The 68,721-nt window shown below is 37.6% G+C and overlaps 5 protein-coding genes, 1 long non-coding RNA gene and 1 pseudogene across 14 annotated transcripts in view; 2 read left to right on the top strand and 5 right to left on the bottom strand.

The window, feature by feature from the left end:
* Positions 1-1,706, bottom strand: part of LOC132115204 (small integral membrane protein 24-like) — a 2,266-nt gene extending 560 nt beyond the window's left edge. The window contains exons 1-2 of the mRNA XM_059523598.1: positions 1,552-1,706; positions 1,255-1,390 (exon numbers count right to left, since the gene is read on the bottom strand). Coding sequence (XP_059379581.1) covers positions 1,255-1,390; positions 1,552-1,618 — 203 coding nt within the window. The 5' untranslated portion in view covers positions 1,619-1,706. The remainder of the gene's footprint in view (positions 1-1,254; positions 1,391-1,551) is intronic.
* Positions 1,707-4,992: 3,286 nt separating this feature from the next.
* On the bottom strand, positions 4,993-6,991 carry LOC132115203 (uncharacterized). Its single transcript, XR_009425437.1, has 2 exons — positions 6,747-6,991; positions 4,993-5,523 (listed from the first exon to the last, which is right to left on the bottom strand). It is a non-coding gene; the product is annotated as an uncharacterized LOC132115203 (long non-coding RNA).
* Positions 6,992-24,853: 17,862 nt separating this feature from the next.
* LOC132114677 (fizzy-related protein homolog) lies at positions 24,854-29,609 on the top strand. 2 transcript variants are annotated; one of them, XM_059522933.1, is made up of 15 exons: positions 24,854-25,050; positions 25,241-25,310; positions 25,845-25,961; positions 26,109-26,240; positions 26,361-26,424; positions 26,627-26,757; positions 26,851-26,930; positions 27,008-27,191; positions 27,294-27,359; positions 27,436-27,538; positions 27,968-28,152; positions 28,666-28,899; positions 29,022-29,126; positions 29,224-29,316; positions 29,407-29,609. In XM_059522933.1, exons 3-15 carry the CDS (start codon positions 25,884-25,886, stop codon positions 29,446-29,448), a joined length of 1,497 nt encoding a protein of 498 aa, XP_059378916.1. In that variant the 5' UTR covers positions 24,854-25,050; positions 25,241-25,310; positions 25,845-25,883; the 3' UTR covers positions 29,449-29,609. The 2 variants fall into 2 exon arrangements, with proteins under 2 accessions (XP_059378916.1, XP_059378917.1); XM_059522934.1 differs by lacking the exon at positions 25,241-25,310 and having other exon boundaries at positions 24,855-25,050.
* A 1,404-nt stretch (positions 29,610-31,013) lies between these two features.
* Positions 31,014-34,888, bottom strand: LOC132115022 (HAUS augmin-like complex subunit 5; annotated as a pseudogene).
* A 1,952-nt stretch (positions 34,889-36,840) lies between these two features.
* LOC132114676 (uncharacterized) lies at positions 36,841-52,348 on the top strand. Of its 2 annotated transcripts, XM_059522932.1 has the most exons (14): positions 36,841-36,892; positions 37,016-37,137; positions 37,287-37,378; positions 37,454-37,578; positions 37,714-37,802; positions 37,907-38,022; positions 48,830-48,867; positions 49,514-49,603; positions 49,767-49,844; positions 49,982-50,106; positions 50,343-50,401; positions 50,624-50,761; positions 50,942-50,970; positions 51,214-52,348. In XM_059522932.1, exons 2-14 carry the CDS (start codon positions 37,016-37,018, stop codon positions 51,316-51,318), a joined length of 1,206 nt encoding a protein of 401 aa, XP_059378915.1. In that variant the 5' UTR covers positions 36,841-36,892; the 3' UTR covers positions 51,319-52,348. The 2 variants fall into 2 exon arrangements, with proteins under 2 accessions (XP_059378915.1, XP_059378914.1); XM_059522931.1 differs by having other exon boundaries at positions 50,942-52,348.
* Positions 52,349-53,468: 1,120 nt separating this feature from the next.
* Positions 53,469-56,067, bottom strand: LOC132114675 (torsin-1A-interacting protein 2-like). Its single transcript, XM_059522930.1, has 6 exons — positions 55,863-56,067; positions 55,620-55,775; positions 55,394-55,501; positions 55,086-55,220; positions 54,861-54,920; positions 53,469-54,761 (listed from the first exon to the last, which is right to left on the bottom strand). Exons 1-6 carry the CDS (start codon positions 56,023-56,025, stop codon positions 53,974-53,976), a joined length of 1,410 nt encoding a protein of 469 aa, XP_059378913.1. The 5' UTR covers positions 56,026-56,067; the 3' UTR covers positions 53,469-53,973.
* Positions 56,068-57,272: 1,205 nt separating this feature from the next.
* On the bottom strand, positions 57,273-68,444 carry LOC132114673 (torsin-1A-interacting protein 2-like). Of its 7 annotated transcripts, XM_059522926.1 has the most exons (15): positions 68,320-68,444; positions 68,039-68,088; positions 67,469-67,564; positions 66,784-66,907; positions 66,178-66,308; positions 65,618-65,707; positions 65,405-65,449; positions 64,854-64,901; positions 63,421-63,549; positions 62,861-62,950; positions 62,648-62,692; positions 62,097-62,144; positions 60,667-60,795; positions 58,524-58,647; positions 57,273-58,436 (listed from the first exon to the last, which is right to left on the bottom strand). In XM_059522926.1, exons 4-15 carry the CDS (start codon positions 66,858-66,860, stop codon positions 57,659-57,661), a joined length of 1,734 nt encoding a protein of 577 aa, XP_059378909.1. In that variant the 5' UTR covers positions 66,861-66,907; positions 67,469-67,564; positions 68,039-68,088; positions 68,320-68,444; the 3' UTR covers positions 57,273-57,658. The 7 variants fall into 7 exon arrangements, with proteins under 7 accessions (XP_059378909.1, XP_059378906.1, XP_059378908.1 ...); XM_059522929.1 differs by lacking the exons at positions 57,273-58,436; positions 67,469-67,564; positions 68,039-68,088; positions 68,320-68,444 and adding exons at positions 59,359-59,391; positions 59,895-59,939; positions 60,107-60,196 and having other exon boundaries at positions 58,542-58,647; positions 66,784-67,094; XM_059522923.1 differs by lacking the exons at positions 67,469-67,564; positions 68,039-68,088; positions 68,320-68,444 and having other exon boundaries at positions 66,784-67,096.
* Positions 68,445-68,721: the final 277 nt, after the last annotated feature.

The raw sequence follows: 68,721 nt of genomic DNA, 5'->3' as shown, positions 1-68,721 counted from the left end.
GATAATAGACAGTTTTATAGACAGATGGACAGTTTAATATTAATAAAACTCTATACTAATTGTGACCCTGGACCACAGGGAAGTGGTTGCCTAGTGGTTAGAAAGTTTGACCTGTAACCCTAAGGTTGTGGGTTCAAGTCTTGGGCCGGCAATACCACAACTGAGGTGTCCTTGAGCAATGCACCAAACCCTCAACTGCTCCCCGGGCACCACAGCATAAATGGCTGCCCACTGCTCCGGGTGTGTGTTCACGGTGTGTGTGTGCGTTCACTGCTCTGTGTGTGTGTGCACTTTGGATGGGTTAAATGCAGAGCACGAATTCTAAGTATGGGTCACCACACTTGGCTGTATGTCACGTCACTTTTCACTTTCAAAAACAGTCCTAAGGGTATATTTTTCAAAACTGAGATTTGTACATTATACCGAGATACAAGTATCTGAAAATCTGGAATCAGGGGTGCAACAAATCTAAATATTGAGAAAATCAGAAAATCAAGTTAATGACGTTAATGAAGTTCTTAGAAATGCATATTACTAATCAAAAATTAAGTTTTAACATATATTTACGGTAGGAAATTTACAAAATATCTTCATGGAACATGATCTTTACTTAATGATTTTTGGCATAAAAGAAAAATCGATAATTTTGACCCATACAAGGTATTTTTGGCTGTTGCTACAAATATACCTCTCTCTTATGAGGGGTCTCTTATGCTCACCAAGGCTGCATTTATTTAATCAGAAATTCATTAAAGCAGTAATATTGTAAACATTTTATTGTAATTTTAAATAGATTTACTATTTTCCAGATCATTTGATGAATACAAAAGTTCAAAAGCATTTATTTGAAATAGAAATATTTTGTAAGATTATACATTAATATTATTAGAATCACTAGTGTTATTTTCTTATAATTTTTTTCTGACCCAAACTGACCATCTGAACAGTAGTGTATAAATACAAATATACTGTCAAAGTGTTATGTTAATGTTTAAACGTGATATGTGTGCATTATGTCTTTAGGTGTGTCTTGGCTGATCTTGTATGTCAGGTGTCTGAACGTGGCCTTGACAGTATCTCAAAGTGTTTTCAAGAACCGTAAACTCTGCATCACCATCATGACTAATCAAACGATCTTTAACTAGAAGCATTACTGCTATTTCAAACCTCTAAAATGTGTTTCAAGCATTAAATAAAATAAAATTCATTGTACTGTCAAATGTTGTGTAAAAAAGATTTCAGGTCAGTACTCACTTGTCTTTCTTGAAAAAGAGTCTTTGCGTGATGAGGAGGACGAAGACAATGAAGAGAAAAACAACAACGGCTGTCAGTCCCACCAGCCACGGCTGTAATGTGACTTTAGCTGTATCTGATGATGCCCGTTGACCACCTGAGTAGCATTGTATCACATAAAGTTTACTAAACTTTTATATATTAAATTAAATAATTAAAGGATGTCCAACTTAGTAAACTAGAAAAACTAGTACATTGAATTGTACAAAAATGGGGATGCTGGGGGAGAGAGGAAAGCAAAAATGACAAATCACTCACCAGCTTCAGCCTGACAAATGGAGGCAAAGAGTATTATGAAGGCAAGGATATTCTGTAGATGAAACATGATGAATTTACAGTCTGCACGCACTGCTGCGTTCCTCTCAGTTGTCTGTGAATATGTGAAGGATTCTTGGTGTCCAAAGTACAAAATCCATTAGAGAGATCAGAGATCACAGCGTGTCACTCAGAGAATAAGTGTGCATGATTATTCTTAGACAATCTCCTGCTGAAAATGTCACGTGCTTTTATGCTGTAAAGACAGATTTACTTACCAATCTGGCACAGAGCTGAAGGTCATGCCAGTCTAAACTGCTGTAAGGGCTCATAGACACAAAAATCTCTATTGACTATTGATATTTCACTAAAGAACTATAGTGCAACAGTATATAATTTATATAAAATATATACAACACTTTATTTATTTAAAATTTGAGTTTTGTTGTAACATTTGGACAATGTGTGTTTACATGTATGTATGTTACTGCGTTCATAAATGTTCACAGATTTCATGTCCCTTATGAAACAAAAATATATTGCAGTTTATTGGAAAATATCATGTAATATATTAGGCATATATTCTTATATATGGGATAAAAAAAAATTTCCCAATATATTGCAATATATTGAAAGCGGCAATCATTTGTATATTTTTTCAATATATCATAAAATATATGTATCATCAATATATTATTAAATGTATTCAAATATATAATATATTAGAAAATAAAAAGGGAAAATAATATATTACAATATATCACAATATATTTTAAGAAATATATTGGTAAATATATTTTCCTTTCGTAAGGGGTTGTGTAGATAAACACATTTTTAATCTTATGGGCAAAATAGAGGAAAAATAACGATGACTCAGCTTGCAAAAATTTTGTCCAAACAAATTCTCCCTGGAATTATAATTTCCTGTCCCCTGTGACCACGTGCTGCTGACTAGCAAGTTGTCTTAAATTCATCTTCTATTTGATACATCCCAGCTTCCTGTTTCAAAAGGAAGTATTTCAATACAGGACAGAAAATTGTCAAATAATTTCAACCTGTATGGACATAGCTGACACAAGGGATTCTTGTGTGTTAGTTTTAAAAAGATTTAAGTACATTAGTGTTAGCATTCAGAGGAGAAAAATATTGTATTCATTTCATGCTAGCTGCCGCTAACATATATTTGAATGGAGGATGGAGCATGAGGCTGAATCCTGTACGATGTAACCCAGATGGCTGGCAAGTCTTCAGAAAGTTCTTGTATATCCTCATCTTTCACCATGGCCTCCTGCTCAGGCACTGCCTCTGGAATCCAGACTGCCCTAAACTTATCCCGCCTTTCCCAGAGAATTTCTGGCTCTTCCACAGGCTGCTAGAGAGTTCAGTCTCATGCATGCTAATGTTCTTACTGTACAACAGAGCACTAGTGTCTTCTTTATTGAAAGTAATAATGCTTGATGTTTTGCAGATAGATTTCTTCAAAGGTTTTTGAATTTTTAGATATTGTCAGCTATAATGATCGTGAAAGTCTAAGAAGTTCAAACCAGCCTGAGCTATACAGATTTATGCATGCTTTCATTCAACGCAATTTCCATTACATTCAAGGTAAACATGTTATGATGCATTCCCAAGGATTCGAACCCATGAACTTGGTGTTGCTATTGCCAGATTTGGCAAACTGGTATTCAAGCTGACGAGCCAAAAAATAAACCAGCAAACTATCTTGGGCAAGTTTATGTATTTGGAAAAGCAGTTAAGTGTTTTCCAGTTAAAAGGGATTTTTAAAGGAATACTCCACCCTAAAATGAAAATTACCCCCATGTCGTTCCAAACCCGTAAAAGATCTGTTCGTATTTTGAACACAATTTAAGATATTTTGGATGAAAACCTGGAGGCTTGAGACTGTCCCATAGACTGCCATGTAAAAAACAAGGTCAAGGTCCATAAAATTCAATAATTCCTTTGTCAGCGGTGTCCTCTGTGTCACTCCATATCACCGTGCTGTGTATGCTCTTCTGTGTCATCCACGCCACAAGAATGCGCTGTTGTACGTGTATTTAGCTTTGAAATTTGAAATAAAACAGTGCAGAAAACCTGACAAATTTCCTTCAGAAATCATTCTAATATGGTGATTTGATGCTCAAGAAAGAGTTCTTACTATTATCTGAAAAAAAAAAACATCTGTTGAATAGATAGTTAAAACATTATAGATATCTTTTATAAGTTTATGAATGTCACTTCGGATCACTTTAATGTAACTTTTATTACTATTATTTTGAATTGGTTTTGAATGGTAGTGTATATAGTCTATATATAGAATGTTTGTCTTTATTTATTATTTTAGCTTGGTTAAGATTAGAGATGAACTAGTGATTAGAGGCAGGGTTAGATACATTATATCTGAAAGTCAGTATAAGTTAGCTATGTTTATGGTCAGATAATAAGATAATATGTTATGTACGGCCTGCAAAGTTTTTTTCCTCATTGCTTTCTGTCTTGCCCTCCTTCTCTCTCTATTTCTGATGCTGAATGCTCATTAGACTTCTTACTTTTCGCTGCATATTCACAGAATCACAACAAAGTGTGTCACAGTATGATGGTTTCCCTGAATGACTGTTTCTTCATTAGTGGCTGTGACAGGACTTCCCCTCAGACCTGATGCTTTGACAGCAGAAGACAATCAAGTGAATGTGCTTAGTGGTGAAGGAGAAGCCTTGGGCCCGGGTTTAGCCTTTTTTTATTAGGTGTCTGCTTCTCAATACCTGTTGGCGTATTTTAAAGTGCAACGTAACCAATGACGTCAATGAAAACTCATTTGTAACTTTGTCATGATATTCAGTTCAGATTCAGTCCAGGCCTAAAATTCTAAAACATATAGGCCTGGTTTCACACACAGGGCTTAGCTTAAGCCAGGACTAGACCTTAGTTAAATTAAGATATTTAAGCGACTATTACAAAAATGCCTTAGAAGAAAACATTACAGGTGTGCATCTTGACACAGAACAATGACACTTGTTAAGATATGTCAGAGCAAGATATTTTCAGCTGAGACAGTTCAAACATGCATTTTAGTCTGGGACTAGCTTAAGCCTTGTCTGTGAAACCGGGGGATAGTTTTCTGTGAATTTAAAACCGACTAAATCTTAAATCCCTGAATGCCCTGACTTCATTACAACCATGTAGCAGCAACTTCTTAATGTAACAACTGGACATATCTGCAAGCCCAAACACAAGGCCATGTGGATTACTACAGGATAAAGAAATTCTGTGTTACTTGAATAAGATGTGTGCGTTCATTGACTTTGGAGAACAGAAGTATGTCCTCTATGTTGAGCACACAGCACCCTCTATCTGTGCTGATCATCTTACTGGAGCCAGTGCATGCTAATCATGCTAATCCGGATCAGAAAGTACAAGATAACAATTGCCATGTAAACAACCCAGTGCTCTACATATTAATTTATTATTGAGGGAAAGAGACACATGTAGGAGAGTAAGACAGATAGAATTTCACACAACCTGTGTAACGTTAGCTATTTTGCTAAATATAGTGAAAAAAAAAACATCTGCCTACAGACTTCAGATACATAAGCTATGATTTTTGGTAACTTAGAACAGGTGCAAATGAGCAGCACTGACAAAGAAAGATCTTTTGGGTGTGTGTGTGGGGGGGGGGGGGGGGGGGGTTACTGATTGAATGGGAGATTTGGGGCTTGTGGAGGTGGACTAATGGATGAAAGAGAGAGGGTTGTTCATAAATCTATTCACTGACACCTTTTTAACCTCATGACTTTTTAAATACAGAAGATTTGAATCCTAGAAGAATTTCTATCCGTCCACGTCTGGGTCAAATGGCAGTCTGTTCCTTCTTTGTTCTTATTTTCTCTCCCTCATCCCTACTTCCTTTCCTAAAATGGTCTTTGGTGGTTTTTTCTTCTTTCTCTTCATCACCAGGGTCATGACCAGAGCCTCAACCTGTGTGTAAAAGGAAAAGTAATTTTTTCAAATATAAGTTAATATGACCAGAGTTCTGTGCTAAAGGCCAATGAATGTGCTCTGAAGTAGCCTGATATGATTCTCTTAATCCCAGGTTTAATCCTTCGGCTGACATCTCGCTGACTCTGATATTCAATTGCTGGTAATGGCAGCTGTCTTTCATGAAGGTGAAAGCTTTTAATTAAGGGTTAGCTACAGTGTACTGTAATCCACCTAATCCTGTCTGAGATGCTCCTGTTCACTCTCAAGAGGGAGTGGGGGTGTTTTTAAAGGGGTTTGAATGACATTATACACCAAATATAGGCTACACTGAAACAGAAGATGTATAATGTGCAATAATTATTCCAGTTGGTTTTATTTTCAGTTTATGAGAATGGAGTGATAAAACAACATCTTAGCTAAAGCAAGGTGTGGAGCAAAAAAACTAAATAAATAGATATGCTCAGTTGAAGAGTTTGCTCAGCAAGTCAACTATCTATATAAAGAATTTTACAGACATATAAGAAAGTATAATCATCTTTCTGTCAGTGAAAAGTGTTTAGCCTTAACTGTTGTCAGTTGTGACACAACATCCAACAACTTTACATTCAGAAATTTGGGGCCGGTAGATTTTAATGTCTCTTCTGCTCACCAAGGCTGCATTTATTTGATCAGTAATACAGTAAAAACAGGAATATTGTGAAATATTATTACAATGTATTTACTATTAATATATTTAAAAAATGTATTTTTAACGTAGCCATTAATCCAGTCACATGATCCTTTAGAAATCATTATAAAATGCTGATTTGGTGCTCAAGAAACATTTTGCATTACCGGTGTTCAAAATGGTTTGTTCTGATGAATAATAAAAAAACTGGATTCTTTGAAGAACAGAAGGTTTCGAATGACAGTTATATGAAATAGATAGAAATACATAACTGTCTTTACTGTCACTTTCTATTTTATGTGTCCTTGTTAAATAAAACTCTTACTGACAACAAACGTTTGAATAGTAGTGTATTTTAATGGCACTTATTGAGATTTGTGAAAATGGAAAGAGTTTGTTCTCTTCATTAAGACTTTTGTTTTAAACTAATAAAATAAAATATAAAGACTTAAATAATACAGTAATGAGACGTGGAGCTGAAACTGTTTGCAGGATTCAGTAAATTATCTTGTAAGAGTAATAGTCCAACGACTCTCATAACATTAATACTTACTCAGACGGGAATTTCCTCAGGTGGTTCTCCATCTCTGATCTTCTTGCCAAAAACCTGAGACAGAAGAAAGTTCCAGTAGACAATAGTTAAACTTGTGTTGGCTGTCACTATGCCGATCAATATAGGATGCATGGCTGATTTCAGTCGTGGTGTTGTTCTTTCAGAGGCTGATGCTGCACAAACTCTCTCAGAGTCTAACTGACTGAGTGACTGGCAGAGGAAGAGCTTTTGTGTGGTCGAGTCAGTGATTCAGATAGATCTGATCCTCTATGAGTCAAATCGGATCTATATTATTAATCTCCTGCTCATCTCTAATCCTTTCTCTGTGCCTGTTGCATTACGAAAGTTATAAGAGGCTAGTTGTCAAGACTTTTTATTCCACAAGTCAGGGTAGGTTTATTACTACAGTTTAGACTACCCACAAGCTATTGAACATGACTAGGAAAATACATAGTTCAGTGAATTAACACGTGTTTACCTTTGTGAAAACATTCCCTAATAACAGTCACAATGGAACCTGTGGTTTATTTACAATAATTTTGAAAAAAATATATATTTTTTTTTAATACAGGGATGCATTAAATTGCAATTAAATGTAATTAAAAGTAAATTGTACATCTTAAGCGAAAAACATTTTATTGTTACAAATGTTTTTCTTTTGAACTAGAATCCTGAAAATAACATAATATTGATGAGAATTTGTTTTACTTAAGCACCAAATCAGGGTATAAGAATGATTTCTGAAAGATCCTTAAAGACTGGAGTAATTGCTGCTGAAAATTCAGCTTTTTCATTAAAGGAATAAATTGCATTTTAAATTATTTTTACAACAGAAATATTATTAAAAATTGAATAATACTGTTAATTTTTACTGTACGTTTAATAAATAAATGCAGCCTTGATGAGCATAAGAGACTTATAGGCTTCAACTTTTGAAGTGTAACATGAATAACATGTTTCAAAACTGTTAAGAGGTGATTTAATGTCATAAAAAAAAAACAATGAAACAATAAATAATTTAGGAAACAATAAAAATGGTAACAAAAGTTACCCCCCCCCCCCCCCCACACACACAAACACACCTTTGTAGAAAAAAATACATAAATACATAAAAAAATGTATGTTACCTGAAAGTAAGCCAGATCCTGAAGAGTTGGAGCATGGAATGTTTGCGCATGTGGCAAGATGGCATGATCTCCCTCCACCCCACCGACAAGTTTTTATATTATTAAATAACTGAATAAAAATATAAGGTATGAAAGAAGATCCTACTCTAACCTTCCTACACGTATCTATATGCAGTGTTGGCTAAGCAGGGTTGTCTTTTTTGGCTTCATCGTCCGTCTTCTTGTGAAAGACTTCTGTCAGAAGGAAGATCCAGTATGCAATGGTGATGGAGGTATTTATTGTGACAATACCAATCATGAAGGGGTGTAGCATGTTTGCAAGTTTTTTTTTCCTGACTGCCGTCTACAGAGTTCATGTGATTTGTGTTACTTTTAGCCTTTTTCAGCAGTTTGGTCCAGCCTTTTCTTAATTATATGGTTGTCTCTCCTCCCTCCCAAACTCAAATAAGGCTTAAAAATCCTCTGAGCCTTTGCTGAGCACGGCATTCCAGGTTTGTCACCCTCCAGCCAGACAGTCATCAGTAAATTAGAAGTGCACGTGTACTTTTATCAGCCAAATTTAAGGTTGCCAATTTATTGTATCATACAGATAAAAAATGTATTATAGATACACAAGATTAATCAGTGTGCAATGCTTCTCATTTCTGTTTGTTTACAGCAATCTTTCTTGCTATACTAACTAGGGATGACCACTTAAGGATTACAGCATTTGGGTTTTAATTACATTTGTGCTTCTTTAAAGATGAATCTTACTGAATGAGATATACTGCTGTGTGGATTAGTTAAGCAGAACATACTGTTATAGATCTCAGACAAGCACTACTGCTCTTAGCTCTGCTAATCACCTCTGCTCATGCATGGAGGATTTAACATTAGTCACACAGACTTTACTGAAGATCACAAACATCTAATATTCATGACGCAAAACGTTAGAGCTTACAGGCAGAATGAATCATAAGTATATGGTCACATAAATGCTTTTATGATGTAAACGTCTTGTTGTCAAGAGAGGAATTTTTGCTTTATCTGCAAAACAGTTTTTATTAAATATTCAACCATTCAAACTTTAACTTGAGTTAAATATGAAATAAAACATGTTTTAGGAAATGTGTTTCTCTAAGCGCTTCGGAGTCTGAGCAGTCCGTCTGCATACTGGAACTGCAAGCTGTTCTCATACTCCAGCATGTCCAGTTCTCCACCTCGCAGTTCTCCTTCACCACCCGCTCCTGGTCCTTCCTGTAGCACTCTAGGATCTGTAAGCACGTCTCCTTCCCGATGGAGCCCAGCGCTTCTGCACATTCATTTTCTCCAAAGCTGCCTGGCCTGCAGCTGAGGGATGCTGGCCTTGTGTTGGATCTGACTCAAGACGTAGGCGATCCCATGGCGGAACAAAGCACTGCTGCAGTGAAGACCTAAAAATTATACTTTTATTCAGCAAGGCTTAAAGCCTGACAGTAAATCTGTAAGGTTACAAAAGATTTCCATTTCAAAAAATCCTGACAAAATGTCACCACAAAAATATTAGGCAACACAACTTTTTTTAATATTGATAATGTGTTCCTGTAGCTCAATTGGTTTGGTCAATTGAGCATTGCGATATCAAGCATAAGGTTGGATGTTCTATTCCTGGGAACACATGATAGGTAAAAAATGATAACCTGAAAGCACTGTAAGTCACTTTGGATAAAAGTGTCTGCTAAATGCATCAATTTAATTTAATAACAGGAAATGTTTCTTGAGCACCAAATTAGCATATTACAATGATTTCTTAAGGATAATGTGACACTGAAGACTGGAGTAAGTTCAGGTGTAAATGTAGCTTTGCCATCACAGGAGTAAATTAATTACATTTTAAAATAAATTGAATTTATATTTAAAATATTGGAAAAGACCACAGCTATTTTAAATTGTAATAATATTTCATAATATGACTGCTTTTATTTGATTTTTGAAAATGATCAGTCTATACACAAGCTATGCTGTTCCAGCATTGTCCACTTGAAGTGGCTCAGGTACAGACAAAACCAGGCTGCTTGTTAGAGACTGATCTGGTGTTTTGCTCTGCTGTTGTTGCTCAAAGTAGCTACAGAGCAGGGAACGAACTGCCTCTGCGTTCAGATCATCTATATGAAGACCATAGACACGTCTGTGGGCTGTGGACATTCATTCTTACTGAGTACTTCAACCCACTCCTCTGTAAACTAACTGTTATGTGTTACAAATATTGTGCAAGATACAGTTCTCTTACGAGAGTTCTCTCGTACTGCGTCTTAGCTAAGACGCTACGGGAAAAGTCTCTTTTCACGATACACTGAAGCAAAAAAATTATCCTTAATTTTGAATTATTGTAAAGTACATTTGCAGCAGCACACAGCCATAGGTGAGACCAACATCAGACCAATGAGGGCGCTTTGCGCCCTCCATGCCACTTCCCGCCGAAACGGGTGTGGCCTAGCCCTATAAAGGGAGCTCGAAAAGGCTGACTCACCTGATTTTTCATCTCTTCAGCGAAGCTCACGCATCGTTGATCACAAGAAGAAGCAACGCGTCGTCTGATAAGCATCTCAGCGGGACGAGCCATTCCTGAAGCTGCTGGCCAACGCCGCCTTCCACTGCCGTTCCTGCTGCGCTCTCCGGCGCCCATATCCTTTTCCATTCCTTTTATCCTGTGTGTCGTCGCACTGCGACACACACTCGTAAAAGAGCTGCGTCTTTTTAAAGATGCCTTCTTGCGGCTCGTGCAGAGCCCCACTCAGCGAGGGAGACCGTCAAGTCATCTGTGTCTCCTGCCTGGGTGAAGATCATGCAGCGCTCGCGCTCGCTGACGGCGGATGCCCTCACTGCGAGCTGTTGCCAATGGTGACTCTGAGGACTCGCTTGGCTTTTTTCTCTGAGCCTGCATTCTCTGCTGCGCTGCGGCGCCGTAAAAAGCGCCGCTTCCAGCGGATTCCGGAACCGTCTCCAGCTCAACCGAGCTCGCCGGTTCGCCCTGCTTCACCGGCCTCCCCTGCATCGCTTCCCGATGGTCAGCGCCCGCTGTCTGCCGCATCGTCTTCCGAGGAAGTCGATCTCAGGGCCGCGTCGGGGGAAGAGGACACGTGCTCTCTGCTAGCTTCGGGCAGTGAGGGCTGGGCGAGCTCCGGGGATCTCGCGCCTTCTGCTCAGAAGCCCAGTAGACGAGCTGACATCGAGAAGGAGCTGATGCGAGTGCTCACGCTGGCCGCGGCTCATTCCCGGCTGGATGGTAGTTTCCTTTCGGATGAGCGTACTTCTCCGAACTCAAAGCCCGCTCCGTTTCTTCCTGAGCTTCACGAAGAGGTGGCAAAGGTTTGGAACGCTCCATATTCAGCGCGAACTCGTTCGTCTGTCTCACTAGCATTCTCCACACTGGATGATGCTAAAAACAGGAACTACCAGTCACTTCCGCCGGTGGAACAGGCGATAGCGACGCACCTTTGCCCGCCCTCTGCTGGACGGCGGACGAAAGCGGTGTTGCCATCTAAAGCCTGCCGCATGATGTCATCTCTGCTCGCGCGGATCTTTTCTGCTGCTGGGCAGGCTGCGTCTGCACTACACACCATGGCCACGCTGCAGATATTCCAGGGTGATCTCTTCCGTAAGCTGGACGAGATGGGACCTGATGCTATCTGTCTCGCGGATTTGAGGAGTGCTTCGGATCTCTCTCTCCGCGCTACTAAATCCGCTGCACAGGCCATGGGACGGGTTATGGCTTCCGCTACAGTGGCTGAGAGGCATCTATGGCTGACGCTCTCAGACATGGCAGAGTCTGAACGCACTGCGTTCCTCGACGCCCCGCTGACTCCCACTGGCCTCTTCGGATCTTCTGTCAAAGAGTCCGTTGAGAGATTCGTCGAGGACCAGAAAGCGTCGCAAGCATTCAAGCACTTCCTCCCGAAGCGCTCCGGTTCTGTAGCGAGTCGTGCTAGACCGGCCCCGCAAAGCTCTCAGCCACACCCCCCGCCTCCTGCTGCTTCATCGCAATAGCGTCAGCAACGCAGCTCGAGACCCCGTTCTCGCTCTACCGGCCGTCGCCCCGCGCCGCGGGGACCACAGCAGAGGATTACGGTGAGGCCGGAAGACTCGAAGCCATCCTAGCACTCCTAGGAAAGCACCGGTGTACGAGTCCCGCCGCGGCCGAACTCTCACCCAAGCGCGCCGCTGTTTCAGTTCCAGGGATTGTGACTGTCTCAGCGTCTTTTGCAATGTGCAAGCCTGTACAGTTGCCCGCTTGCCTGCACACAAAAACCGTTATCACGGCTACCCAGATATTTCCCGAAAAAGGTGTAATTTCTGGTGTCCCGGCCATGGCCATTGGTGCTATAAATGTAGTGACGATACCCACTGCTCAGTGCCCATCTCCACATATAAGCACAGCCCTTCACACAGGGCTCGCGCCCATAAAAGCGACTTAGGTCGATCGCGCGCACTACATAGTAAACGTGGCAACTCCTCAGTGCCCACAAACACTATGTCACACACGTCATGTGGTTTCTGTAAAAACGAAACCCGTGCACGTTCGTTCTGTCCAGGCAGACAGCGAGTCAAAAGCAGTAAATGTGCACGCTTACAGCCCACAATTACTCACAGACAGCACGAGTCCCACGGGACCCGCTCAGCCCTCCCTCACTCGGTTAAGCACCGTAGAGGGGTCGAGGACGAGCGATCTGCCCGCTGTGATCAGCGCGCTCCCCGTCTCAAATGTCACAGGCATAACGCCCATGTTACAGCACATCGAAGCGCTGCCGTTGCCCAGCCAACAGAGCGCGCTTCGCATCCAACCCTTAGCCATTCATGCAGACGCATGGTCAGCGCTTCCAGGGGTTTCGGATTGGGTGCTAGACATTATAAAGAGAGGCTACTCGCTACAGTTTTTTCGACGCCCTCCACGCTTTTTAGCGCGCGTCGAAACTACGGTCAAAACAGAAGTAGCACACCTACTTCGAGCCGAAATATCAAAACTGTTGAGCAAAGGGGCTGTGGAGCCTGTATCTCAAGCTCAAAGCGAAGGGGGGCTGTACAGCAGATACTTTCTAGTGCCCAAGAAAGACGGGGGTTTCAGACCCATACTGGATCTAAGACAGCTGAACAAAGCATTGGCGAAACCCAGTTTCAAAATGCTTACAACCAGGAGACTCCTCGCGCATATTCGCAGAGGAGACTGGTTCATGTCGATAGATCTGAAGGACGCGTATTTTCAAATACAGATAGCGTCACGTCACAGGCAATACTTGAGATTCGCCTTCGAGGGCCAGACATACCAGTATACAGTCCTGCCGTTCGGCTTGTCCATGGCTCCTCGTACGTTTACGAAGTGCATGGACGCAGCGCTCGCTCCTCTCAGACTCAGAGGCATGCGAGTGCTGAACTATTTGGACGACTGGCTGATTCTGGCTCAATCACGATCAGAGCTCGTGGAACACAGGGCCATTTTACTCGATCACCTCGAGAAACTTGGTCTCAGTGTCAACTGGACGAAGAGTTCGCTGAACCCCAGTCAGGCGATACTGTTCTTGGGTATAGCTCTGGACTCACGCTCCATGACGGCGCGGCTGTCGCCACAGCGCGCGTTTGGCATTCAGCGCGCAGCGAGCTCTCTCCGCTGCGGCGCGACCTTCTCGCTCAGAGAATTTCAGAAGATGCTAGGTCTCATGGCCTCAGCATCACCAGTTCTTCAGTTGGGCCTGCTCCGCATGCGCCCCTTGCAGTTCTGGCTGAAAGCGCGAGTACCGTGCAGAGCGTGGATATCCGGTCAGTTGCGTCTCAAGGTCAATCAGAGCTGTGTTACAGCCTTGAAACCCTGGACAGCAAACGACTGGTACCAATCAGGTGTAAGCCTGGGGACTTCCTCGAAAGTGAAAATGGCGGGATGGGGAGCGCTGCTCGAGGGCAGACCGTTCTTTGGCCTGTGGTCAGAACGGGGAAAAGCTCCAACATATCAACTGTCTGGAAATGCTGGCATTAGAGAACGCGCTGAACCGCTTTTGTCCTCCAATCAAGGGCCACCACGTCTTAGTCCGTTCGGACAATATGTCTGTGGTGTCCTACATAAATCGCCAGGGCGGTCTCAGGTCCCGAAACCTGTACAGGTTGGCGGAACGCCTCCTGGTTTGGGCTCAGCGCAACTTGCGCTCGCGGAGAGCAGTTCATGTGCCTGGGCTACAGAATCTGGGTCCAGACAGAATGTCCAAAAACAACATTCCCACGGGCGAATGGTCTCTACACCAACAGACAGTCCAGCTGCTGTGGGAGAGATTTGGCAGGGCGGAAGTGGACCTTTTTGCGTCCCACGAAAACGCTCACTGCCCCGCGTTCTTTTCCAAGAACGAAAGCGCACTGTCTCAAAGGTGGCCGCGCTGCCCGCTCTATGCTTTTCCCCCCGTCTCCCTCCTTCCGCAGGTGATAGAACAGGTGAGGGAAACAAGATGCTCAGTACTGCTTGTAGCACCACTTTGGAAGAACCAACCATGGTTTCCAGATTTGATGCAGTTAGCAGGCACTGCCCCGTGGCCAGTGCCGTTGAGGAGGGACCTCCTCTCGCAAGCCAGGGAATCGATTTGGCACCCTCAACCGGTGTTGTGGTCCCTCCATGTGTGGGCGATCAACGGTTACCCGCTGATCTCTCAGTGGGAGTGCTAAATACTATCACTCAGGCTAGAGCTCCGTCGACTCGACGGCTATATGCCTCGAAATGGTCAGTATTCTCCAGCTGGTGCACAGCTCGGGGAAGTTCACCCCTTAGTTGTGAGGTGACGGAGGTTCTCTCCTTCCTACAGGAGCTGTTGGATAAGGGCAGAGCCCCCTCCACGCTCAAAGTTTACGTGGCGGCTATCGCAGCGTTTTCTGAGACAACGCTCGGTCAGTCAATAGGAAGGAACGATTTGGTCATCCGCTTCCTTAGAGGAGCTAGGAGGCTGAATCCTCCCAGACCTCCGTCAGTCCCTGTATGGGACCTCTCGACGGTTTTGGAGGCCATGAAAGGTTCCCCTTTCGAGCCTATCCAAACGATTAGCCTCAAATATCTGTCATTCAAGACAGTGTTCTTGTTGGCTCTCGCTTCAGTGAAGCGTTTGGGTGACCTGCACGCGCTCTCAGTGAGCCCGACGTGCTTGGAGTTTGGGCCTAATGACTCAAGGGTCATACTCAAACCTAGGCACGGTTATGTGCCGAAATCCCTCAACAAGCCGTTTCGGGCTCAGGTTATTTCCCTGTCTGCCCTGTCGGTGTCAGGAGAGGATGGAGACTCGAGTCTTCTTTGCCCCGTTAGGGCTTTAAGAGCTTATGTGTCTCGCTCTGCTGTCTTCAGACAGACTGAGCAGCTGTTTGTCTCGTTCAGTGGACGTTCCAAGGGAATGGCTGTTTCGAGACAGAGCCTATCCAGATGGATAGTTGATGCTATAGCGTTAGCTTACGCTTCCAGGGGCCTTCAGTGCCCACTGGGCGTCAGAGCACACTCCACAAGAGGCGTCGCCTCATCGTGGGCATGGTCTAGTGGGATCTCCTTACAGGATATATGTATGGCGGCAGGATGGGCCTCGCCGTCTACATTTATCAGGTTCTATAACCTGGAGGTTCCCGCCCTGCAAGCAAAGCTGCTGTCGGTATAGTTGAATCAGGGTCCTGATTGGAACTCTGAGATCGCAAGCGCTATGCGCTGCCGACTGTTATATGGGCAGTATTGCGTAAGACCCACATTACCACATTGGTCAGGCCTTGCCTTAATTATGTGATGTCATATTGCCGCGTCTACGGATGCTGCTAGATATGGGACGGAGGGTCCCCCCCCTCCTGTTCTAGGACTCTCTGTGAGTCCCTCTGGTGATTGTGCACTGTAAATCCTGGGCGTCGCTTCCAGGTTTATTGGTGTGTGATCCCTGCACGCACGGCGCTTTACATTGGGTTCCCGTAGCGTCTTAGCTAAGACGCAGTACGAGAGAACTCTCGTAAGAGAACGTACTCGGTTACTAACGTAACCTCGGTTCTCTCTAGAAGAGGGATCGAGTACTGCGTTCTCTGCCGTGCGTACGATTCACTCTGGTTCGCTTCGGCGATGAAATAAATCAGGTGAGTCAGCCTTTTCGAGCTCCCTTTATAGGGCTAGGCCACACCCGTTTGTGGCATGGCATGGAGGGCGCGGCGCTCGATAGGCTTATGCAGTTGCCGCAGAGCAGCCAATGAGCGAGCGAGCCGTCTCGCCTATGGCTGTGTGCTGCTGCAAATGCGCTTTACAATAATTCAAAATTAAGGATAATTTTTTGCTTCAGTGTATCGTGAAAAGAGACTTTTCCCGTAGCGTCTTAGCTAAGACGCAGTACTCGTTCCCTCTTCTAGAGAGAACCGAGGTTACGTTAGTAACCGAGTACGTTATCTTGGATACCAAAACTATGTTGCTGTCATTTCTGTTGTGTAGACACTGCCAGTGTGCTTTGAGGCGCCGGTAGGCATTTTCAATTACTTTAATGCCAAGGTTCAGCTGGACATTGAAGGTTTGTTAGATTTGGTGATAAAGAATAGCATTGCAGTAGCCAGGTCTCAAGCGAATAACCCGCATCCACCAGCAGCAGAAATCCCAACTGTTGACCCATGAGTTCTTTGCGTGGCTGAGAGCAGAAGCCTCTCTGTTCTGCCAAAACCACAACAAACGTCCCAGAAGGAGCCTTATCCATGCACCACACGCTGAAGCACCACAGAGTGCCATCATGGCTAGGGTTGTAACGATATACTGGTATGACGATATACCTTGATCTAAACATGTACGATTATCATACCGTGTACATTTGCTTATCTACGGTATTGGGAGAAAATAACAGACACAGAATCTCACCTGCGCCTAGGCAACACCTTTCCACTTAACTGTACTCTTGCTCCACCCACACGTACAGCGGAGACAACATCAGAGACAGAGGCCGTTATCTCTAAACTCTATCCCATGTCGAAATATGAGTTCAAACTGGCACTAGTATGGGAATACTTTTTATATAGAACAGACGAATGCTTATTTGTCATCGAGGGTAGACACAGTTTACAAAAACTGTGGTCGGAAAGCGGCTGCAAAATGAGGAAATGCATCGAACATGTTTACTTATTCAGAATATCATCCCTCTGTACAGATACAGCCTTGTCCCATTTAAATAAAAAAAAAATTAAAATTAAATTAAATGTATCCATTTAGCAGACGCTTTTATCCAAAGCGACTTACAGTGCATTCAGGCTATCAATTTTTACCTATCATGTGTTCCCAGGGAATCGAACCCCCAACCTTGCACTTGATAGCGCAGTGCTCTACCAATTGAGCTACAGGAACACTTAAACCATTTATTACTTAGGGTTTAAGTAATATTTTTGATGGATTTGATGGATTGATGAATAAATCAAAAACAAAGCTGTAAAGTAATAACAAAAGCACTGCTATATAAAATATAGGCTAATCTGTTTGTGTCGTGTACTACATACTCAAGTATGCGCCGGCGTGGCTTAAAGTGCCATGTTTAACAGTGCTGCTGTCTCACTATCTGAGGACATGAACACAAAACACTGACAGAACAATTAATAATCATTTCATCATTTTATATGAGAAGACCACTGTCAAAAACAAATACATTCTGACACTCTGAATTTTAAAATAAAAAATACTATCAATTTTATCGTCTTTTACTGCTGATATTTGCTTTTTTTAAATGGTATTTACTGGTTGTATTATTACGGTGGACCCTATTTTTTAACATCTTGTTTCTGTAAAAATGGATGTTTTTAAAAATCTTAAAAATCTACAGATTTATACTGTGGATTCCAATGTGCACAACCCCAAAAGATGTAGTTTTACTCAAATAATACCGTAAAATCTAAGGTTTTCAGACATTTTCAACCTTACAATATTTAATTGTAAAATGTATGCATATTTATTTGTTTTCACAGAAAATATTTATAATTTCATCATTTTATTACAGTAAAAAACAAAGTTTTATCCAGTCTCACAATTAACGGTTATTCAATCTATTCTATCTATTCTATCTTAAAATAAAAGTCCGATTTTTAACTGGAAGAAATTGACAGAAATTACGATTGTAGTATAATGTAGCCTACTTCTAAAATAATAATAATAATTTACATAAAAAGATTTTAGGTATATTTTTCCCCCTCATTTTAATTTAGTAAATCTCTGTTGTGCAACATTAGTTAAATTGTTACATTTTTATCCATTTTTATGCAGTATATTTGTAATAAATTATAAAAGTACAGAATCTATATACAGAAACCAGAATTTATTAATTTGTATGTATAATTAATGACAAATCTAAGTTATTAAATTAATACATAATCAGTGATTAAATTTTCTTGTTTTTGATTAATGAAATTTGAATAAACACATGCTTTCAAACATTTGTTCAAAAAAAAAAAAATTGTTTAATACCGTGAAACTGTATAACCGTGATATTTTCTGAGATGATTATCATACCGTGAAAATCTCATACCGTTACATCCCTAATCATGGCATGATTGTGATTTCAGGAACGTCTACAGATGTCTTAGAACTGCGTAGCAAACATATACAGAAATTACTGTTTACCGTTCTCGTGCTCCGGTAAATCAGGAAAAAATGCCTTCGATATCTGATTTGTTTGTGAATTTCAGCTCGCCTGTCTAGTATGTAACGTTAGTTATGAATTTCGTCTTTTCGCCGCCTAATTTTAGATGCAAGTAAATATTTAATCTCCGCAGCATCTCTCGTCTCCCCTTGCATGTTTTCAATAAAAAACGTGGCATTTTATGCAACGTGCAGTAATAAACACTCTACACAGTGGAATGTATTGTTTTTGTGATTTAGGACAGCGGCACAACAAAAACGCTCCAACGATGTGCATAAACTTGGAGCCCCACTTCCGGTCTTCTTCTTCTTCTTCTTCTTCCCTTTTTTTGGCGATTTGCACCAATTTCGCGCATTACCGCCACCTACTGTTCACTCGATCCGGAGACTCTAACCCCTTTCCCCATCTTCTTCTCTCTCCCCTCTTAGTAAATTTATATGCTATAACCAGCGCTGCGTGTTCAGCTCCTCTGGTTTAAAAAAAAAAAAATTATAATAATAATAAAAACAAAATTTCCTTTCCTCAAATCCTATTAATTAAACCGGTGTTCTCTAAATATTTAAACAATGCTTCTCTGTTGTTACTCTGTACTGGGTTTAGTAAGTATCTCAAGATATTACCAATCTCTTTACTCTGAACTTCTTCTATTAACTTTTCTCTCTCTTCTTTATATTTCTCACAATACATAATTACATGCTCTACCGTTTCATCTCCTCCACACCATTCACAACGTCCTGTCGGATGCTTGGATATTAATTGCATCGTTTTATTAAGTCCTGTATGTCCTATTCTTAGTCTGGATATTATGTTTTCCTCTCTTCTACTTCCACCTGAGTACCTACTTTCCCCCACTTTTGGCTGAATTTTATACATATGTCTTCCTTTACGTCCTGTTTCCCACTGATGTTGCCATATTTGATTTATTTGTTTTTTAATTATAGCTTTTATTTCATATCTACTGTATGGTATTTCCATTTCTATTCTTGTGTCCTGCATAGCCTGCTTTGCCAGCTTGTCTGCTGCTTCGTTCCCTTTCACCCCCACATGAGCTGGAACCCACATGAATATGACCTTTACCCTTTTTTGCTGTAACATATATAATTCTTGCAGAATTTCCACTACTAAATCTTGTCTAGTGTCTGACTGCTGTGCTTTAATGCACATAAGAGCGGAACTTGAGTCTGAACATACCACCACCTCCTTTATTCCTGCCTCGCTTATCCCTCTTAATGTCATCATTATTGCAATTAACTCCCCTGAAAACACTGATACCCTATTCGAAATCCTTAATTTTCTTGCTATTTGCATTTTTGGTATGACAAATGCTACCCCTACTTGTTCATTATCTGGATTTTTTGATGCGTCCGTATATACTTGTGTTATATTTCCATACATTAACCTCAGGTATTCCCTAACCTGGATTTCCTCCCATTCACCCTGACCTTCCTTTTTTCTCTGTTCCAGCATCTTTAAATCCACTGCAGGCTGAGGCAAACTCCACAAAGGGACTGCTGACAAAACCACTCTTATAGTAATACTTAACTCTTTTATTTTCAACTCCTTTACCAAATCTCCAACCACCCACCCAAAACTAGTGCACTTCCTTTTTTCATACTCCCAACACTGCTGTAGTACCCTTAAAGTGGGATGTGATTGTTTCTGTCCCATTAGGTTTGCCCAATATACTGCCGTTAACTGTTGTCGTCTTAGCTTGAGAGGCATGTCACTTACTTCTACCTGCAAAGCTGAAACCGCTTAGGACGGATATGCCCCACAACAAATCCTTAAAGCCTTTGCTTGAATTCTCTCTAATTTATCTAGATGAGTTTTTGCTGCTGATCCATATACTATGCTTCCATAGTCCATTACCGATCTGATTAATGTAATGTAAATTGTTTTCAATGCCAGCCTGTCTGCTCCCCATACTTGGCCCGATACACATCTCATTATATTCAACACTCTTTTACACTTATCCTCCATCTCAATGTGCCCTTTTCATGTGAGTCTGCTGTCTAACCAGATTCCAAGAAATCTTATTTTGGATACCCTTTCTAATTTGTGATTATATAACTTTCATTTTATCTCCTCGTCTCTTATTCTCTTATTAGTGAAATAGATTACCTGAGTTTTTTCCACTGAGAATTTAAACCCCCACTTAACAGACCATTCCTCAACTTCTTGTAATGCTTTTTGCATTTTACGCTCAACATACTTCATATTCCTCCCTCTGTACCACAAAGCTCCATCATCTGCAAATAAAGATCTGCATATATTTTCCTCCACTCTCGTAAACACATCATTTATCATGATTATAAAAAGCACTGGACTAATGACACTCCCCTGAGGAGTGCCATTCTCTATCACCCCTTTTGATGATATGCTCTCTCCCACTCTCACCTTAATTGATCTGTCTTCCAGAAATTCTTTAATCTAATTATACATTCTCCCTCCTATCTCCATATTTTCCAATTTCAGAAGCAACCCTTCTCTCCACACCATGTCATACGCCTTTTCGATGTCAAAGAACACTGCTGCCACCATCTCTTTATTAACCAATGCCTTCCTAATATCTGACTCCAAACATATTACTGGATCCATTGTTCCTCGTCCGCCGCTAAATCCGCTCTGATTTCGAGATATCTTATCTCCTTTTTCCAGACAATACTTTAATCTATCTGTAATCATTTTCTCCATTATTTTACATATTTGGGATGTAAGCGCTATTGGTCTATAGTTTGTTGGAATACTATGATCCGTCCCTGGTTTCCTTATAGGAATAACAATTGCCTCTTTCCAGCTTTTAGGTAAAACCCCTTCCATCCATATCCTGTTTAAAAAGTCCAATATTACAACCAATGCCTTTTCACTTAGATGTTTTATCATTCTTGAACTTACTCCATCCTGTCCAGGTGCTGATTCTTTCATTCCTTTTACTGCTCTCTTCAATTCGGTCATTTCAAAAGTAACATCTAACACACTGTCCATAGTTTCCCTTCTTTCTTTTATTGTTGGATTTCTTTTTAACATTTCTTCCCGTACTCTCTTCCTCTTTTCACACAAATTTCTAGATGAATTAACCTTTATAAACTCCTCTTAAAACATTATTGCCTTCTCTTTATCTGTTACTGCTAACTTCTCTCCCATTTTAAGCACTGGTATTTCAATTTCTTTCCTTATTCCTCTCATTTTCTTAATCATATTCCATATCTCTTCTACTGGAGTACTTCTCCCTTATTCATTACAGAATGATCTCCAACAATCTCTTTTTGCCTTCCTTACCACTCTCCGTACCTCTGCCTGAGCCGCTTTGTACTCAATTAAATTTTGAAAATTATGTGTTCTTTGTAGTTTCCTATATTTTTTCCTTTTCTTTCCTATTGCTTCATTGCAATCTTCATTCCACCATGGAACCATTTTCGATTTCCTAATTCCTTTACCCTTTGGTATATATTTCTCTGCTGCCCCCCTTATTATAGCGATTATGCTATTATTCGTTTCCTCGATACTTTTCCTTTCTGTTTTTTTCCATCATACTCAATCCCTCTTCACTTACCCTCATAAAATCTGCCCAATTAGCCTTTTCATATATCCATCTCCCTGACGCGCCCTTCTTGTTCCCTTTTCCATTTCCACTCCCCAGTATTGTGATTAATAATGGATAATGATCGCTACCCACTGTGCATTCTCTCAAAACTTCCCATTCCGTTACTCCTCCTAACACTCCTGACACCAATGTTAAATCTAATGCTGATTCTAATCCTGAATTGATACTTACCCTAGTTCCACCTCCATCGTTGAGACATACTAATTCCCTTTCGTCTATTAATGCTTCTACTACCTGTCCATTTACATCCACTTCTGTCCCCCCCCAAAGAGTACTATGTGCATTTAAATCCCCACACCAGATAACTCTCTCATCACCCTGACCTTCTATTTTTTCCAATTCATTCATTTCTAATCTTTTGCATGGGTTATAAAAATTTATTATAACATGCTTCCTGCCTTGGTCCCATACTTCAACCACTACATATTCCATTATTTCCCCTATTCCTACTTTCCTATATGGCATTCCTCCTCTGATAAATGTCACACACCCCCCTCCTTTACCTTCTTCTCTATCCCTTCTCACTGTCGTGTATCCCTTCAGAACAAATTCAATTCCTGGTTTTAGCCAAGATTCCTGGATACAAATCACATCCGGTTTCATTTTCATTTGATTTATATATCCTTTGAACTCCAACCCATTAGCAAAAAGGCTCCTTGCATTCCACTGCAGAATTAATATCATCCAGATTAGTAACCAACCCATGATTCCTGACTTTGCTGAGACTCCAAAGTTAGACCATCCCTAACTTTCTCCCATGTGAGCCCTTTGATACCTAGAAATCTTTCAGCTGCCTTCACAATTATTTGAATCATTTCTGTTCTTTTTCTGTTTGAGCCGTACAGTTAATTACTTCTGCCATAAACAAAACAAAATTCTTCTTACTTACTACTAGCTCGTCTTCCCTGACTCCCCTTTCTTCTTCCAGCCTTAATTGCTCTCCTGCTTCACCTACTTTCTGTCCTCTTATATTACCTCCTTCTATCCTCTCCTTGCTCCTCCTTTCTACTAGTTTCACTGCTTCAGCATATGACATGTTATTTTTTTCCTTCTCTTTCTGTACCTCTACCGCTTTCTTCCTAACTATGCAGCCCCAAAATGCAACATTGTGAGCACCTCCACAGTTGCAGCATTTTGCCTCCACACCTTCCTCACATCTCCCATAATCGTGTTCTCCTCCACATCTCGCACATCTCTTTTTTCCCTTGCACATGCTTGCAATGTGTCCATATCTTTGGCAGTTATAACATCTCAATGGCGCCTTCACATATGCTCTTACCGGGAAACTTATATACCCAATTCTCACCCTCTCTGGTAACACTTCCTCTTCAAACTGTATCATTACTGATAGACTATCCACTCTTTCTCCATCCTTGTTCATCTGCAATCTTCTGACTTCTCTTACTTTCCCTCCATCAATATTTTTCTTTATCTCTTCCGCTGCCACCTCTAATGGCACTCCAGAAATTACCCCACTTACCCCTGTCTTTCCACCTACTGGTTTGCAACTTAATACCTCTTGTTTACACACCTTTTTGATTTTTATTGCTTTTACCCTTTGCTCATCATTTCCACATATCACCAACAATGCTCCATCCTGCATTACTTTTGCATTTTTTATCTCCCCTATCAACTTCTTTAACTCCATTGTCAGAGCAATCGGACTCACCCCTATCATTCCATGACCCTCTATAAACCTAACCATTACTTTAAATTCCTTCCCTCCGATCCACCCCTCTTCACTACTTTCCCCTGAACTTCCTGTTGACACTTCTTTATTTTTATTTTTCCTTTTCCTAGTTCCTACAATTGTAAAAGTTCTTCTCTCCTCTACATTTCCCCCACCTACCTCCATCCCATCTCCTTCTCCTTCATCTGAATCTTCACCACAATCCTTAGTCTCTGGATCGGCCACATTCTTTTTATTCCGAGACTTAGTCATCTCTTTCTCTCATCTGTCCCCGGTAAACAGGGGCTGCGTCCTGGTGTTTTCTGCTGCACTTCCCGGTTGAAAATCTCATGCACACCCTTGGTTTACACTACACACAGAGTCTGTTTAAAGAACGCCGTTTTCCGCATCAGAATCTCAGTCTCCGCGCCAAAAACCCGATCCGCGAGCAACGCTTTCTCTTCCAGACTCCACGTCCCATCAAACTCACTCTCTAAACTTGAACCCCACTACCGGTCTCCTGTGTTCTTATCAAAATAAAAGTTTGTTTTAGAACAATGGAAAAGGAAATAGAAATATAACATAATTTTATGAATTTACCGCTTTGATTTACCTAGTATCTCTTATCTTCTCTTATCTCTTTCTTCTTTTTGTATAAAGGAAATAAGGTTGCATTATAAAATAAACTAGAAGTAGTATTTGAGTAATAGTACTGTACTACTATACTTTATAATTTGTTTTACTCGAGTTCTGTTAAAACCAAAACCGAATACGTGTTCTATTACTCAATTACATTTAAATGGGGATTACTTTCTTTAGTTTTTAACGGTTAACTGAAAAAGCTAAGAAAAGGTTTTTTTTTACCTTAGAACACTTCAGTATGATTAAATTTGTGATCTTTTATGCAAGTATTTATTTATTTATGGCACTTTTTAAACTTTTAATTCTCTTAATTTAATCTTTCCGTAACATATAGTTAGCCCTTTTTAACCACTTGCTCAATATGACTTTTTTCCCCATATATAAAAATAAATAAGTTTAAGTTGACCTTTTCGCTTTTAAAAACAGCAACGTTTTGTCTTTTTTCAAATTTCGTGACGTCAGTGTTCAACTCAGTCCCATGATCCCTTGCGGTGCCATCGATAACAACAGCTTCGATTTGCTAACAACATCGGCGCAGCGTATTTTATATCCATTATCAAATATAGTCGCATTTTTTTTCAAGGTTGACACTCGATGCGTTTGGTTTGGATAAAGTTCTGCTGATCAGATTATAAATTCACCGAATATCGTAGTCAAGGTAGGTCCTATGACTTGGGTCAGATTAGCCTGACTAGCTGCTCAGTAATCCATTGTGAAACACCAAGATGCTAATAATCAGTGCAGGACAAAACTACATCTTCTGTTATTTTATCAATGTATACATTTAGATAGTCTTGGGTCAGCTGATATATAACGCTGACATATTTTTTTTCCACAAATGAACACAGACGTTGATAGTTAGCCGTGTTGACAAATGAATCTAGTATCTCTTCATTCAGGACTGAGAGCAGCTGTGGGGTAATTATTTCTGACATTATATTGATATTTTGTCTTTACTTTTCCTGTTTGTAAAGAATTTAACTTCTTTAATCCGTAATAAAAATGTCATTGTTTGCTTAGGCCACGAAACGATTGCATTTAAGACTATGTGTCTTTAATTAAAATGTCATGAACTGGGAATCGCAGTCCAGCACATTCTTGTCTCTCTATGTTCCTATTGTCTGGAAGCTGATGATTGAGCAGCTGTTCTCTAACACCTGTTAAAGGGGTACTGAACAGATGGCATCGGCTGACGAGTCTTGTAGCCTTCTGCCTCGTCAACCAGACATCAGATGAACGCCACCTAAAAGTCTAGACCTTTAACATCGTTGTGACCTAAATTTAAATTTAAAATTAAATGTATGCATTTAGCAGACGCTTTTATCCAAAGCGACTTACAGTGCATTCAGGCTATCAATTTTTTGCCTATTTTATGACCTTCCCTTAAAAAAATGTTTCTCCCAAATAGTTTTTTAAAAATGGTTTTATGTTGTTTCCATGAATGCAGTTTAGGCACCGTGCCCCTGGATCTCCACATTACCAGATATCTGAATGACATCCATGGATCAGGACTATGAGCGCAGGTTACTGCGACAGATCAACGTCCAAAATGACAACACCAGTCCCATGGTAAGTCTGTCATCTTGAATATTCCAGACTTGAAATTGGATTATTTTGATGTGCTATTTTTTTCTGTGCCGTTTGAATGTTTTTAAAATGATAAATTTCAGACCTTTTTGGTTTGATCTGATTGCTTTTTTTTATTTTTGTATACAGAAAGTAAGAGATGTGATCTGTCATCTGACTCCCACCCCTGAGTCACCGCTATCATCACCAAGCAAGCATGGAGACAGATTCATACCGTCTCGAGCTGGAGCTAACTGGAGCATCAACTTCCACAGAATAAATGTGGGTGATACATAAAAAAAAATTATAAATACTAGTAATGAAGCTTCCAATTAGCTTCCATTTGATTTTATTCAAAATAATGGTAAGTGTCAAGTTCATATTTCTTGACTCTATTTACAGGAAAATGAAAAGTCACCAAGCCAGAATAAAAAAACCAAAGACGCAACATCAGATACTGGCAAAGGTGAGCGAGAAGAGGATTGCATTGATTCTACCTGTGTAGTCTGTTTTAATAAAGCTGATCAGTCATTGGTGTTATCTTTTTTATATAGAGAGACAGACTATGCTTTAAATGAACCTCACTGTTGATGGATCACGTTCTCAAATATGATACTCAACCCTCTTGTGTTTTGCAACTCGAGTAAATTCTGTTGTTTGTCTGACAGCGGACGGCTTGGCATATTCTGCCCTTTTGAAGAATGAGTTGCTTGGTGCTGGGATTGAAAAGGTCCTGGATCCTCAAACAGAAGATAGAAGACTACAGCCCTCCACACCCGAGAGGAGGAGCCTCTTTAGTGTAAGTCTCTCATATCCGCTGATCTGTTCATTTGATGCCACATGAGTGTTTTGATTTGTGATTTTAGCGCCTACTTTGTGTTTGTGTGTACAGTATTCACTCAGTGCCAAAAGATCCACACCCGACGATAACAGTGTTTCCCCGTACTCCCTCTCCCCTGTTAGCAGCAAAAGGTAAGCTGAGGCTTCTCCTGAAACATGTGATTAGTAAAATGCATTGATTTAATTGCATGCATTGTTTTTGTTTATAGTCAAAAGCTTCTGCGGTCACCAAGAAAACCCACACGCAAAATTTCCAAGATTCCTTTTAAGGTGCTAGATGCACCGGAGCTACAAGATGATTTCTACCTCAACTTAGTGGACTGGTCCTCTTTAAATGTTCTCAGTGTTGGGCTGGGGACTTGTGTTTATCTTTGGAGTGCCTGCACCAGTCAGGTATGCATGAGACACACTGGCTGTTTATGCAAATTTAGGGTCATTAAATACCAAGTGAACACTTGAACTAAGTTGTGTGTTTTTTCTTTGCTTTGTCCACAGGTAACGCGACTATGTGACCTATCAGTGGAGGGTGATTCAGTTACATCTGTGGGCTGGTCGGAGAGGGTGAGTTAACCTTTATGACTTGGACTATCAGAAGTTGCTTTCTGGGTTTTGTAGTCTGAACGTTCTTCTCTCATAGGGCAATCTTGTCGCTGTGGGTACACACAAAGGCTTTGTACAAATTTGGGATGCTACTGCCGGCAAAAAGCTGTTTGCCTTGGAGGGACACACAGCAAGAGTTGGTGAGAATTTTTTGGAATGACTGGAAAATTATAGAAAAATCATTGTAATTCATTGGTCAAGATGTAAAAGTTTGTAATATTTTATTCAGCAAGTATTAATTAAATTGATTATTAATTGACATTAAAGAAAAACATTAAACATTAAAATTGACATTAAAAAAAAACATATAATTTTTTTTAACTCTTTTTTTTTTTTTTTTTTTTTTTTTTTTTTTTTTTTTAATGAGTTCTGTTCTTTTCATCATTTTGTTTCAGTGGGGAAAAAAATGTATCATGTTTTCCACAAAAATAATAAGCAGCGCAACTGCTTGTCCTCAAACATTTGAACTGTAGGACATATGATTGCTCTTAAGCTTCTTGTCAGTTTACTTTCTCATGTGCTTCACATTCTAGTGAAATGTGTAATGTAAACCTGTTATGAAATCTCAGGTGCACTGGCCTGGAATGCAGATCAGCTGTCATCAGGCAGCCGGGACCGGATGATACTTCAGAGAGATATCAGGACGCCCCCTCTGCAGTCAGAGCGCAGGCTGCAGGGCCATAGACAAGAGGTCTGCGGACTCAAGTGGAGCACTGACCATCAGCTGCTGGCCTCCGGAGGAAATGACAACAAGGTGATCTGACTGCTCTCTCTCTCTCTCTCTCTCTCTCTCTATATATATATATATATATATAGATATAGATATAATTGAAATGTACCATATTTTTTGGACTATAAGTCGCACCTGAGTATAAGTCGCATCAGTCCAAAAATACGTCATGACGAGGAAAAAAACATATAAGTCGCATTTATTTAGAACCAAGAGAAAACATTACCGTCTACAGCCGCGAGAGGGCGCTCTATGCTGCTCAGTGTAGACTACAGGAGCACTGAGCGGTATAGAGCGCCCTCTGGCGGCTGTAGACGGTAATGTTTTCTTTTGGTTCATTTCTCTCGGTTCATGTCAAATTAATTTTGATAAATAAGTCGCACCTGACTATAAGTCGCAGGACCAGTCAAACTATGAAAAAAAAGTGTGACTTATAGTCCGGAAAATACGGTACAAAATATTAAAATATATTAGCACAAAAAAGATTTTTAGGAAAAAAGCATTCTCTAAAAGCATTCCTGTGTTCGATCCCTGCAGCTGTTGGTGTGGAATCACTCTAGTGTGTTACCAATGCAGCAGTACACAGAACACCTGGCCGCAGTGAAGGCCATCGCCTGGTCTCCTCACCAGCATGGACTGCTGGCCTCCGGAGGGGGAACGGCAGACCGCTGCATCCGCTTCTGGAACACTCTGACAGCGCAGCCACTGCAGTGTATCGACACAGGCTCACAAGTCTGCAACCTGGCCTGGTCCAAACACACCAATGAACTGGTATGTTAATTCTATTCAACTAACCAAATGCTCAGTGTTGATGTTTTTTGTTGGTTCATTAATGCTGTAGAATAAGACAAACAGTCATGATGGTGTCTTATTGCAAGTTCAATTGTCTCCAGGTCAGCACACACGGTTACTCTCAGAATCAGATCCTCGTGTGGAAATACCCCTCGCTCACTCAAGTTGCCAAATTGACCGGCCACTCGTACAGGGTGCTCTATCTGGTTAGCACTTCTGCTGTTTTATTTTAACAGTTGACACACTTTTTGTAAATAAGTATTTTTAAATGCTGTTTAGTGATAATATCCCTTTATCTTGAAGGCAATGTCTCCAGATGGAGAAGCAATAGTGACTGGCGCAGGCGATGAAACTCTGCGTTTTTGGAATGTATTTAGTAAAACACGATCAACAAAGGTAAGATTCTTTTTTTTGTTTACATTTTTGTTCAACTCTGGCTGTTCTCAAGTTCATATCCTCAGTTTAATTCTTTTTTGTGTCTTTCAGGAATCTGTGTCCGTTTTAAACCTGTTCACCAGAATACGATAACTGGGCTTCTAAAGCGGATCGAGTCTTTATAACATATCTATGTCATCAGTCACACGCAGTGGACTGAGATCTACACCAAAAGATCTACGGGTCTCATCCACAACACTTTTTTTCCCTTCCCTGACATTTCATTTTAAGTTAAAATGTTATGTTTACTTTTATGTGTTCGGTTCATGATTTTATGTGATTGTTTTTGGTTACAGAGAAGTGTCTATGATGAATGACATGTTATCCAAGCCTTAAGCCAGAAACAATGCCATTGAATCAGGGTGTGAAGAAATATTTAGCCATTGTGACACCGCTGCCTCTGGAATCATTTGTAATCATTCTGTTGAGTGATCTTTTGATTGTGAGAGTGAAAAAAATGCATATGAAAAACAATTCAGTTTTTAACTTCAGTTGCTTAAAAGTGATACTGAGTATTATAAAACACCCTGAAAAAAAATGCCTTTTTGTCATTTGTTGTAGAGTATAATTAGCAAGTTAATGTTCTTTACAAGGTTTGAATCCATAAACAGGAAAAGTATTTCTCATACACTAGAAACGTTTCCTAAACTGGGCTAGGGGGGTTGATGAAAAGCAAATAATGAAATCATGAAAACGTTAAAAAAATAATAATAATAATAAAAAGTGGTTCGGCTCACAAAAACGTTTGGAAATCTCTGTACTGGAAGGTTGTTAGATGCACAGCGGGTTAGAAATTCCTTCTATATAGCAAGTCCTGATAATTGTTTTGCTCCCTTTTATTTATTTTTTTGAAGGATTTCTGTCTTAAAACATTTTGTAACACAATTATTGGATTATTAAAGCAATGGCATTTTTATGTCAGAAATGACTAAAACACATTACTCTCGCACTACTGATGTAATACATACTTTATGTTCAGCAACAATGAATTAAATTATAGATTAAACTGACATTCAGCAACAATGGATTGAATTGATCAAAAGTGATAGTAAGACTTTTAAACAGATACAAAAAAAAGATCAAATAAATACAACCTTAGTAAGTGAGATGCCTTTCAAAAACATGACCGCAGATTTTTCAACGATAGTCTGTTAGTTTCTTAATTAGCTTTGAAAACAGCCCGACATTTTACAGTTCACAGTTTAATTGTGTTAACAAATCAATGTTTGGTCTAACCCATAGAAGTACCACCACTGTTACAATTCATAAGAGAATTACATAAACATAAGTTCCCACAAGAGGGTACTGAGGATAAAAACACAAAACCCACACTGGTAACAGCACAAGCATTCAGCATCTTATTAACTTCTACCTTCAGTAGGGAGATTCAGGACACCACAAGACAAAAGACATACAACTGCTCCTTTATTCAAGTGTCTATTAAATTATTTGAGAAATCCAGAAAAGGTGCATAAAATATATCCTCAAGAACAAACTGAATATGTTGCAGAAAAGTAAATACCTACTCAGGTTATTTTGAGTGTAAAGTAAGAGTAAATTGAAGAAAGTATGTACAGATAAAGTTGCCCAACATAAACTTTGATCTCAAATGCAAAACTAATTCAGGATTCCTTTGTTGCCAGTTTCCATCGTTGAAGCTACTGTTGGAAAGTCAGTCCCTCTCTCTGCATCTCTGACAGGGCAAACTGACCAGGCTGCTCCCACCTACACAGACAAAACCAAACAGTGCGTTCATTTGATTAAAATCATTGTTTGAACAGTTTGGGATCAATATTGATGCTTTAACTATTAGTTACAAAATATTCTAACTTTATCTCATTTCTGAAGTTTGCATCATTGATTCTGTTTAATACTGTGAAGCTGGTTAAAAGCAATCCCTACAAGTATGAAGCACTATAAAAACAAAGGTCATTTGATAATAATAATAATAATTCATTACATTTATATAGCGCTTTTCAAGGCACTCAAAGCGCTTTACATAGTCTGGGGGTATCTCCTCATCCACCACCAGTGTGCAGCATCCACCTGGATGATGCGACGGCAGCCATAGTGCGCCAGAACGCCCACCACACACCAGCTTACTGGTGGAGAGGAGACAGAGTGATGAAGCCAATCAGCAGATATGGGGATTGTTAGGAGGCCAAGATGGTCAGAGGCCAATGGGCGAATTTAGCCAGGATGCCGAGGTCACACCTCTACTCTTTTCGAAAGACATCCTGGGATTTTTAATGACCACAGAGAGTCAGGACCTCGGTTTAACGTCTCATCCGAAGGACGGTGCTTGTTGACAGTATAGTGTCCCCATCACTACACTGGGGCACTAGGACCCACACAGACCACAGGGTGAGCACCCCCTGCTGGCCTCACTAGCACCTCTTCCAGCAGCAACCTAGTTTTCTCAGGAGGTCTCCCATCCAGGTACTGACCAGGCTCAGCCCTGTTTAGCTTCAGTGGGAAACCGGTCTTGGGCTCCAGGGTGATATGGCTGCCGGCAAATGATTCCACAAAGAGCCCATGTTGGAAACATTTGAGAGCATGTCATGTCTTACCAGTGTGTGATGTAGTCTTCACTTGTTCTGTGTAAAGAAGGCCTTTCGAGCACCTCTGTGAGCTCACGGGCCCGTGGGAGCAGTCTGCAGAATCTCTTCATCCACCATCTTCACACGCTGCCCCAAAGCTGAAATAGACATCAAAATAGCATTTTCTCATAGCAAGGCTATCTCTATGCTCTTTTTCCATTCACAAAAACAATGGTCAGTACTAAAATAATAATAATTTCCCAGCAGCACCTGATACATAGTTGGCTGAGGAAATTTTCACCTGTACACTGGATCTGACCCGTGTGCCGTCCCTGCTTTTCTCATCAAAGCTGTGAGTTCAGTCTCCAGCTGCCCACATCTGTTGTGAGCCTGAGCTAATTCAAAAATAACTCTACTCCACCTCATCCCAGGAAGCCAGCGAGCAAACAAAAAAATACAGCCTGAGACACAAGAGAAAGAAACTATGCATTAAAATGACCAATTAAATGATCACCTGCAATAGACTGAGTAATAAGCAATAATCAATTCACTAACATGATTATTTATAGAATGGGTTTTTATAATCTACATTATAATGTAAAAATATACCTGAGATCCGAAATGTCATGCTCTACATTCAAATCTGCAATCTTCTCCTCTAACGCCACCTGCTGTCTAGAGGTCAAGACTTGCAGAGCCGAAAGCACTTGGTTTGGAGGATGAGAGCGTAGAACATTCTTGTAAGTTGAGATGTGTAGAACAAAATCCCTGACATGCAGACACAGAAACAAACATGCATCCTCCTAAAATAAGTGTCTTCATTTAACTCCACTGCACTCGTCCAGTGCTGGATCACTGCTTTTCTTTGTTCATGAGTAAATCTAGTTGAAAAACAAATACATTTTTATCAACAAGGCAAAGTGATAAAGCTCATCTATCCACAATATCAGCATCAAATGCCTGTGTGTCTTACTTAGTGGACAGATTCACATTGAGTTGACTCTCTAGAAGGCACTGGAAGAAGAGAGCCCTCTCGCTGCAGAGCTCTTTCACATCTTTCTGAAATGAGAATGAAATGGTAATCCATGAGTTACAATCAGTGGAAAGCCAAGTTTAACCAAGTGGTCAATTGGAATTTGACTAGTTAAAATTATCCGATTAGGCCCCAAGTAAAAGATTAGTGAAAATGTAGTTAAAGATTTTATAACTACACCACCTAGCTTTCTCAAATGAAGGCCATTTAAAAGTAGGATTTTTTAAATTTCAGAATTAAAACTGACATCAGCAATGGCAAGAGGCCAAAAAAGTAGCTATTATTATAATATTATAGCGTCCATCACAAACACCATTCAATACAGCAACACTTACTAAAACCATTGGCTCTGCTCCAACTTCACTGTCTGAACTGTCAGATTGACCGAACACCAGCTTCACCTTTGCTTTCCTGGACAAAAAGAGAAATATGCCCTACCATTCAGAAATTAATGCATTTATTCAGAAAAGATGCACACATCATCACAGTACAGCACATATCAGCTTTAAAACATTGTTTCAATTGATCTTTGAGAAAGCTGCAGTAGAAATATGACAGTCTGAAGGTGGCTCACTTGGACAGCTCTTCCAGGGTATTCTGTTGGGTGCCAATCATGTGTGTCTTCTAACAGTTTCTCTCCTCAGAGCAGCGCTGTCTAAAAGAATCCAGAAGGATCTGTCTGTGCCTGCTATCCATAGTCATCCCAGTTCCTGTTCATGTTCTGCTCTGCTCAGAAACAAGGGAAGAAATGTATTAGTTACAACAGCAACAACATAAAATACCATACTCTGATGTATTTTTAAAAAGGATATTAAACCATAAACAAATTATAAGCTTTGAGTGAATTTTCAGAACACATCATTATAAGATGAGGTTACAATTATAAGCATATCTCCTTTAAAATAACATATGTTGCATTGTTTACAACAAAATCAGGAATGTTTATTAAGAAAGTAATCAGATAGCATTTAGATTCTATGATGACTGCTTTGGTTCACAGCCTGTAGTATGTGTGTAATACAGATTTATGTAGTATAAAAGAGCATGAACAGAAAGACAGAATAAGAACATTCACCTTCAATAGCAATCTGATCCTCCACTCTACTGATCTTTGTGTCCAGTTGATTGAGTTCAGTCTGAAGGGCATCAGTCTCTCTCTGAAGATCAAGCCTTCTTGAATATTTATTTAGATTTTTCAACTGTTTAAGCTACAAAGATTAATTATCTTTAAGCGGTGCTTACAAATCCTTATAGAAGCAGCATAAAAAAGTGCAATCAAGTACTCTTCTTTACCTCTTTATCTTCTAAAACTTTGTACCTTAGGATTTAGACAGTCAAGAAACAATTCCACAACTCAAACAACCACAAGTTATTAGAGTAAGAACTTGATTTTCAACATTTTGACACAACGCAGTAAAAATATATAAATTGTGGTGGGCCTCATAAAACAACCATATGTAAAATGTTCTGTCATAAAATCTGTGATATTTTAAAATAATTTAGATACGATTGTAGTATTTAAAATAATACTAGATGAAAAACTCCAAGTATTATACAAAAATTCCAAGTATTATACAATTTGATATAATTTTGGTTTGATATATTTTCAGTTTTCATTTAAGTTTAAGTTTTGTTATGTGCTTTTGTCATTTTTGAACATTTCTATTTACATTCTTTTCTTTTTCAATCATTTTAGTTACGTCAACTTAAGTTTTATAAAAAATTTTTACTTCAGTTAGTTGCAGAGGTAACATTTTAAGTTTCTTATCGAACATTTCGTGCTGGCCTATGGTGCTATACTCCTACAGGTCTTCTTCTTCTACTTCCTCTACATTAAAAAATCTGGGTGTTATATTAGACAGCAAATTGTCTTTTGAAAATCATATTTCCCATGTTACAAAAACAGCATGTTTTCTTCTTCTTGTGACTTTTTATGATGGTTGGCAAAAATTTCCGCCATCTACAGAGCTAGAGTGTGGTTCATCAATGGGACAGGAAGACAGCCTAAGCTGAGAAAGAGAAAAAAACAACAAACAAATAAATATATATGTTCCAAAAAAGAAAAAAAAAAGAAAAAAGGAAAGGGACCACTAATAATAAATTGCCTTCATAATCCTCATAAACAGACGCACCTTTCTTAAATATTTCATTAATGCTTTATATAGGCTACTCTATAACTTTTCAAGCCATTATTCAGCAGTTTTTCAGTGTCATATTTCATATCCCCATTTTATTTTAACTCTTCCCCCAGAATTATTGTTTCTGTTTATTAATTTTGATAAACATATATATTTTCAAGAATCGGCTAAAAACACATCTCTTCCATCTTTATTTGTCCCTCTTTCTCTAGCACTCTATCCTAAAAAAAACAAACAAACAAAAGCTACCTAGCTTTAAAATTTTGTTTTCTATCTGTTTTTTATTTTTATTGATTATTTTTTATTATATTATTTGTAAAAAACCTTGCTATGTGTACTGCGTTAAGCTAACTGAAACCTGTTATAGCACTTGTATATCATTGCTCTCTAATTAAGAGCTGTACCATTTTTATTTGGAATCTGATAAAGATGTCTTCCTCTTTCCTCTTCATTCTATTGTACTTGCCATTTGCATTTTATAGCTGTTCTAAACTCCTTCTTTACAAAGTGGAATAATCCGTTCTGTATAAGATAATTTTGCCCCCACAGGTCACTGCACAAAATTCAATTTGGTAGTAGGATAGCAATGCCCCCTAAACGAGGTAGAGCTTTTTCACATTTGGCTCCCAAACTCTAGAATAGCCTTCCTGACAATGTTCAGGGGTTCAGACACAATCTAGAGTAAGATACATCTCTTTGGCCAAGCATTCAAATAATGCATCTCATAATCTTGTCCCGCAGTTGTATCGGATCAAATGCACATTATTATTCATTAGCTTGAGTTAAACAAGAATTTTACTTGGTTGGAACTGCAGCTATGATAATTATGTCTCTATTTGTTTCTCTGTTTTGCCACTTCAGTCTAGATCCAGAACACCTGAGAAGAGATGATGTCACCCCCTCAGAGGACCTCAGATGCCAACACTGAAAAAACAAACAGAACTACCAAATTTTGCTACAGGTTTGATTGCATCATAAGAATTGCTGTTAATAGTGTTTGTTGTCTGTCTGATTAATACTTTAATTGATTTTTTATGACATTCTAACAGTCACCACTTATAAGCTACTACTAAATATTATAGAAACTTTAATTTTCTGTAAAGTTGCTTTGCAATGATATGTATCGTAAAAGGCGCTATACAAATAAAACTGAATTGAATTTAATTTTGGGCAAATCATCATAGATTTTCTTCAAGATGCAGGGCTGTCTTCTAGATGGCAAATAATGTTACATATTCTATTTTGGATTCTGGTTCTGGTGTGCTGATTTTTGGATTGTAAAAAATCATAGTTTACACAAACTTGATGAACTGAACCTAAAAATCTTCAGCTTTCTATTATCAGAGAATGTTGGACTGTATTATTCATTAAATAGGACTGCGACATGAACTTAGAATTTAGGACAGATTTTTGCAGAACTAACTTTTTCTCACATTCAGCCTGTGGTAGAGAGTTACAACATACTCACTTGTATTTAACCCGAAAAACTTTAGTTAGAGAAGGAAGTTGGCTCTGTATCCTTGTTGTTGATCTGTGGCTTCATGACTACTTTATACTTATAAAAGAACTGTGATCATCAGTCATCCAGTAAGGTATATACTTCCTTGTGCACGTCATGTTTTAACAGGGGCAGGACAATTATTAACCCAGAATACAAAGCTGCTATTTGCTATTATACCTACTATTATTTAATCGTAATAACTGGATTGGCCAAAAGAGGGCCTTCAGATAATTTAACGTTGAGCCAAAGGGCAATGTAGAGAGTCGGCTGACAACAAGACATAAGGTTTTTATTCCCTTCTTTGATCAGCAAAGCACACAACAACGTAGGCTACTGTCATATCTTAATGACAGTTTAACCATTAAACTTCATAAGAATCTAACAACATTATCAAAAGTTTGTATTTTAAATTTCTGTGATTGTTTTCGTTGTTTTTTGGCCAATTTAGATGTACAATTCGTGCGGTGTCCTTTTCCTTTCATTTGGATTTACCATACTGGAGTCCATCACCTGTTACAGCGATGGATCTCAATTGGGGAGTCAATGTCAAGGAATGAATATCCAACATAAGTATGTAGGAATGGTGCATAAATACTGTCACGGAATTTCCCGTATTTTTTATTTCGCACTTCACTACGTTGTGTTTTATGATTAACGCAAATGTAAGTTAAGTTACTGGATAAGTCATCGCAGAATTCCAAATATTATTCTTTTTCCAGTGGTCAACCAGCACAAAACAGAGAAGCCCCTTTCAAGATAGAACCAGAATATATTGAAGTGACCAATTCTTCACGGGGAAGGAACACTACTGGTATATTTTCTCACTTGATTTAATCTATAATGGCTTTTCAGATGTGTCAATTCTAAATCTCTCATTTGACCACAGTCTCGCTTTCGGCTAATCCGACTCAATTCAGAGGTTTCATGTTGGACGCTCGTGCGTGTGATAATTGTAAATCTGCTGGCAAGTTTAATTTGATTAACCCGAAGGACAGCGAACTCATCTGTGATGTGAGTACCACCCTGCACCCATTACACATATTAGTTATCCATTCTTTATCATTTATTTTGTAAATTAAATAGAATCTTATAGCAATTAATTCCTTAAACTGACTTGCACTGTTTATGATATGGATATATTATCAGGGCCGTGTTGTGGCTCAAAATAATAACCAAAGAAAAACGACAGTTCAAGTGTTGTGGACCCCCGAAGAGACTGGATTGTTTTTCTTCAGGTAGTTTTACTGTGCAGCCTTATAAGACGAACAATAACCTCTTTAACATCTTTACAATTATATTGCATTTAGTTTGTAATTCTGATCTTCAATTTTCTATTCAGAGCTGCATTCGTTGAAGTTTTTGGTAGATTTTGGCTAAGGAAGGCGATCATACTCACGACGACTGCACCATCATTCACTGAATCCACCAGTCACAGTACACAAACAAGTCCAACAGGTAAGAATATATATGTTCCACAGTTTATGCCATGCCACTGTGGCCAAAAAGTTAATGTGTAGTAAATTCTATGTTGAATTAAATAATGATTCGAATAAATGATCTTTTGAGGGTAATTTCATAGGCAAATTTGATGTGCAATTAATTTGTGATTATTTGATTAATTAATTACCACATTGTGTAATTAAATAGATTTGAATTTTTTTAAAATAAACATCCTCTTACTTTCAAGTGTTTTTATGTCCAGCATTTTTTTTAACCTGTAAATATTAAGATAAAAATACAAATAAAAATGTAAACAACTGAGACATAAAATGAACAAATTTCATAGTCATTTGACAGACAGAAATTTAATAATGTTTCCCTGAACAAAGGTGGTCAATATCAAAAGTCACAGTGAGTATCTTGTGTGGCCACCAGCGGCTTTAAGTACTACACTGTATCGCGTCCTAAAGGACTGCACTAGATTTACAAGTTCTTGCTGTGAGATGTTACTTCACCTTTCCACCAAGGCACTTGCAAGTTCTTGAACACTTCTGGAGGAACACATGCTTACATGTGGTTTGCCACTGCAAGGACAATCAGCTGTCCTTCTTGTCTATCTGTAGCACTGTCTTAGGGGTCTTGTATTACAGGCAGTGCAGTTTATTGCTCTGGCCACATCTGCAGTGCTAATGTAATACATCCAATTCTACTCCCCTCAGTTACTCCGAGCAGGATTTGAGCCAGTATTTCCAGCATGGAAGGCAGGCACACTAACAAGGACACCAAAGAAGTTCGGTCACTAGTGTGCCTCCCTTTTCATGGACTCATTGTTCCATTTCTGTTCGAAAATGTGAAACTTGCTCATAATGTGTCTCAGTTGTTTAACTCTTTATGTTAAAACAACAATTGCTGGAAATAAAAATAAAAAGCTTTTTTTTTTTTTGAGTCTGCGCACACACATGTGTATGTATTATATATATATATATATATATATATATATATATATATATATATATATATAAACACACATATGCACAGTGCTGCTTCAACATTTATGAATCCTTTTAAGAATTTTAGAATTTTCTATATTTCTGCATAAATTTGGCTTTCTTTTTTACACAATACTGAAAGTAGACAAAGAGAACCCAATAAAACAAATGAGACACAAATATTTTCACCGTCATTTATTTTTTCTGGAAAATGATCCAATATTACATATCTGTGAGTGGCAAACGTATGTGAATCTGTAGGATTAGCTGTTAATTTGAAGGTGAAAATGAGTCCACCTGTTCAGAGGTGTTTTCAATTAGTTGGATGACTATCAGGTGTCATTGCCTGCCCGGTTTTATTTAGAGAAAAGGAATCTGTCAAAGTTTGATCATGTTTGTGGAAGTGTATTATGGTACAAACAAAGGAGATCTCTGGGGACCTCAGAAAAAAAGAGTTGCTTTTACAAAGCCAGCTCTGAAGACTTTGGACTCCACAAATTCACGGTCTGACAGACTGTGTACAAATCCAAGGAAATCCAAGACCTCTGTTACCCTCCCCAGGAGTGGTCGACCAGCAAAGGTCAATCCAAAGTCATGTAATAGTCTGTGAGGTTGCAAAGGACCCCAGGGTAACTGCAAGAAGAAAGCCACTCCCTTCCAAAAAGTACAGTTCACTGCTGCCCAGATTCTGCAGTTTGCTAAAGATCACGTGGACATGGCAGAGGGCTACTGGAGAAATGTTTTGAGGAGAGATGTGGCAAATATAGAACTTTTTGGTTTAAATTAGAAGCGTTATTTTTGGAGAAAGGAAGACACTACATTCCAAGATAAGAACTGTTGTGCAGGACTGATCAGCAGTACAAAAAACATTACCTGCAGTTATTACTGCAAAAGGGGTCACACCAGATACTAGGGGTGTAACGATTCACTCGTTTTCTCGATGCATCGATTACAAACCCTGACGATGCATATGCATCGATCTTGAAACATGATTTTTGAATCATGAATCGCCGATCTCGGACAATAATCGATTCAAAATGCTAAGAATCGAATGAATCGTGATTTCTATAGCGATTCTAATACTTTCAAAATATATACACATTAAGTTACTACTAGCACAAATTAATGGAGACATTGAACAGTGTTCGTGAATCGTGCCTCTAATCTGTCCTTCACGCGCTCCACTGTTTACCGCCTGAGACTGTCACAGGATTGCGCTCGCGCTCCGTTCGTCTCTGAAGCAGCTGACGTGCGATCTATAGGATTTGTGGTCAGTAATACTAAAGTGAAGTAGCTTTACTTTTCTGTAGTTTGTCCATGGCTCTCAGCATCTTACCGACAGCGTTACCTGAGCAGTCGAAAACTGTATTGATTCCATAGGCGGAGCAGAAATGTAAGTGTCTAAATCATATGCACAGTTTCATTGAATGATAAATATGTTTAAACAATGCGGATGAGCCGACGTAAGAAAGGAAATTGTTAAAATAATCACAGCATTAATGACGACCTTGAAATAAGAGCACAAGGTTTATCTGAAAATCAGATGCATGAAAGTAGCGTTTGTAGCTTTAGCAAACAGACATCTGGTGCATTTTCTTTCAGGATCATCATTCGCTGATGGAGAGGAAAAGTTAAATAGCTAGCCTACTATAGCATTTTATTTTGTGAAAATGAGATAAAAAAGTTTTCACACACAAAAAGAGAAGTGATCTCACTCTCATAGACGTGCCAGCCTTTATCTGCAGCTAAACTGAATAAAAGCAGAATGAACTGATGAAACTTAAAAAAAAAAAACACAATAAATAAAATTTATGAATGATGCAGTTCTAAGTGACATATAATTACAGAACATAAACTATAAAGTATATATTCTACCTTATTCTGTGCAGAAAATTAAAATGATTGCTAATTAAATGCAACCTAGTATAGAAAACAATCATAAAATTGCCATTAGAAAAAAAAAATATTGATTACAAATGATTGATTATTGTCCAGTAGTGTATTTGATTTCTTACAGCTAATTAAAAGTAATAAAAAATAAGAAAATTCCTTGTAAAAATAAATAAAAATAAAAATTAGAATAATTATGAAAATACATAGGCTACATACATAAAATTATTGTATATGATATTTCTGTCACTTCTGAAATGATGGCTATGCCCCTGGTGTGACAAAATGTTAGCCTATACATAATACTCTTTAAGCTCTTTTTTAAAATCTTGCATTACATAAATTTTTACGTATGCCATTTTGCATTATTAAACTAGCATTTAACAATGGACAAAAGTTTTTTTTTTTTATGGTTCTCTAACCATAAAGGCTGCTCTAATTTGCCCCCTGACTAAGCATTTAAAGATTTTAGGGGAAACATTTAAATAATCCTGTGAATGCACTTAAAAATGCAGAATCAAATCGTTATAATCGAATCGAATCTAATTTAATTGTGAATCGAATTGAATCGTTCTAAATTTGCAAAAATCGTTCTTGAATTGAATCGAAAACCTATGAATCTTGAATCGAATTGCATCGCTGCCTTCCCAAAGATTCACAGCCCTACCAGATACTGAAAGCAAAGATTCATATACCTTTGCTACACAGATATGACACCTGATCATTTTTCTCAATAAATAAAAGACAAATAAACATTTTTTGACTCATTTGTTTGATTGGGTTCTCTTTGTCTACTTTTGGGTCTTTTTGTGATGTCTGTTTGATGTTTTTCTTATTCAACACAATAATGGGTTTAAATTATCTTTTGATGGCAATACAGTGGGTATAGAAAAGAATCACCCCCTTTAAAATAATCACATTTTGTTGCTTTGCAGTCTGAATTGAAGACACACAATGTTTTGTTTTGTCCAGCTGTCACATCCAAGTGAAAGATATAACACTAACATACGGTATAAGAAAAAATAGATAAAAAGGAAACAACTGAATCACTGAGTTAGAAAAAGGATCACCCCCTTGTGTCAGTATTTTGTTGAAACACTTTTTGCTTAAATTACAGCCTTTAGTCTGTGGGGATATGGCTCTGTCTCTACCAACTTTGCACATCTAGACTTTACAATACTTGCCCACAGTTAAATTTTATGGTTCAATTCAATTCAATTCAAGTTTATTTGTATAGCGCTTTTTACAATACAAATCGTTACAAAGCAACTTTACAGAAAATTATGTTTCTACAATATTTAGTAGTAGCTAGTAGTTTGTGCACGTTTGACAGGATTTTAGAAAAATTAAAAAATAATAATAATAATACAAGACGTAGTCAGCTAGACGATGAACTATCAATATTATTAATTAATAGTTATCATATGATGCAGTCACACTTGTAGCAATAATTATTTAGTTCTGTTGTTGATTCAAGGTTAGGATCATCTGGGGTCCTCTGAGGGTCAGCATCATCTCTTCTCAGGTGTTCTGGATCCAGACTGGAGCTTGTGTAAATCCTAGTTACATCCCGTGGCAAAACATAGAAACAAAATAGAGACATCATTAGCGTAGCTGATGTTCCAACAAAGTAAAATTAGTTTAACACAAGCTAAAGAATAAAAATGCACATTTGATCAGATGCAATTCACAATTTAAAAGATACATTTTTCATATGCTTGGCGAAAGAGATGTGTTTTTAATCTAGATTTAAACAGAGAGAGTGTGTCTGAACCCCGAACATTATCAGGAAGGCTATTCCAGAGTTTGGGAGCCAAATGTGAGAAAGCTCTACCTCCTTTAGTGGACTTTGCTATCCTAGGAACTACCAAAAGTCCAGCGTTTTGTGACCTTAGGGTGCGTGATGGGTTGTAACGTGGTAGAAGGCTAGTTAGGTACGCAGGAGCTAGACCATTTAGGGCCTTATAGGTAAGTAATGATAATTTGTAACTGATTCGGAACTTAATAGGTAGCCAGTGCAGAGACTGTAAAATTGGGGTAATATGATCATATTTTCTTGACCTTGTAAGGACTCTAGCTGCTGCATTTTGGACTACCTGTAGCTTGTTTATTGACGAAGCAGGACAACCACCTAGAAGTGCATTACAATAGTCCAGTCTAGAGGTCATGAATGCATGAACTAGCTTTTCTGCATCAGAAACAGATAACATGTTTCGTAGCTTGGCAATGTTTCTAAGATGGAAGAATGCAGTTTTTGTAACATTGGAAATATGATTTTCAAAAGACAAATTGCTGTCTAATTTTATGGTGAGTGTTTGTGGACTGCAGTCAAGTCATTCCACTGATTTTCAATAGGGTTTAACTCTGGGCTCTGACTAGGTCATGCAAGGACATTCACCTTTTTCTCCTTCAACAACTGTGTGCTTTTGCTGTGTTTTGGGTCAATGTAATGTTGGAAGATAAATGCTCCGCCCTTTGACAGTTTTCTGTCAGAGGCCAGCAGATTTTCCTCAATAATTCGATGGTATTTTGCCCCATCCATTTTTCCTTCTATCCATTCAAGTGCTCCAGTCCCTGCTGCAGAGAAACACCCACATAACAGGACATTACCACCTCCGTGCTTTACTGTAGGAGTGCTGTTATTTGGATGGTGAGTTGTATAGGATTTCTCACATATCATTTGGTGTTGAGGCCAAATAAATATTAGTCTCATCTGACTACAACACCTTTTTTTTGATCTGGCCTCAAAATCTTCAAGGTGCATTTTGGCAAAGCTCACTCGTGACTGCATGGCATTCCTTGAGGAGTGGCTTTTTTCTTGCAGTCCTCCCATAAAGGCCACATTTGTGGAGAATTTGTGATATTGTTGTAACATGCACACAATGACCACTCTTTGTCATCAATTCCTGCAACTGCTCAGTTTCTGTAGGCTTCTTGGTCGCCTCTGTGACCAGTTTCCTTCAGGCTATTTCATCAAGTTTGTAGTCATGTCCAGATCCAGGGATCTACAACTCATTGAGTCACCAGTCATTTTTAGGAGGGGGATGATGCTTTTTTCTCAGTGATTTAGATTTTTTTTTTTTCTGATATGATGGTGTTATATCTTTCACTTGGATGTTATAAGTTGCACTGAGTAAATACACCTGGTTAAAACAAAAAAATGGGTCTGCTTTATTTCAGGCTGCAAGGCAACAAAATGATTATTTTAAAGAGGGGTGATTCTTCTAAAGGGTTCACAAACTTTTAGGCATCAATTCAATTCAATTCAAGTTTATTTGTATAGCGCTTTCTACAATACAAATCGTTACAAAGCAACTTTACAGAAAATTATGTTTCTACAATATTTAGTAGTAGCTAGTAGTTTGTGCACGTTTGACAGGATTTTAGAAAAATAAAAATAATAATAATAATACAAGACGTAGTCAGCTAGATGATGAACTATCAATATTATTAATTAATAGTATATGATGCAGTCACACATGTAGCAATAATTGTTAGTTCTGTTTGTTGATTCAAGGTTAGGATCTGGATCCAGACTGGAGCTTGTGTAAATCCTAGTTATGCAAAACATAGAAACAAAATAGAGACATCATTAGCATAGCTGCTGATCCAACAAAGTAAAATTAGTTTAACCCAAGCTAAAGAATAAAAATGCAGATGCAACTACACTCACAATTTAAGAGATACATTATTCGAATGCTTGGCGAAAGAGATGCGTTTTTAATCTAGATTTAAACAAAGAGAGTGTGTCTGAACCCCGAACATTATCAGGAAGGCTATTCCAGAGTTTGGGAGCCAAATGTGAAAAAGCTCTACCTCCTTTAGTGGACTTTGCTATCCTAGGAACTACCAAAAGTCCAGCGTTTTGTGACCTTAGGGTGCGTGATGGGTTGTAGCGTGGTAGAAGGCTAGTTAGGTACGCAGGAGCTAAACCATTTAGGGCCTTATAGGTAAGTAATGATAATTTGTAACTGATACGGAACTTAATAGGTAGCCAGTGCAGAGACTGTAAAATTGGGGTAATATAATCATATTTTCTTGACCTGGTAAGGACTCTAGCTGCTGCATTTTGGACTACCTGTAGCTTGTTTATTGACGAAGCAGGACAACCACTTAGAAGTGCATTACAATAGTCCAGTCTAGAGGTCATGAATGCATGAACTAGCTTTTCTGCATCAGAAACAGATAACATGTTTCGTAGCTTGGCAATGTTTCTAAGATGGAAGAATGCAGTTTTTGTAACATTGGAAATATGGTTTTCAAAAGACAAATTGCTGTCCAATATAACACCCAGATTTCTGACTGTAGAGGAAGTAACAGTACATCCGTCTAGTTGCATATTGTAATCTACAAGATTCTGTGTGGTGTTTTTTGGTCCAATAATTAATATCTCTGTGTTATCCGAATTTAATTGGAGAAAATTATTTGTCATCCAATCTTTTACATTTTTAACACACTCTGTTAGCTTAGATAATTGGGAAGTTTCATCTGGTCTCGTTGAGATATATAGCTGAGTATCATCAGCATAACAGTGGAAGCTAATTCCGTATTTTCTAATAATATTACCAAGGGGCAACATGTATATTGAAAATAGAAGGGGACCTAGGACGGATCCTTGTGGCACTCCATATTTTACTGATGATAAATGAGATGACACCCCATTTAAGTAAACAAAATGGTAGCGATCGGACAGGTAGGATCTAAACCATCTTAGAGCCTGCCCTTGAATACCTGTATAGTTTTGTAATCTATCTATGAGTATGTCATGATCTATGGTGTCGAACGCAGCACTAAGATCAAGTAAGACTAGAAATGAGATGCAGCCTTGATCTGACGCAAGAAGCAGGTCATTTGTAATTTTAACAAGTGCAGTTTCTGTGCTATGGTGGGGCCTAAAACCTGACTGAAATTCTTCATACAGATCATTTTTATGCAGGAAGGTGCTCAATTGAGCAGACACAACTTTTTCTAAAATTTTAGACATAAATGGAAGATTTGAAATAGGCCTATAATTTGCCAGTACACTAGGATCTAGTTTTGGTTTCTTAATAAGAGGCTTGATAACCACCAGCTTGAATGGTTTTCAAGCTGGCGGTTATCAAGCCTCTTATTAAGAAACCAAAACTAGATCCTAGTGTACTGCATCAATGTATATATATGTGTTTGTATATATATGTATATATATACCCCTGCTGAGGAAATACAGCGGCTCTTTGATGCTTTAATATTCCTTACAGGTATGTTACAGACACAGACTGCATCACCGACCTCTGAAGCCACAAGTACACAAAAAACAACAACTGCAAGCCCAACAATATTTACAACAGCATCAACTATAGAATCATATGCTACAGGTAAAAAAAACAACATAATAAAAACCCAGTTAAAAAACAAAAAGCATCAAATTCACAACTGCAGGGGTGGTATTAACTTGCAACGTTTTATATATATATATATATATATATATATATATATACCGTATTTTTCGGACTATAAGTCGCACTTGAGTATAAGTCGCATCAGTCCAAAAATACGTCATTATGAGGAAAAAAACATATATAAGTCGCACTGGACTCTAAGTCGCATTTATTTAGACCCAAGAACCAATAGAAAACATTACCGTCTCCAGCCGCGAGAGGGCGCTCTATGTTTTTAGTGTAGACTACAGGAGCACTGAGCAGCATAGAGCACCCTCTCGGGACTGGAGATGGTAATGTTTTCTATTGGTTCATTTCTCTGGTTCATGTCAAATTAATTTTGATAAATAAGTCGCACCTCACTATAAGTCTCAGGACCAGCCAAACTATGAAAAAAGTGCGACTTATAGTCCGGAAAATACGGTATATATATATATATATATATATATATATATATATATACATACATACATACACTCAACTAAAGGATTATAAGGAACACCTGTTCAGTTTCTCATTAATGCAATTATCTAATCAACCATTCACATGGCAGTTGCTTCAATGCATTTAGGGGTGTGGTCTTGGTCAAGACAATCTCCTGAACTCCAAACTGAATGTCAGAATGGAAAAGAAAGGTGATTTAAGCAATTTTGAGCGTGGCATGGTTGTTGGTGCCAGACGGGCCGGTCTGAGTATTTCACAGTCTGCTCAGTTACTGGGATTTTCACGCACAACCATTTCTAGGGTTTACAAAGAATGGTGTGAAAAGGGAAAAACATCCAGTATGCGGCAGTCCTGTGGGCAAAAATGCCTTGTTGATGCTAGAGGTCAGAGGAGAATGGGCCAACTGATTCAAGCTCATAGAAGAGCAACTTTGACTGAAATAACCACTCGTTACAACCGAGGTATGCAGCAAAGCATTTGTGAAGCCACAACACGCACAACCTTGAGGCGGATGTGCTACAACAGCAGAAGACCCCACCAGGTACCAACCATCTCCACTACAAAAAAAAGAAGCTACAATTCGCACGAGCTCACCAAAATTGGACAGTTGAAGACTGGAAAAATGTTGCCTGGTCTGATGAGTCTCGATTTCTGTTGAGACATTCAGATGGTAGAGTCAGAATTTGGCGTAAACAGAATGAGAACATGGATCCATCATGATGTTTTCTTGGCACAATTGGGTTATCATTTAAATGCCATGGCCTACCTGAGCATTGTTTCTGACCATGTCCATCCCTTTATGACCACCATGTACCCATCCTCTGATGGCTACTTCCAGCAGGATAATGCACCATGTCACAAAGCTCGAATTATTTCAAATTGGTTTCTTGAACATGACAATGAGTTCACTGTACTAAAATGGCCCCTACAGTCACCAGATCTCAACCCAGTAATAGAGCATCTTTGGGATGTGGTGGAACGGGAGCTTCGTGCCCTGGATGTGCATCCCACAAATCTCCATCAACTGCAAGATGCTATCCTATCAATATGGGCCAACATTTCTAAAGAATGCTTTCAGCACCTTGTTGAATCAATGCCACGTAGAATTAAGGCAGTTCTGAAGGTGAAATGGGGTCAAACACAGTATTAGTATGGTGTTCCTGATAATCCTTTAGGTGAGTGTGTGTATATATATATATATATATATATATATATATATATATATATATATATATATATATATAGTAAAATATATATCGTATTTTTCGGACTATAAATCGCACCTGAGTATAAGTCGCATCAGTCCAAAAATACGTCATGACGAGGGAAAAAACACATAAGTCGCACCGGACTATAAGTCGCATTTATTTAGACCCAAGAACCAAGAGAAAACATTACCATCTCCAGCCGCAAGAGGGCGCTCTATGCTGCTCAGTGTAGACTACAGGAGCACTGAGCAGCATCTCTGGCAGCAAAGAGCGCCCTCTCGCAGCTGGAGACGGTAATGTTTTCTGTTAGTTCATTTCTCGGTTCATGTCAAATTAATTTTCATAAATAGGTCGCACCTGACTATAAGTCGCAGGACCAGCCAAACTATGAAAAAAAGTGTGACTTATAGTCCGGAAAATACAGTATATATATCCGTCTACATTTCAGGCTGCAAAGCAACAAAATTTGATTATTTTAAAGGGGGGGATTCTTCTAAAGGGTTCACAAACTTTTATACATACACACACACGCCCCTGCTGAGGAAACACTGCAGCTCTTTGATGCTTTTAATATTCCTAACAGATATGTCACAGACACAGACTGCATCACGGACCTCTGAAGCCACAAGTACACAAAAAAACCCAACTGCAAGCCCAACAATATTTACAACAGCGTCAACTATAGACTCATATGCTACAGGTAAAAAAAAAACGAAATAAAAACCCAGTTAAAAAACAAACCGTACCAAATTCAAACATCAACTATAACAACTGTAGGGGTGGTAATAACTTGCAACATATATATATATATATATATATATATATATATATATTGTATTTTACATATAACAATTTTCTTTTCATTTTCTTGTAGTTGCACCAGCATCGCCGCCTCAGTGTGCACAATATACGGTATGTAGACTATATTCATGCTGCTACATTACTCGACTTTTAAAATCTAAACAGATTTTAAAACACTAGGCAACATACACCTGCTGACTCTGTAAAGTTTCATAGTTACAACAGGAAAACATTTTAAAGTAAATGACACTACCACACTTTTAAGTCGTTCAAAACGCAACAAACTCAAGAAGAAACATTGTTGCCTGATGACTCGCGCCAAATGAAAACAATATGTTTTAAAAAATTTTACAATGTATGTTATCCTCTGAATGGATGGATCATAGTCCTGAAGCTAAAAAAATTAAAAACTGTAAACTTCATACACTATGCAATTTTCTATGTAATCTGTCAATACAAATATGCAGATTGGTTCTGACTTTGACCAACTAACGTCAGCTTGTCCAGATTGTAAATCGAGTCAAAAAACTGATGTAATTAGATTTTGCATTCTAGCATGCCCCTCTCTCACTGATTTTGCATTTCTGCTACTTTTTGTTCTCCATGAATATCATTTTCAACCACTGAATCTACAAGCTCTGGTTATTAAAATATGCATCCATGATTATCTGTTTTTTTAACTTTGCATGTTTGTACATATTTTTATTTATTTGTTTGTATCTGTATGTGTATTTCTGTCTGTCTATACACACATTAGAGATTTGCTTTAGCACTGTTATTATTCAGTCGACTGTGTTTTCTTGGAGGCACCTTTCTCCTGATGATCATTAGACCAGTGTCGAAAATGGTAAGTGTGTCAAAAAAACTGCAGAATGCACTAAATATATTCAGTTTAAGTCATTAATATAATAAGACAGGGAGTTTTAAATCTTGATAACTGTTATGTATGATGTCATGATGCACCACTGAATTCAAAAATGTAACATACTTTATTATGTCTCTCTTCACAGGCCACCAAGATTGCGTCTGTCTTTGAACCAGCCTCCAAACTTATTGCTGTCATCTTCATGCTAATAAAACTAATTAAAGTAAGATTTTTTTTCTACTAGACTGAACTTCTACTAAACTGATTATTTGCTAAAGACATATAAAGAATGAAAAGAAGAATCAGACAACAATTGACATCTAATTAATTTTTCCATTGTTGTGTATGTTTGTGTGTCAGTATGAGTGTGTGTTTGAGTGTGATAGATTGCAGAATGTGTTTACTGCTTTGACAGTGGCTGCCATGGTTTCAAGCCTGTTGCACACTCTCACAGTTTTCCTTCACTGTGGACCAAGCCATGAATTGTGAGTGTAATCTACACATATCAGTGTCTCTGTCATCTGACAGAACTGCAGAAATTAACAAACAGGTTTTGTCTGCCATTGACCTTAGTCAGAATAACAGTCTTCTAAAGTCTCACTCATTCAACAAGAACAAGAAAGATTTGAATGAACTTAGTTTGAAAGAATCTAGACACTTACGTGTAAGAACTTTCGAATTATTGTTTTGAATTTAATGGTCTAAAACCGTTGACTTACAGAAGGAAGTGTTGGCTCTGTGCCATCATAACGATTGGCCTAATGAATACTATCATTACAAGTAAGGTTCAGTTTTTCACATTCTTTAATAGTGCAAACAAGTATTTTGTAAAGATTTTGTCCATAGTATATATATTGCTCTTTCCATTATTTTGGAGATTGGTGTAGGTGTAAATATTCTCATGCAAACTTATTCAAAGCTAATTCAGATTTACATAATAATGAATCGTTAGGTTATTATCCTCTTTTTTCCATTATTATTTTTTTGTTTTTTGTATTGTAGCAACTGCAATATTCTTTGAAATATGGCGCTTTGAAGAGCTCTGGGTGCCATCATTAATGGGAGTTTTTGTTATTTGGGAGTTCATGCTTTATCTGGGCTCAGTTTACTTTGAACAGATGGGAAAATACCAGTCAAGAAGTAAGTATCTTTGGTACCAACTGACTCAAGGCACTAGTGAGATTAACACACAAACCTAATAAATAGACTTTATGGATTTATGAAGAATGTTATCAGTCCCACCCAGGCACAGTTGTGTGTACTTTCTTATGCATGATTTTCACAGTAAAAAAAAAATTGTTTGCATTTGTATGTCTGCAGAAAATCAGAATCGTATTCTGGAAAAGAGGGTAAGTGACCTTTACATTTTCTTATCTTATCTTATATTTGTGTACATTCACGCAAGCTGCTTATTACACATGGTTTTGACTAAAAAAATAAACTTTACAGAGTATAGCAGCTCAACAAATATTTTATGGCAACATCTTCAACATCCACAACATCTTAGGAACTCACTAATATAACCATGCATACACACTGATATTGTTACCTTAAATATTACACATTAAACCTCTTTTCTTTTTTATTTTCAGATATCCCCATGGTTGTTTACGTTCATCATCTTTTCAGTGTTTAATGCAATGTATACAACTGCTCTTATGACAGGAGTGTCTTTGGTCAAAATGAAAAATTGTTGAAGGAAGTGATTATGTTTTCTTGGTACTTTTGTATGACTAAGCAAATATGGGTGCAACTTTTTACAGCCCTAGCACATCAGTAACCCTTCAAAAGGATATGAATAACAACTTTATTCAGATTAATTATATTGGAGTCAGATAAGTAGCTGAATTATGCACATCATCTTTCAACTGCTATTTATGATTTTAGGTTTAAATTTGTGTGGCCTGTTCACACTAAGGATGACGATAACTATAACAAGAACAAAGTTAAATTTTTTTGTTCTGATTGTATAATATAGAAGTCCGCATCACAGTTATAACGATAACGAAACAGATGGACAATATCGGAATCACTTTCACATCGATTTTCTCCAGATGATGAACGATAAAAAATATTGACAGCCAATCAAAACCCACTCAAATTTTAAGAGCTTGATTATTTTAAGTGGCAGATCACAAAACGTCAGTGCACATTTATAATAAACTGAACGTCATTGTGCGTTGTTGTGGACGCTAAAATGATCGTTGTCTTTATAGTTATTGTTAATAGTGAACTCGCCTTAAGATTCCACCTTTTTTACTTTGTTCTTACACATCATGTAATTTACTGAGCAATATTAATTTGTATATATGTATCTGTATGTATTTGTAGATGTTTTTTATTATTGTAAGTTAAGTGAAGCAGTACAGTGGTGTTAAAAATTCTTAATTGATAATCTTCATTTTGGTTTCTCTTCCAAATGAATTACACTTATACTTGAAAATGTTGTTAAGGAACGAAGTTCACCAAATATTTTATTTATAATAAAATAAATACATTCATACAAATATTCATTCATCACCACATAAATTGTTGCTAAGGCTGTGTCTGTTTCCGTGTTTTGACACCAAAACAGTTACGCAATTACAATGATGCAATACTGCTATAACATTTTTTTTTTAAATTTACTGAACAGTTTGAATAATATTTTATACTTCCTTATGTGTCTCGCATTCATCAACAATAAAAATGTATTGATTGGGGAAAACACTGTTTCCTGTTTACTTTTCTGCTGAATTGACAACAATTCAAATAAAAGTTCAGACCTTAACTGTTTTTGTAAAACAATGAAACTGTGCTTACATGAACTTTGAACTTATGGATATCTGGATATGAATCTTCCTTTGGTGTTTACAGTGCATTACAGTGTTGAGTCATGACACTTAGCCCTTACGTGTATGTGTGTGTGTGTGTGTGTGTCTGTGGTTTTCTATCTTGAATTGCTTTTGCTTTCAGCTACCATGTATTTGTGCTCACAGTCCATTTTGAGTATTTTGTGATAAGATGGTGCCAGTTAGCTCTTTGGATGTGTGCGCTGACGTGAGAAAAGGCAAACATCAAACTTTTTTTTTTTTTACCTATAAAATACAGCTGAAAAGCGGATGCAGTTTTTATCATAAAGTATCAGACTGTTGGACGGGCTGGCTGACAGCAAATAATCAAGAATTTTTTTGATTAATAACTATAACTCATAAAAATCACTGTTTAACAACTAAAGTACATCTATTAAAGGGTAAAAAGGATCAGAAGTCTTTGAATAACCAAGGCATTTTCTGTAACATTCCCACAGACTGCTGTGATACAGTCATAGATGCGTTTAAAAGCAATACAATATACACTCTGGTTCAAAAGGTTGGAGTGAAGAAGATTTTCCCCCTATTTTTGAATTATTTATTTCCTTAGAAAGGACTCATTAAAATGATCAAAACTGACAGTAACGACATTGATAATGCTACAAAAGATCTCTGTTTCAGATGCTGAAGTGGTGCTTTTTATTAAACAGCATATTAACATATTAAGCAGCACAGCTTAACATTGAATGTAATGATAATAATAGTAATAATTAAAATATTTCTTAGGAACCAAATCTGCATTTTAGAATTCTTTCTTAAGGATCCTGTGACAATGAATCTTGGAGTAATTGCTGCTGAAAATTCAGCTTTGCCATCACGGAAATAAATAACTTTTTGTATCGCAAAAGTATTTCACAATATTTGTGTTTCTTTTTAATTGCATAAAAAACTTATTTCAAAAACAATTGAAAAATCTCCTCCCAAACTTTTGAATGATAAAACAGGAATTATTACAACAACAAAAAAAGAATAAGAAAATGATACTCACAACAGGATAAGAAATATAGACTCACTTTTAATTATTATAATCTTAGTCACACACTCACACATGTATATATTACATCAAACCCAAACAAAATTTTGATTGGCAAGAAGAGCCTAGCTTACAATTCAGTTTAACTTCAAAAATCAGTGCAAAGCTTCAATCATTAACCGCACCTGGCCTTAGGAAGGAATGTACAAATATTAATTTGTGAATTTATATTGTAAGCCAAATGCTTACTATATAATTCAAAATGCATCATTCTTATATGATCAAGTGTCTGCCTTCACACACATTTTATCAAAGGAAACAAAGAACCCAAATGTAAGCAAATACAAAACCATTTGTATAAAACATTTATGAACAGATACATTTTTAAAAACCTCTTTGGAATAAAGATCCTCTATGTACATTTATGTGGTCCGCACATCCATGAACTAGACCGGTTTAACTCAAAACTCTACAAAATGACTTATCCAGGCCAACAGAGTGATGCATTCTTATGATTTTCCATAGGGTTATGCCTCACAGCCCTGCTGTTCAATTTTCCCTTCTGCAGCCACTGGCAGGATGACGTGAGAAATTCTGCTCCACAGTCCACTCAGTTTATCCACGTCCATTTGATCAAACATAGTGGATTTGTTTGAGATGACAAACTTCTGTTTTATCTGCTCATATACCATGTCCTCCACTGCACTTAGACTGGTCATCGGGGCTATTTCATCCACCGAAAGCATCACAGTGAAGACCAGGAAAACCTTCTTGTAAGCAGCATTCTCATGGTCACAATAGCGATAGAATATAAGCGTAGATCCAGGAGGGAGCTCCTCAAAACGGTGCACAACAGCTGCAGGTTTATCACCTTCAAATGCTTCCCTCAGTGCTTCATCAATGTCCAGCTTGACCTGCTTACTGTCTTGTGTGCTTTTGGTGGTCCCTTGGATTTCTAAGATCGAAGCATTATGGGTAGCAGAGTACGCCATGGCTAAATTTCGAGCAAGGCAGCCCAACGTCCTTTCAGCCTGAAGACCAGCAGTCAGAATTACACTGACTGGTTCAGAAGGGTTGACCATCTCCAGGTGATTTTTAAGATGTTTCCTACTCCTCTTCCAGAACACTGAGCGCTGACTGGGAAAAAGAGCCTCTAGAGCTGTTACCTTCAGATCAAATGTATCCACTGTTTTAGGATTGACCACATTATTTTGAGGTGAGCGTAAGGTCTTTTGATAAAACAAAAAGGCCAAACCCAGTATTCCTGTCAGTATCAGAGACCACAGAAGAAGCCTGCACACATACGACGTCCAGACTAGAAAAACATTAAGTTCTGAATTAACAAAGCACTGTGCATGTGAGGCAAATCTGTCTGCTTTAATTATAAAGGAATGGATGAAGGACTTAAAAATACCTTTAGAGGTGGAGGGTGGACTTGCTTTTGAGGTGACTGGTTTCTGCAAATTCTTCATTTCTTGAAGACAAAGTAAAATTATTATGATCTACAAATTATTAAATATTATAGATTTTTCTTTACTGACATAAGACAAAATTATTATTATTTTTTTTAATCATTTATCTTTAGTAATAAAATAGACAAGAGTAATAAAAGTGACAAATACAATTTTGTTTTTTTTACCTGTGTTTTTGTGATTCGTGGTTTGAATGGTGATGGGATATTTAAATGTTTGGTAGATGTTACTCTTCTGGGGTTCAGTTGGTGGGTATCTTTTCCAATTATCAAGACCAGGGGGATCTCTAGTACGAACATAACCTTCAAATCAAAAAAATTAATGAATACCAATTCTAACTTGTACAGAAAGTACATGATCAAGCATCATAATTTGCACTTTTACCAGTACGAATTTGGCTACTGTAATATATATATATATATATATATATATATATATATATATATATATATATATATAATAATGTTTAACAAACTTTTGGGTTTTTCCGTTGTGGGATTCTGATAGTTCTTGTTATTCCTATTTCTCAATCTATAAGCATCTCGTTGAATTTCCAATGGAACAGCGCCCAAACTAGAGGGATCTGCAATGAAAAAGATACTTGTGGGCAAAGGCGTGCACATGGGGGACAGGCCAGGGATGGCTTGATGTGGCATGCATTATTTTTAATTCAAAAGGTAATTCCATTAATGATAACACACCTCCAGATTCACCTCCAGATTTTGTGACTGGTCTGTAATTTTCTTCATTCTTTAGATGAATAGACATTTGACTGCTCTGCAACACCTCACTTTCCATATTTTCTTCAAGTAGAGAGCCAGGATACACTTTTTCTGTCCCAGACTGGTCTGAGGAACCTACAGAAGGAATAATCACCCCCTGCTTAATATTATTTGATATTTAATACTATAACACTTATGCTAATTCCTCATATAGAATCACACCTTTCAAACTGGACTTGTGGTCATACTCCATGTCCATATCTGAATTTTCTTGATCCGTTTTTTCCTGATTAATCTCACTCATCTCCACATCCGCTTGATCTGTTTGATTTAATCTATCACCTTTCTCGTTTATACTCCTCGTCTTCTCTTCAAGCTTTAGCATCTTGACAGGGGATTCTGTGTTGGTTTAATAAGAAATTCGCACAAACATTAGCATTAAAAATGTTGTGCCCGAAAAACAAAATGCAAGACAGAATTTTTTTATTATTAATTTCACATACCATCATCATCATCGTCGTCCTTAGTGAGACTCTTGGGCTCCTTGGATCCATTGAAAGCTCTGGATGCCTCATCATCTTCCCTCATTTTCCGGGATCTTTTTAGTGGAGGTCTGGGCTTAAGCTCCTCACTATACAAACCTAAGACAGAAAAGGAGCTGGGTAACTACCTTACAGAAATATGCCAACAAAAGTAAGATTAAGTATTTTATCTTGTGCGTCAGGAGAAACTGACTCAGACTATGATCTTGACAAGAAAATTAATCATTTTAACGTAAACAGTGACATTAGCAACTATACACTGAACTTTATAAATAATCTTATGATACAGCTTTATAAAATGTTAATGAAATGTATCTAAACGATACACTAAAACGACATATCAAAAGAATGAAACTATTAGCTCTTTAGCTCATATGCTCAAGCTAAACAGTGGATATTAAAAAGTAAAAAATATATATATATAAATGTTAGCCATGTTAGCAAATAATTTAAAAGGTTGTATAACAAGCATTTTAATCTACGTTACTGAGAGAAAAAGAGAGTTATCTTTGGAAGTTAACATTTTTACTCCGTATTATTAATAGCATGAGAGCCACAGACACACGTATGAGACAATCTGCAATAAAATCGCACAGTTTAACGTTATCACACAAATATACGAAATGTACGGAGAGATCAACCTTGAAATAGTTTTTTTTTTCATTTATCGATAACAAAAACTGTCTGCAGACACACAAGCACACAGTCTAAAGGCAAGCAGCGAGTCTTTACGTTTCCAGCTTCAGTATTAAAAAGTCAAACCTGTCTTGGATGCCTGTCTGGCGCTTCTCCTCCTGTTAGATACATCTTTAGAATCACCTGAGTCCATTGTTTTATATCACACCACTCAAACTTTTTACTTTTCTTGTGCAGTCGAAACCGGAAAACGGAACATTACTGATGGTCTTCGTCGGAGCGACTTCAGTGGAACACAACTTCTCTCCGGAAATAGTTGACAATCACACTTTCACTTCTGTAAATGCGTTAGTAACTTATGTTTTTAAAAAGTCTATGGTTAATGTCCGCACCAGAATTAATTGTTGTTTATTCCTACCCTTTAACAACCAGAAACACGCCGTAGGAAGCAGAGCAGAGCTGATAGATTTATTAAGGCACGTTTATTTTCTCTAACAAAAGAAAAATCAATCACACAACAATTATAACGTCCATCCCTGGCCAACCAAATTTACAGATTAAAAATAACTTTAATGTAAGACTTAATTTAGACGCAAACACATCTACATATAACAAAGAAAGAGGAGCTAAAAATGTAGAAACTTCCTTAATTATATCCTTTTAGAAATTTCATAATCTGAAAAGTTGTAATTTAGTGTTAAAGCAAGAAAACAGGCCTATGCAGCAGCACATACCTAAATGCATTTTATATATATATTTTTTTGTATCCAAAGTATGAGACTAATATTTAAAGTTAAAAGTAATTTGTGGAAAAAACATGTCTGATAACCATTTTCAAAATTATTTGTCACAATCCACACAGCCCTGCTCTTCAATTTTCTTTTCTGCAGCAACTGGCAAAATGAGATGTGAAATTCGGCTCCACAGTCCACCTAGTTTGTCAACATCCATTTGATTAAACATAGCTGACTTGTCAGAGGAGACAAACTTGTGTTTTATGTGCTCTTGAACCATCTCCTCAACTCTTCCTAGACTGACACTGGATGGCAATTCCACTTCTGCATCCAGCATTACAGTAAAGGCCAGGAAGACATCTTTATAAGCCGCATTCTCATGGTCGCAGTAACGGTAGAAGATGAGAGTAGATCCAGGAGGGAGCTCCTCAAAATGGTGGATAACTGCAGCAGACTTTTTACCCTCAAAGGCTTTTCTCAATTCACTATCAATGTCCAGCTTGACCTGATCGCTGTCTTGTGATGCTTTGTTTTTGCCATTAATCTTCAGAACTGAAGAGTTATGGGCAGTAGAAAAGGCTCGGGCCAAGCACAGGGCCAGGCAACCAAGTGTCTTTTCAGCTCTGCGATCGGATGTCAGAATCAGGCTGACGGGTTCAGTGGGGTTCTTTGTCTTTAGGTGGCGCCTGAGATGAATAAGGCTCCTCCTCCAGAGCTCTGCATGCTGATTTGGAAAGGTGGTCTCAAGTTTTTTCATTTCCTGATTGAACAGGTCCACCACATTAACCTCCTTTGTTTTAGATGAAGTTGAGTCAGGACTACGCTGACATAATGCACAAACCAAAGCTATCAGAATGACAACAGCTGCAGTCCAAATAGTTTCTGTGAGAAAAGAAATTAATAAAGTAAAATATTGTCTGCTTCTTTGCAAAAGTAGGTAAGTAATGTGTTTATAAGGTCAGAGAGGAGAGGAAAACAACTCACTTTTATTCTGTGGTTGGACGTTCTCATCCCTCTTCACTTCTTCCTCATGTTTATCGCTTGCCATCTCTTTTTCTTCTTCTTCTTCAGGCTTTGGGATATTAAGAGGGGATTCTGTGTTGATTTGAAAGAAGAAAATGGGAACACACATTAGCATACCAAATATGTTTTGGTCACTAAAGCAGCCACAATTCTGTTGTCTAAGAGAGAATGTTGAATATTACAAATTCACAATGTGAAACAAAAATAACATTTAATAAAAGTTAACACTTGACTTCTAACTCCCTGCATATTTATATTTATATTTCATGATCACAACGTCCTGTTAAATCTGATTCCTTTCTGATTCTTGACCTGGTCCCATGCTCAGAACTGCTTATGAATAACCACACTTATAGGAAGCAAGCAAATGCAATAATAGACTTTATTCTAAGACAAAATACCTTCATTTTTCTCAGGTTTATGGCCCTTTTCTCCCTCCGTGTCTATTTTTGGTTCAGTGTCAGAGTGATGTTGTTTCTCGGTCGTCTTGTCTGTGTGTCAGACAAGGAAAAGTGTATAGTGTTGTGTGCAATAACTGAACATAAACAGCACTTTAAAGCATTATAACAAACAAATCTGTAACTAGGGCTGCTCGATTACACGGAAAATCATTATCAAAATCATTTTTATTTTACCAAAAAATTAATAATAGTTGATTGCTAACTCCTAACATTCTCATATCTTCCTGTTCAGCTAAACTTTTGACAAGTATTAATTCTGTTTGAGTCAAAAAAGCATGCTAATAATTTCCTGCAAAACCAGACCCACCATCATCTTCCTTACATGCATTATCTTGCAAAATATCACCTGATGGGCCTGGAAGTAGAAGCAGAAGAAAAGTTTTTAACTCTTTCGTTGTCAGTGGAGGTTAAATCGGATTCCTCTCTGATTCCTGACCTGGTCCCATCCTCAAAACTAATTAAATATTACAACACTTGAAAGAAAGCACGCACAAATGCTTTATTCTAAGACAAAATACCTCCTTTTCTCTCTGTTTTACTGTCCTTTTCTATGTCCATATCTCTGTTATGTTCTGTGACAGAGTGATGTTGGTTCTCAGTTGCCTTCTCTGTGTGTCAGACAAGGAAAAGTGTATAGTGTTGTGTGCAATAACTGAATGTAAACAGCACTATAAAGCATTACAACAAACATTAAATATGTGATTAGGGCTGCATGGTTACAGCAAAAATCTTCATCACGATTATTTTTATCATACAACATTTTTTTATAGTTGACCTCTCATTCCCAACATTCTCAAATTGCAACCATTTTAAAAATAATACATTTAGTTTGAGTCAAAAAAGTATGGTCAGACCTACCATCCTCTTTAGGTACATTAACTAGCAAAGGATCACCTGACAGATCTGGAAGTAGAAGCAGAAGAAAGCTTTTTAACGTTGTTGTCAGTGTCTGTTAAATCTGATTCCTTTCTGATTCTTGACCTGGTCCCATGCTCAGAACTGCTTATGCATTACCACACTTATAGGAAGCAAGCAAATGCAATAATAGACTTTATTCTAAGACAAAATACCTTCATTTTTCTCAGGTTTTTGGCCCTTTTCTCCCTCCGTGTCTATTTTTGGTTCTGTGACAGAGTGATGTTGTTTCTCAGTCGTCTTCTCTGTGTGTCAGACAAGGAAAAGGGTATAGCGTTGTGTGCAATAACTGAACATTAACAACACTATAAAGCATTACAACAAACACATTTTAATTAGAGATACACACACATTTAGATAAATAATATGAAAATAAATGTAATCAGAAAAAGATCAACTATATTAAAGTCTATCTCCACAACTTACTGTAAAATGACTATCAATTCCGATATATACAATGCAATATATTAAATATATAACTTATTGAAATACAACTGTATCACTTCAAAGCAGAATGTGGCACCATAATAGCTTTTTCAAATTATCTTGATTTTAAAATTTCTGGAATCCAGAATCATAACTTAACACAGTCCTATTTGTAAATATCATAGACTTATCTCCTCTGCATATTTTTTGTTTTGTTACATGATGAAGAATAACTAAATGTAGCCACTGTAAACTCTCTAAACATTAATAATATGATGTGTAAACATACCTGTTTGTTTCTCCTCAGCTTCACTGCTCCTCACACTTTCCTCTTTTATATCATGTCCTGACTCAGACCCAGGGTTAGTTTCTTTCTGCACAGGGTCTGGAGGTTGACAGGAAGGCGTTCCTGTGTCCTCTGTGTTTTAGAAAAGTTAAAGTATATAGTGTTGTGTGCAATAACTGAACATAAACAGCACTTTAAAGCATTCTGTTAGGACCACTTCGGACAAAAATGATTGACAGTTAGCATATAGTTTGTATTATCTTTATGATTCTGGTCTGGTCAGGAACTCTCCACGATAAAAGCAGGGAGCGCAGCAATATAATCAACTTCAACTTACATTCACCCAACTTTCCAGTTTTATTCCTATCTATATTCTGAAAGTTTTTACAGATGGGTGATTCAAATATCATTCACCTGGTTACTATAGCATTTTTATATTTTTCTCTGTTCTGACTTATTCATGAAAATAAACAATATAGAAAACAATGACAACAGCTGCAGTCCAAAATGTTTCTGTGAGAAAATAAATTAATAATGTAAAATATTGTCTGCTTCTTTGCAAAAGTAGATAAGTCATGTGTTTATAAGTTAGTACATTCAGAGAGGAAAACAACTCACTTTTATTCTGTGGTTGGACGTTCTCATCCCTCTTCACTTCTTCCTCATGTTTATCGCTTGCCATCTCTTTTTCTTCTTCTTCTTCAGGCTTTGGGATATTAAGAGGGGATTCTGTGTTGATTTGAAAGAAGAAAATGGGAACACACATTAGCATACCAAATATGTTTTGGTCACTAAAGCAGCCACAATTCTGTTGTCTAAGAGAGAATGTTGAATATTACAAATTCACAATGTGAAACAAAAACCACATTTAATAAAAGTTAACACTTGACTTCTAACTCCCTGCATATTTATATTTTTATATTTATATTTCATGATCACAACGTCCTGTTAAATCTGATTCCTTTCTGATTCTTGACCTGGTCCCATCCTCAGAACTGCTTATGAATAACCACACTTATAGGAAGCAAGCAAATGCAATAATAGACTTTATTCTAAGACAAAATACCTTCATTTTTCTCAGGTTTATGGCCCTTTTCTCCCTCCGTGTCTATTTTTGGTTCTGTGACAGAGTGATGTTGTTTCTCGGTCGTCTTGTCTGTGTGTCAGAAAAATTAAAGTATATAGCGTTGTGTGCAATAACTGAACATAAACAGCACTTTAAAGCATTATAACAAACAAATCTGTAACTAGGGCTGCTCGATTACACGGAAAATCATTATCAAAATCATTTTTATTTTACCAAAAAATTAATAATAGTTGATTGCTAACTCCTAACATTCTCATATCTTCCTGTTCAGCTAAACTTTTGACAAGTATTAATTCTGTTTGAGTCAAAAAAGCATGCTAATAATTTCCTGCAAAACCAGACCCACCATCATCTTCCTTACATGCATTATCTTGCAAAATATCACCTGATGGGCCTGGAAGTAGAAGCAGAAGAAAAGTTTTTAACTCTTTCGTTGTCAGTGGAGGTTAAATCGGATTCCTCTCTGATTCCTGACCTGGTCCCATCCTCAAAACTAATTAAATATTACAACACTTGAAAGAAAGCACGCACAAATGCTTTATTCTAAGACAAAATACCTCCTTTTCTCTCTGTTTTACTGTCCTTTTCTATGTCCATATCTCTGTTATGTTCTGTGACAGAGTGATGTTGGTTCTCAGTTGCCTTCTCTGTGTGTCAGACAAGGAAAAGTGTATAGTGTTGTGTGCAATAACTGAATGTAAACAGCACTATAAAGCATTACAACAAACATTAAATATGTGATTAGGGCTGCATGGTTACAGCAAAAATCTTCATCACGATTATTTTTATCATACAACATTTTTTTATAGTTGACCTCTAATTCCCAACATTCTCAAATTGCAACCATTTTAAAAATAATACATTTAGTTTGAGTCAAAAAAGTATGGTCAGACCTACCATCCTCTTTAGGTACATTAACTAGCAAAGGATCACCTGACAGATCTGGAAGTAGAAGCAGAAGAAAGCTTTTTAACGTTGTTGTCAGTGTCTGTTAAATCTGATTCCTTTCTGATTCTTGACCTGGTCCCATGCTCAGAACTGCTTATGAATAACCACACTTATAGGAAGCAAGCAAATGCAATAATAGACTTTATTTTTAAGACAAAATACCTTCATTTTTCTCAGGTTTTTGGCCCTTTTCTCCCTCCGTGTCTATTTTTGGTTCTGTGACAGAGTGATGTTGTTTCTCAGTCGTCTTCTCTGTGTGTCAGACAAGGAAAAGTGTATAGCGTTGTGTGCAATAACTGAACATTAACAACACTATAAAGCATTACAACAAACACATTTTAATTAGAGATACACACACATTTAGATAAATAATATGAAAATAAATGTAATCAGAAAAAGATCAACTATATTAAAGTCTATCTCCACAACTTACTGTAAAATGACTATCAATTCCGATATATACAATGCAATATATTAAATATATAACTTATTGAAATACAACTGTATCACTTCAAAGCAGAATGTGGCACCATAATAGCTTTTTCAAATTATCTTGATTTTAAAATTTCTGGAATCCAGAATCATAACTTAACACAGTCCTATTTGTAAATATCATAGACTTATCGCCTCTGCATATTTTTTGTTTTGTTACATGATGAAGAATAACTAAATGTAGCCACTGTAAACTCTCTAAACATTAATAATATGATGTGTAAACATACCTGTTTGTTTCTCCTCAGCTTCACTGCTCCTCACACTTTCCTCTTTTATATCATGTCCTGACTCAGACCCAGGGTTAGTTTCTTTCTGCACAGGGTCTGGAGGTTGACAGGAAGGCGTTCCTGTGTCCTCTGTGTTTTAGAAAAGTTAAAGTATATAGTGTTGTGTGCAATAACTGAACATAAACAGCACTTTAAAGCATTCTGTTAGGACCACTTCGGACAAAAATGATTGACAGTTAGCATATAGTTTGTATTATCTTTATGATTCTGGTCTGGTCAGGAACTCTCCACGATAAAAGCAGGGAGCGCAGCAATATAATCAACTTTAACTTACATTCACCCAACTTTCCAGTTTTATTCCTATCTATATTCTGAAAGTTTTTACAGATGGGTGATTCAAATATCATTCACCTGGTTACTATAGCATTTTAATATTTTTCTCTGTTCTGACTTATTCATGAAAATAAACAATATAGAAAACAATGACAACAGCTGCAGTCCAAAATGTTTCTGTGAGAAAATAAATTAATAATGTAAAATATTGTCTGCTTCTTTGCAAAAGTAGATAAGTAATGTGTTTTTTATAAGTTAGTACATTCAGAGAGGAAAACAACTCACTTTTATTCTGTGGTTGGACGTTCTCATCCCTCTTCACTTCTTCCTCATGTTTATCGCTTGCCATCTCTTTTTCTTCTTCTTCTTCAGGCTTTGGGATATTAAGAGGGGATTCTGTGTTGATTTGAAAGAAGAAAATGGGAACACACATTAGCATACCAAATATGTTTTGGTCACTAAAGCAGCCACAATTCTGTTGTCTAAGAGAGAATGTTGAATATTACAAATTCACAATGTGAAACAAAAACCACATTTAATAAAAGTTAACACTTGACTTCTAACTCCCTGCATATTTATATTTTTATATTTATATTTCATGATCACAACGTCCTGTTAAATCTGATTCCTTTCTGATTCTTGACCTGGTCCCATCCTCAGAACTGCTTATGAATAACCACACTTATAGGAAGCAAGCAAATGCAATAATAGACTTTATTCTAAGACAAAATACCTTCATTTTTCTCAGGTTTATGGCCCTTTTCTCCCTCCGTGTCTATTTTTGGTTCTGTGACAGAGTGATGTTGTTTCTCGGTCGTCTTGTCTGTGTGTCAGAAAAATTAAAGTATATAGCGTTGTGTGCAATAACTGAACATAAACAGCACTTTAAAGCATTATAACAAACAAATCTGTAACTAGGGCTGCTCGATTACACGGAAAATCATTATCAAAATCATTTTTATTTTACCAAAAAATTAATAATAGTTGATTGCTAACTCCTAACATTCTCATATCTTCCTGTTCAGCTAAAATTTTGACAAGTATTAATTCTGTTTGAGTCAAAAAAGCATGCTAATAATTTCCTGCAAAACCAGACCCACCATCATCTTCCTTATGTGCATTATCTTGCAAAATATCACCTGATGGGCCTGGAAGTAGAAGCAGAAGAAAAGTTTTTAACTCTTTCGTTGTCAGTGGAGGTTAAATCGGATTCCTCTCTGATTCCTGACCTGGTCCCATCCTCAAAACTAATTAAATATTACAACACTTGAAAGCAAGCACGCACAAATGCTTTATTCTAAGACAAAATACCTCCTTTTCTCTCTGTTTTACTGTCCTTTTCTATGTCCATATCTCTGTTATGTTCTGTGACAGAGTGATGTTGGTTCTCAGTTGCCTTCTCTGTGTGTCAGACAAGGAAAAGTGTATAGTGTTGTGTGCAATAACTGAATGTAAACAGCACTATAAAGCATTACAACAAACATTAAATATGTGATTAGGGCTGCATGGTTACAGCAAAAATCTTCATCACGATTATTTTTATCATACAACATTTTTTTATAGTTGACCTCTAATTCCCAACATTCTCAAATTGCAACCATTTTAAAAATAATACATTTAGTTTGAGTCAAAAAAGTATGGTCAGACCTACCATCTTCTTTAGGTACATTAACTAGCAAAGGATCACCTGACAGATCTGGAAGTAGAAGCAGAAGAAAGCTTTTTAACGTTGTTGTCAGTGTCTGTTAAATCTGATTCCTTTCTGATTCTTGACCTGGTCCCATGCTCAGAACTGCTTATGAATAACCACACTTATAGGAAGCAAGCAAATGCAATAATAGACTTTATTTTTAAGACAAAATACCTTCATTTTTCTCAGGTGTATGGCCCTTTTCTCCCTCCGTGTCTATTTTTGGTTCTGTGACAGAGTGATGTTGTTTCTCAGTCGTCTTCTCTGTGTGTCAGACAAGGAAAAGTGTATAGCGTTGTGTGCAATAACTGAACATTAACAACACTATAAAGCATTACAACAAACACATTTTAATTAGAGATACACACACATTTAGATAAATAATATGAAAATAAATGTAATCAGAAAAAGATCAACTATATTAAAGTCTATCTCCACAACTTACTGTAAAATGACTATCAATTCCGATATATACAATGCAATATATTAAATATATAACTTATTGAAATACAACTGTATCACTTCAAAGCAGAATGTGGCACCATAATAGCTTTTTCAAATTATCTTGATTTTAAAATTTCTGGAATCCAGAATCATAACTTAACACAGTCCTATTTGTAAATATCATAGACTTATCTCCTCTGCATATTTTTTGTTTTGTTACATGATGAAGAATAACTAAATGTAGCCACTGTAAACTCTCTAAACATTAATAATATGATGTGTAAACATACCTGTTTGTTTCTCCTCAGCTTCACTGCTCCTCACACTTTCCTCTTTTATATCATGTCCTGACTCAGACCCAGGGTTAGTTTCTTTCTGCACAGGGTCTGGAGGTTGACAGGAAGGCGTTCCTGTGTCCTCTGTGTGTCAGAAAAGTTAAAGTATATAGTGTTGTGTGCAATAACTGAACATAAACAGCACTTTAAAGCATTCTGTTAGGACCACTTCGGACAAAAATGATTGACAGTTAGCATATAGTTTGTATTATCTTTATGATTCTGGTCTGGTCAGGAACTCTCCACGATAAAAGCAGGGAGCGCAGCAATATAATCAACTTCAACTTACATTCACCCAACTTTCCAGTTTTATTCCTATCTATATTCTGAAAGTTTTTACAGATGGGTGATTCAAATATCATTCACCTGGTTACTATAGCATTTTTATATTTTTCTCTGTTCTGACTTATTCATGAAAATAAACAATATAGAAAACAATGACAACAGCTGCAGTCCAAAATGTTTCTGTGAGAAAATAAATTAATAATGTAAAATATTGTCTGCTTTTTGCAAAAGTAGATAAGTAATGTGTTTATAAGTTAGTACATTCAGAGAGGAGAGGAAAACAACTCACTTTTATTCTGTGGTTGGACGTTCTCATCCCTCTTCACTTCTTCCTCATGTTTATCGCTTGCCATCTCTTTTTCTTCTTCTTCTTCAGGCTTTGGGATATTAAGAGGGGATTCTGTGTTGATTTGAAAGAAGAAAATGGGAACACACATTAGCATACCAAATATGTTTTGGTCACTAAAGCAGCCACAATTCTGTTGTCTAAGAGAGAATGTTGAATATTACAAATTCACAATGTGAAACAAAAACCACATTTAATAAAAGTTAACACTTGACTTCTAACTCCCTGCATATTTATATTTTTATATTTATACTTCATGATCTCAACATCCTGTTAAATCTGATTCCTTTCTGATTCTTGACCTGGTCCCATGCTCAGAACTGCTTATGAATAACCACACTTATAGGAAGCAAGCAAATGCAATAATAGACTTTATTTTTAAGACAAAATACCTTCATTTTTCTCAGGTTTATGGCCCTTGTCTCTCTCCATGTCTTTTTTTGGTTCTGTGACAGAGTGATGTTGTTTCTCAGTCGATTTGATTAAACACACAGTCCTATTGTTAAATTCATAAACTTATTTCCTCTGAATATTTGTTTTGTTACATGACAAAGAATAACTAAATGTAGCCACTGTAAACTCTCTAAACATTAATAATATGATGTGTAAACATACCTGTTTGTTTCTCCTCAGCTTCACTCCTCCTCACACTTTCCTCTTTTATATCATGTCCTGACTCAGACCCAGGGTTAGTTTCTTTCTGCACAGGGTCTGGAGGTTGACAGGAAGGCGTTCCTGTGTCCTCTGTGTATCAGAAAAATTAAAGTATATAGTGTTGTGTGCAGCCACGGAGTGTGAACAGCACTTTAAAGCATTCTGTTAGGACCACTTCAGACAAAAATGATTGACAGTTAGCATACATTTTGTATTATCTTTATGATTCTGTTCTGGGCAGGAACGCTCCACGATAAAAGCAGGGAGCGCAGCAATATAATCAACTTCATCTTACATTCACCCAACTTTCCAGTTTTATTCCTTTAAATATTATTCAAATATTATCGTATCCCATTTTAAAAATCTTTAATATGCCAAAAAAAAAAGAAACAGGAATTTGAATCTGGTTTTATCGAATGTGTAAATGTCTGTTGTAGAAATCTAGGCTAATTAGTCTACATTTAATACGATTATACATCTTTACATATTTAAACATAACATTTAATTTCATTTAACATTTGATATATTTACCACGTATACGGTTAGCTTCTTGTATCAGTGTGCTGTGGTGTAGAGGGCATCTGAGATGGACAGAATGTAGAAACAACAACAACACATTAACAAACATGTGAACCACAGTTAAGTTACCCTGGTGAGACTAAAATATAGTCATATTTAAACAGTTAATAAAGGAGGAACATAACCTGAAATACAGCTAACGTTAACGCGGTTGCAAAAAAAGCAATGGTGGCACGTATAACGAATAGCTCTTATACCTGTCCTTCTAGTTTTTTTTTTTAAAACATACTTACCCAGAAGTCACCAATCATAAATAATATTTCGCCCTTTCAGACAAGTCACCAAGTGTAACTGCGCCACTGTTCTTCCGGGTGGTGCGAGGAACTGTGTGACTTATTCATTTGTTTCCCTCGGAAGTATTTGGAAGAGGGATGACCACTGTCTATGGGGATGACAAGTGGCCCTGTGTCAGAAATCCACCCCTTCAGGGCATTATTTGCATAGACAGTAAAAGAAGATTATTTGAGGCGACAGACAGACATTTTAGTGGTGTCTGAAACCTAATACCACAATGCATAAAAAATACCGACTGTACGACTGATTTATAACTTCATAAATCATACAGGGCTTGATAAAATCACTAAAAGCAATTTCATTTATTTGCTGGCAATCTTATTCTTAAAAAAATCATAACC

The sequence above is a fragment of the Carassius carassius genome, chromosome 34, assembly GCF_963082965.1.
Source record: "Carassius carassius chromosome 34, fCarCar2.1, whole genome shotgun sequence".
NCBI classification, from domain to species: Eukaryota; Metazoa; Chordata; class Actinopteri; order Cypriniformes; family Cyprinidae; genus Carassius; species Carassius carassius.
This window is presented reverse-complemented; position numbering and strand designations above follow the sequence as displayed.

Excerpts from the sequence above, each read along its gene's own strand:
- LOC132114676 (XM_059522931.1), top strand. The coding sequence starts at position 37,016 with ATGTACAATTCGTGCGGTGTCCTTTTCCTTTCATTTGGATTTACCATA. Across the intron at positions 37,579-37,713 it reads ACAGCGAACTCATCTGTGAT|GGCCGTGTTGTGGCTCAAAA; the intron begins GTGAGTACCACC and ends ATATATTATCAG. Across the intron at positions 50,762-50,941 it reads GGGAAAATACCAGTCAAGAA|AAAATCAGAATCGTATTCTG; the intron begins GTAAGTATCTTT and ends GTATGTCTGCAG.
- LOC132114675 (XM_059522930.1), bottom strand. The coding sequence starts at position 56,025 with ATGCTAAAGCTTGAAGAGAAGACGAGGAGTATAAACGAGAAAGGTGAT. Across the intron at positions 55,502-55,619 it reads ATCTGGAGGTGAATCTGGAG|ATCCCTCTAGTTTGGGCGCT; the intron begins GTGTGTTATCAT and ends TTTTCATTGCAG. Across the intron at positions 54,762-54,860 it reads TCCACCCTCCACCTCTAAAG|TCTGGACGTCGTATGTGTGC; the intron begins GTATTTTTAAGT and ends ATGTTTTTCTAG.
- LOC132114677 (XM_059522933.1), top strand. The coding sequence starts at position 25,884 with ATGACATCCATGGATCAGGACTATGAGCGCAGGTTACTGCGACAGATC. Across the intron at positions 27,192-27,293 it reads GGAGTGCCTGCACCAGTCAG|GTAACGCGACTATGTGACCT; the intron begins GTATGCATGAGA and ends CTTTGTCCACAG. Across the intron at positions 27,360-27,435 it reads CTGTGGGCTGGTCGGAGAGG|GGCAATCTTGTCGCTGTGGG; the intron begins GTGAGTTAACCT and ends CTTCTCTCATAG.
- LOC132114673 (XM_059522923.1), bottom strand. The coding sequence starts at position 66,950 with ATGCTAATGTGTGTTCCCATTTTCTTCTTTCAAATCAACACAGAATCC. Across the intron at positions 65,450-65,617 it reads TACACCTGAGAAAAATGAAG|ATCTGTCAGGTGATCCTTTG; the intron begins GTATTTTGTCTT and ends TTCTACTTCCAG. Across the intron at positions 64,902-65,404 it reads TAATGTACCTAAAGAAGATG|GCCCATCAGGTGATATTTTG; the intron begins GTAGGTCTGACC and ends TTCTACTTCCAG.